Genomic DNA, 71,013 nt, shown 5'->3' with positions numbered 1-71,013 from the left:
TTAAAAGCAACGTTTTCCTATAAGTAGTGTCAGTCCGTTTGTCACGCGCGCACAGTTAGCTCTTTTCGTCGATAAAAACAGGTTAGCATTGTACAATTAATTTCAAACTTTGCATGCTGATTCCTATAACAATTATGTACCATTTAGGAAGCGCAGCAACTCTTGGTCACTTTTATTGAAAAAAGGAGTTACAAAGGAGATAAAGAAATAAAGTCTACCCCTCCACCAAACAAATAAGGATTTCACGATCCATAAGTAGCGCAGCATAAAAATAATCATGGATAGGAATACAGATAAGGAGATTTAAAGAGCATTTTTTTAAAACAAGAATATATATATAATGGGGGATAATAATTATTAGCTTCGCTGATGGACTGGCGGACAGACAGACAGAGTGATGTATGTACTAGGTTGCTTCACTACTAAAAGAAGCCAATATACAAGTATCAGCGAGATTATTTTTTTTTTACTTAAAAAGGAATAAATTTGAAATTCACATATAAGCTGTTAAACAATGAAATGATATTTCATTTTTAAAAAACAGCTTCGCCCCTAGAGGCAGTATAGATAATGGGGTTGTCGATCCTGTAATTTTAATATTTACCTTTAGCAAAAGTTTTGATTTGGGAGGGGGGGAGGGGGCTATATTTTGTTGGGGCCGTTTCTCTTGGAAGGGTTGTGTTAAAACCTGCTAATAGATATAATATTTTTCTTCTTCTTAGCTATTAAATAAAACAAGAATGACAACATCCATAAAAGCGAAGCTCTGAAATGGTAGGACAAACGAACATTAACTCATGTAGAGAGCTTAATAATCAGAATATAAAGTATAGAAAAGTTGAAACAAAATTGTAAGTAAATTTGTTTAAAAATTGCCTAAATACATGATAATATTTAAGGACATACATACAATTTTAGGATGCTTTGTTTATATTGTTGAACTTTGTTAACCTATGAATCAGAATCTTAAAAATAAGATCAATCAGATAAATAAATCACATAAAAATTTGTTGTTAAAAAAATTTGAAAATCAACATGTTTAAAATTGACGTACGGACATTCTTGTAACGATTATAGAGATGCTACGCTTTCTAAATTGTACCTAACTGCTACAGGAATCCCAATGCAAAGGGATATATATGAAATCGATAGGACAATTCTAACATGCCTAAATTAACAAAAGAAAAGATATCCGTTCTGGGCGGACGGACCGACCCTAATTATAGAAAAGCTTTGCCTATAAAACTATAAATGGCAAATATGGAATTGACAAATCTTCTTTGTAACTCACTCAGTTTGTAGGTTTGTGTGTGTGTGTGTGTGTGTGTGAGTGTCTGTCTGAGTGTGTGTATGTGTGTGTAGGTTTGACTGTATAATGCTGTAAAGCTTGTCAAATTCGGTTTACATGATGATTATATTTTTTAATTTAGTGCTTTTTGCTTGAAAATAAAACAAGGATGACAACATCCAAAAAACAATCTTTTTAAATTCTAAATATTCAAAATGGTTAATGGACATTTGGACTTTTGCGTGAAGATTATAAAATTGGAAAAAATTGTCATCATTTTACTATTTTAATTGCTAATATGGATTTAATTTATTGGTCCCTTCGTTCATCCAGTAGCAGGAAAACTGATGGGTTTAAGGGGGTTGATTGGGGTTATCATTGTGTTAGCCAACTGCGAGTATAACTTTATTAGAGTACATGAAAATCTAGTCTAACATACAAGTAATAGGTAATTGTAATATTGTTATTTTTATTAGTGAAGCTGCTCTAATTATTTAACCAGCTGCTAATAAAAGATAGACAGCTAGATTATTGAAATATAAATCATCTTCTTTAGAAATTCAACATAACTTGGTACGTCGGTCTGTCTATTAAACATAGAATATCCATACAGTGAAGAATTTTCTCAGCATTTATTACTGATAGACTTTCCAATATGGCTTCAAAACCAATTCATATCCGCAGAAATAGAACAGGTAATCTGTAATGAACAATCATATTAAATTATATACAATTTTCAACTAATATTAAAATAAAAGTCATAATATTGATGCTGGTCTTATTAGGCCATGCCTTCGACCTCACGGGGTCTAACAAAACTGTTTTTTATTTTAAAATTTTACTTTTAATATCTGTGGAAAGCTGTCTATAATACGTTGCGAATATAACTATTTCAGTATGGCTTCAAAACCGATTTAAATGATTATGTATTGCAGGTATATATTATACAAAATTTTAAATGCCAGTTTTGTTGACCACAAATGGCCCATATAATATATAGTCTTTTATTTATATGTTTCGCAACTTAAATTAATATATGATGTCATCCTTGCTATAATATAATCTCACCCGGAGTTATTTAAGTTAAGTTATTATTTCTTCATACTACAACATTTAAAACAGTTACCCTTATGTAAAAGTATCAGGATGTCTCTTGTGTGTGTGTTTGTGTTTGTGTGTATGTATGTGAGAGTGTATGTGTGTATATGAGAGTGTATGTGTGTGTCAGTTTGACTGAAGAAACAAACTTAAAAAGAAATATAATAAGGGGTGAGGGCAACTTTTTCCTCCCCACTATAGAGGCCTCCAGAGGGCGTAGGCGCTAGTCCTTATATAAAGTGAAATTTTAGGGGTTTCATTCTTTTTTAGTGTTTATTTTTTCTTAGAAGGGTAAATCTACCCTCCACCAAAATAGTTATCACTCTTTACAGGATCTACATTTGTAAATGAGAACCATATCAGTCCAGTGGTTAGTGAGATCCATTAGTATACAAGACTGTTGCTTTTATTTAAGGATTATCCTGTTCTAAAGACTCACTACATAAACTATTCAGGGATCATAAGGAATAAGACAATGGCCGAAGATATGATCTATATCCCCATTGATGATACATTAAATTACCCCTTCTATATATAATATATAATTGTTGAAACTTAATGAACCAACCAATCAAAAAACCAATAAAACAACAAATATGAAAGCATAATTATAGATCTTTGGGGACTAGTGTAAGAATTATCCCGATGTCCCCTCCCTCCCTGCTATACACTGTTCAGGGATTAAGAAATGGCCAATGAAAGATACTTTTATCTCCATTCCAATAATTTCAAAGGTATAATTATAACATTTTTATTAATAGTGGCTTGGCACCTAGAGGCCTCTAGGGGCACTTAAGTAAGTAGGAAGGGGTGATCATTTCTACATTTTTAATGTAGTTTTAAGAGAAACATAAAATTGGGGGTGTCATTTTCTATGGGCGACTTCTCCTGGGAGGATGTAGATATAAACCTTCCCTGGACCTATGAAAAGCTTCGCTGAAAAAGAAAATAATTTCTGTACAGCGGTTAGCGAGATCCTTTGTAACACACACACACAGATAAACATTGTATTATTTTTTTATGAGGATGTATTTTGAATGAAGCAGCTTATCATGCCTAATAAAAAATGCCGTCATACAATACAATCGACCAATATTAGGCCAGTATAACAATTAACTATACTTTATACCATTGGCCAAGTATAATGTATAATGGCCTATCATTGGTCATTTGTATTGTTTGAAAACTTTTTTTATTAGGCACAATAGGCTGATTCTTTTTAAAATAATTAATATCCCTAAATCTATATCCATGGAATTATTATGTTTACTTTTAGAGATAAGCAGAAATATTTAACACCAAAAACTTGAAAAAACTCCCTCTATAAGTTTACCCCTCCATAATAAGCAGGATTAGTAATTTGTTTAAAATAATATATAGAAAACTAATCCTAATATATAAAGAAATAAGTTTTTTTGTCAGTAGCAAAGGATCTCACAAAACCGCTCAACAGATAAGGATCTCCTTTACAGTGAAGCTAAAGAAAGGACTAGAGAAGGTTTCTAACTATTTTTGGATACACCCTTCATTCTATAGGCCTCTAGGAGTGTAGCCTCTATTACAGAATATAGGAGAGAAGAGATTTTAAGATAAAATAAAGGATATACTGGAAAAATTGAAGCTGTATGGCTGAATGTGGCTTAAGCTACGGTAATCGATATATTATTAAGTGGATGTTGCATCCCATTTTCATGTACTCTGATAAAGAAATAATCGCAGCTGGCAAAAATAACAATACTTCTCATTCCCTCCCCTCCTAGTGGTTGATCGGACTGACCAATAAATGAGTTTCATATTAGCAAGGAAAATACTAAATTAACGAAAAAATTTTCCCTGTGAATATATTAATTTATATCTTATATCCATTGCTACAGCTTCTATAAAACTCCTTAGGTAGGTTGCGGCTGTGGCTTAAAGCTATTGAAAAAGCGCCACTGATTTTTTAGGATTTTGTAAGCTGTGGGTGGCTTCCAAGTACCCAAAGTTTTTGAGCCAACGAGTAGGATAACATAATTATATAGAATCATTGTAATTTAGAGTCTAATGTCCCTTCTTCCCTGTTTATAAAAAATTGTAAAAAAGGTAGTTTTATTTTCCCTATCATTCACAAATATTCAATGATATTAGCTACATAGTAGCTCCATAGGTAGTCCCTGCAGGGTTAGGGCTCTGCTATACTATAATAGGCACATCATATTCAGTGATATTAGGTTGTTGTTGTAGCTATGATTCTCTGAAGTTAGGACTCAGATGCACATGGAGATTGGAAGTGAGAATCCTTTTGCAAATCTTAGATTGGTAAGCTTCACACACAGCTGATTGTATTCTTTGTTACATTACAAGCTGACCCGCAATTCATGTGGAAGCTACTCAATTATTACATCACCCTGGCCTAGAGTTTTGGCAGGTGTTCCATATTAAGCCACCCAATTTAATGGCACTCTCATACGAGGAGCATGTATAAGGGAAAGCATGGTTAGAGCTGCTTGATTTGTAGAATCCTAACTTCCTACAAATCTCCCCCCTTACAACCCTAGGGCATCTTAGGGAAGGTTGCGTGATCATAATCTGACAAATTGCAACAGCATTTGTCAACCAAGTGCAAAGTCTATGTGGGGACTTGAACTCGGTTTCTCCCAACCACAGCGTAGTGCGCTAACCACTACACTATGGTATATTAGGTACATAGTAGCCCCGTAGGTATAGTCCCTGCAGGGTTAGACTCTGCTTTACTATAATAGGCACATCATATTCAATGATATTAGCTACATAGTAGCCCCATAGGTATAGTCCCTGCTGGGTTAGGGCTCTGCTATACTATAATAGGCACATCATATTCAGTGATATTAGCTACATAGTAGCCCCATAGGTATAGTCCCTGCAGGGTTAGGGCTCTGCTATACTATAATAGGCACATCATATTCAGTGATATTAGCTACATAGTAGCCCCATAGGTATAGTCCCTGCAGGGTTAGGGCGCTCCTATACTATAATAGGCACATTATATTTAATGATATTAGCTACATAGTAGCCTTGTAGGCATAGTCCCTGCAGGGTTAGGGCTCTGCTATATTATAATAGGCACATCATATTCAATGATATTAGGTACATAGTAGCCCTGTAGGTATAGTCCCTGCAGGGTTAGGGCGCTCCTATACTATAATAGGCACATTATATTTAATGATATTAGCTACATAGTAGCCCTTTAGGTATAGTCCCTGCAGGGTTAGGTCTCTGCTATACTCTAATAGGCAGATTATATTTAATGATATTAACCACAAATAGGCAAAGCTTAAGATTTTGTTTAATTCAGGGAGGGAGGAAACATTAGGCTGTTTATTACACTAATCCCCAAAGTTTTAAAAAAACATGTTTTTATTTTTTGCTTTACAACTTTGGGGACTTTTAATTAGTTGGTTAATTTAGTTGAGTGTCCAAACATCTTTAAATGTTATTATTATTTGATTCTTTATTTGTCTTAATTATTGTCATAAAAAGTTTACATATGAATTATAAGAGTTATTATAACAATATTAAAATAAACTAATCCAAGATATTCTCTTATAGAAAAAAATGTTTTAGTTGATTATATAGCAGAAGTATAAAAAAAAGAGAGAGAAAATTGCTGTCTAACATAAAAAGTGTACATTTAAATTATAAATTTCAAGACTAATTCAACATAATATAATATTTTATACAAAAAAAATAGAAATTTAGAATGTCCCTAACAATAAGCGTCATTGAGAAGAAAAAAAAATTATTTATGATACAAATATTAGGTCAATACTAATGCTAAATATACTCTTATCAAAATGTGTCTAATGGATACAGGGCTGAACTTAAAATTGTCAAAGAGGGATAAATAAATGTAGCCTGTTAAATAATAACTGCAGAATGTTTTAATGAGCAGATCACCAAAAGCTCCACCTCAGGAATATTGTGTAAGATGTATAGTTATATAGACCCTCTATTGCATGAGGTAACTTTTCTTGTGGGTCTAATGTCACCATGTGATTAACAGGCTAATATTCACATGATTAAAATTAAGAATCACAATGAAATAATTATCCTCGGGATCATTCTTTAATTTTACTACACTTTTTTAACAATACCCACATGCAAATCTTACAGGTGAGTTGTAGTTGAGGTGAAACACTTAAGTGTGTCTAAAGATTTAGTGTGTTTGTTGTAAGTGTAAAATATAGGAAATATATATTACATACAAATTAAAATAAACAAACACTTTATTGAAATTTGCAGATGGTGGAAAACCGGTTATATGTACAAATTTTTTTACTTCACATGAAATTTGGCCAATGCAATTGCCTATAAAAAAAGTATTTCAGAGTTGTCTTGATTGGACACCTCCTAACCCCCCTAATTGTCCAATTAAACCTCAGGAACGGCAAAAATCAGACTTGAAAGGTCATTTTAAAGGTCTTTGACTAATGAGGTCATATATTTTTTTTCTCATAAATGGACTCCCTGGCCCCTAAAACCCCCAATTTGCCATATTGGGCATCAAAATCGGCCAAAAGACGGCTGAAAACGAATTGTTGACCCAAAATTGTGTTTTCAGACCAGTGTGCAATGGTGGGCACTATAATAAGCTTCGCAGCTTAACAAATAAGCGTGAAAATAAAATTAATAGTAAAAATGTATTGCTCAAAGCTCTTAATAGTGCCTAAACGAAATTGGGACAAAAGTGTAAACCCTTACCCAAAATATACTAAATGGCAAATAATCTATTTATCTAATATGACATCATTTGGGATACTTTGGCCAAAAGTTTTTAAATTTATCCCCTTTTTATTGCCACTATATTGAGCTTGAAAGTGCTCCAAATGTTTAGGAAACAAACTAATGATTTTGACCTAAAAGTAGGTTTTTTGTCAGGGACAGAGAAGACATTGGACAGTTTTTTCCACTTAATAATCTCAAAAATTTTTAATAACGTTTTCTTATTCATTGGCACAGCAACTTAGGGTTTTTTTTAATTATGATTAGTTCATTCCAGGGTAAGGCCATGGTTAATAAATTAACTTGACCAATGATGATATACAAATTTACCCCTTCTGAAGATATAAATTAGTGGTTGAAACGTTTGGACTCTCAGATTAATCAACATAATCATTAAAATTTAATAAAAGTCCCCAAAGTTGATAAGCCAACAAATCAGAAAACTTTGGGGACCCAATGTCCCCTCCCTCCATGGGATTCGCTCATTAAGTTGAGTGTTCAAATGTTTTAACCCTGTGAATCATCAATTTATAGTCCATTCTCTTATCCCTTTAGAGTTTTTTTTTGCTATGCTTAAACCTAAACTTTTTTTTCAATCCTTATAATAAATTTAAATGATGTCTGTTTGTCTGTGTGTATGTTAGTACCCAAGGATCTCGGGTTCTCTTTAACAGGTTGGCTTTACATAGGTCCCATGAAGGATAATAACTATTTTGGGGGAGGGTAACACCACCCTCACTAGAGAAATCGACAAAAATATAAAATGACGCCGTGCGAAAATTTTTGGCAATTAGCTAAAAACATAACTAACACCATCTATCGGTGAAAAAATATTTTTGGTAATTAACTGATTTTAAAATAGATTGCAAAAAAACAATTTTTCGTGTAATAGAGGCCTCTAGGGGCATAGCCGCTAGTATAAAATAATCTAATAATGTTTAAGGACATACTTACATATTTAGGACTTGATTATAGAGATACTTTGCATGCTAATTATATTGTACCCTGTTGTGATAGAATTCAGTATTCCAAAAATCAAATGAATTGGATAATTTTAATATACAAAAATTAGATGTAAAAATCAGCATGTTCTAAATGGACTTACGGTCTTTCTGGTAACAATTATAGAATTGCTGCGCTTTCTAAGTTGTACCTAACTGTTATAGGAATCATCATGAAAAGTTTGAAGTCAATAGTGCAATTCTAACCTGTTTAAATTAACAAAAAGTGCTGGTATTGACAGATGTACAGACGGACCGACCCTAATTATAGGAAAGCTTAGGGGCATCGTAGCTCAGTGGTAATGCACTGAGTTACGGCGATGAGAGTTTGAGTTCTATTCCCCATGTGGCAACTCGAATTTTTCAGTTGAATACATTCACGCAACTTCCCCTGGTTGTGTAAGAAGGGGATTATTGAGTAAGTTTGGATACTTAATAGTCACGTGCATAATATCAGTACTACCCTTATCCCAAGCACCTCTGCAGTGAGCGTCATTCATTACGGTGTCTTAATTTGGGACCCCTGCCATACTTGGCGAGGGTGAGGTAATAATGAGTAGCTCTCAAGAGATAGCGGGTCAAGTCATAATGTGCTTGAACGTGGAGCTTGATAGTGCTAGTGGCTGTACAAAAGTGTCTCAGCCTACTCCATGACTATTTAGGTCCAAAACCTAAGAGACTATGGCTAATCAATCAATCAATAGAAAAGCTTCACTTTTAAAAATAAACACGCACAAAAATACCTTTTTTCCAATATAAGAGGGAGGGGGTTCTGTACTCTTTCAAACACTTTGAAGTAAACTGCCTTAAGATTCTTTTTTACCATTGTAGATGGACATACTTCCTTCAAAATTATAGATAATCTACAAGTAAAACATTATGTACAATATTTTTGTTTTATAATTTAAAAAAATCAAGTTTATAAAATCTCCTAGTCCTAAAAATTTGATGGATGCTCTGACTCTACAGTAGTTATTATAGAGTTGCTACACTGTTAAGATAACACAGTATTGCTACAGTATTCTTTATGCAAGGTTTAAAATATGTAGGACGATTATAACATTAATTGCAAAGTAAAGCATCTACTTAGTAATAATTAAGTTAAGGTTGTAGTTTCATCCTCATAAATTCCGATAAGTCTACACATGCAAAAGCTTCAAAAAACTCTTTAAAAATATATAAATTAAAGATACATCTTTATGTTTTAATTCTTATTCTTATTAACAAAAAAGAAAATATCCATAAAGTCAAGCTATGAAGCAGTAAGACAAACAAACATTAAAACTTGTAGAGTGTCAGAACTGAATAATCAGATTATACATGTATAAAAGTCTAAACAAAATTGTTAGTAAATTTGTTATAAAACTGCTTAAATGCAGGATAATGTTTAACAATAGGACAATTCTAACATGCCTAAGCAAAAAGAGCTGACCGTTACAGACTGATGGACGGGCAGACGGACCAAACTTAATTATAGAAAAGCTTGGCTTTGAAAATGAGAATATGGAAAAAAAAACAATTTTTTAATGCAAAAAACTGTATTCAAAAAAATATAAAAAATACATAGAACAATTAATAATTCCTAAATTACTAATTGTGGCCAAACCAAAATTCTTTAATTCATTATATCAATCAATTCCTGGTCGGTAAAGCATGCCTGAGGTAATATCCAGGTTTTTTTTCTATTCGAAATTTAGTTAAATTCATTAATTTAATTATTAAAATATTATGAAACACCCCTTAGGAGGTGATGTCACAAAACCAACAATACCTGTTTTTTTTTAATGAGTAAAAAACTTTATAAAAGATTTAAAGGAAAAATTATTTTATGATTGAAATATCAGAATGTCCTACAGGCTTGCTTTGTACAAAAAATCAAATTATATGTTGGTAATAATATTCAAATCTATCTTTTAATCTACAGGGTCATTCAAGAAAAATGATTTAAAAAAAAACTTAATTATGCATAGAAAATAAAACAATTATGTAAAATCCTTTATATATTTGGAAAACCTATTTATGATTAAAATATTTAAAAATGATTATTTCAACAAATTATGCCCTAAAAACCGGTTTTTGCAAAAGCCATTTGTCCATTATTTATGTTTCAAATATTTAAAAATGATTATTTCAACAAATTATGCCCTAAAAACCGTTTTTTGCAAAGGACATTTTTTCAAAGTTTTATAGACCTAAAGGGTGTGCAAAAATACACATATTTTTAAAATTCAAATTGTGTGGCTTGTGTTTATAGTAGAAAAATGTTGCGCATACCATTAGAATTGTCATAAGCTCTAGTTCTTGAAAATATAAGTACCGTTTTTGTGCTATCTATAGTTAAGGAGCTACGTTAAGAAAAGGTTTAAAAGTTTTAAGTAATTGGAACAATTTACCATGTAGCTCCAATACTATACGTAGCACAGGAATGGTTTTTATATATTTAAAAACTATAGTTTAAAACGATTCTAACAATATGCACAATATTTCTCTACTATTAACACAAGTTGCACAATTTGAATGTGCAAATTTTTTTACAACCTTTAAATTAATAAATCTTTAAAAAAAAGGCTTTTGGAAAAACCTGTTTTAGGGCATAATTTGTTGAAATAATCATTTTTAAATATTTGAAACATAAATGTCTCATAATAGGTTTTCCAAAAATATAAAGGATTATACATAGTTTTATTATTAATGCATAATTAAGTTTTTTTTTTAATCATTTCTCTTGAATGACCCTGTATGATTATCATGAAATTAAAAAAAATGTTTCATCAATTTATTAGAAATAAAAGTTGATTTTACTTCTTAGACATTTGAATATCAAATCCAATCAAATGTATATTCCTTAGGCATTCTTTCTTCTGAAGTTCTTCTTCAGATTTCCAAAGATGTCTACCTGAAAATAAAATAAATGCTATTTATATGATAGAACAGAAGATGTGTTTTGACTTTTTGTTATTTCAAAGTTTCTCACATTAGCAAAAAGACATGAAAACTATGTGCAGTAGTGATTTTATGGATTTAATGGCCTTTGTTATTGCAAATGTGAATTCACTATAGAACAGTTTTGTATAAATTAACAATTTGTATTATCCTATATTCTTTTTAAAAACCTAAATTTAAATACCTTTCCCTTTTTATTAAGCAAAATAAATTCCCTACTACTTTTTTACCTCCACTGCAGAAACAATTCATCTTTTGATTTAATAAACAGTAGTATATAATTTCTACTCATGAAAGCATCATGTCTTTTTATTTATAAACAAACTAAAGATTTGTTTTTAACAATGAAACACTGTGTATTGGGCTTATCAAATAAAAATAACATGTTTAATTGAACTGTGTTGATCACTCTATTTTATAATATAAAGTAGTAAACTTTTTTTGGCTATAGTGAAGATCTCACCATTCAACCGATATGGTTCATTTTTACAGTGAAGCATCTTATAGGTCCAGATATGGTTTTAGGCTATTTAATTTTTATGAGCAAGTCTTGGTATGGTTTTATGCTATTTTTCTGACCCTCAATATCCATTTGAATATAGAGTCCCTAAAGTCACTATCTTAACAATATACAACAAAAGCATCACTAGATTTTAAATATAACCATGTGTTACCTCAGAGTTGTAAACAGTACTGTTCAACAAGATGAAGAATCCAGGGAAAACATTGAGAAGAACAATTATGTAGCCATAGATTTGGGAGTCAGCAAAAAAGGCTAAAAAAATATATCTATGTACATATATCACATTAGAGTAGTTTTGTATCACTCCAAAAACCTTTTAACCAAACATGATCTGAAAGTGACTAAATTTAGGTCACATCCATCTTTAAACTTTTTTGAGGTGGAGTATCAATTACATATTTCCTTTTATCTTTTCTTGTATAAAGTCAGTTAATTATGACGTGAATAAGATAAACCTTTAATATTAAAATTTCTTATTTTCAAATTCAAGTTAAGAAAAATATTTAGTTTATAAAGTGTATAAAATTACCAAAGACAATGTTGAGAGTCATCACAAAGGTTAGGACCAGTGTACTTCTGAAGGATACCAGAAGATCCAAGATTATTTCACATGTTGTCTCACTAAATAAGTTAAATTATTATCCAATTAAAATATTTTAGCATTAGCAATCTAAATTTTCAAGTGAAAGAAAAACATTTACCTTTTGTTTTTCTTTACCCAAACATATGTCAAGACCATTCTTACTAAGCAAAGAAGCACAGCAACTCCTTAAAATTTACATTAAATCTTTTAAGGGGATAGGGAATTCAGGAGGAGGGGGTGTTGGAAGAATATTTTGCCCCATATTGACTATTTGAAACAATGAAAACAATAACAGTTAAGATTTTCAAAGCTTTCAAAATGAATGTAATATTAAAATGATTTTCTAGATAATTTAAAAATGTGTTTTAAATACAAGATTTACAACATTGCCAAAAGTAGAGAACTTAAAAAGCAATATATCAATTAATTGGTCTCAACAAAATTATTAATACATTTGTTACAACTTACATATTTACACTTTTAGGACTTAATTTAGAGATAATTTGCTTGAAATATTGTACCTTGCTTTTGTTAAATTATTACAAGTTTAAAATATCTAGGAGAATTCTAACATGTTTTATTAAATGACAATATATCCATTCAAACAGATTTACTGGAAAGATTGGCTTTTAAATAATTAAAAGAAATAAACCTATGGGAATGATGATTGCATATTCAGCCCAGTCATTCAACCAGCAACTGTCCACATGGCCTCCCACACTTCTGAAAATACATATTAAACTTACATTCTTTAAAATTAAATTATATCTATTCAAAACTCAAAAATTTGTGTCCCTTGAAGAAAAATTATTTTGCTGCGTGATATCAAAATATTGTCCAGAGAAACATAAATATAATAGTTTTTTTGCTATATGTATGTAGTATAATGTAAATGTATGTACATTCATATTTCATAACAAATAATGTGTTTATTTAATTTTTGAAATGCATGAATAAGTCAATTTAGCATTTTGTCAGATATACAAAGAAACATGATTGTTTTTTTTTTGTAATTGTATGTATTTATTGTTTACCTCCTCAGATAGAGATGGTGATCATTTTGTAGGCTAGTGATGAGCACTCCTCCAGCTAATAAAAAATATTAATAATAAATCATTTTTGATCAAATAATACTAAAATTTCATTGAAATTGAAGGCTAAAATAAATTCTAAAATATAAGAAAAGATTCTAATGAATATGCTTCACCTATGGCAAATGCTACACCATATGCAGCTATGGAGAGAAACTTCATGTTTGTCTGTGGGGCATCCGAATTGTAGCGGTAGTACACTTGTGAAGAATCTATCACTAAAAATATAACAAGATTGTTAAGAATCAGTCTCATAGCATAGGGATTTCAACATGATAGGGCTACCCTGTACTCAATATAACTCTGCCTAACCTAATTTCTATCAAGCATAAAATTGTATGCTTGGAATTTGGAAGGAAACTCCTGTTTCTCAAAAAAGTAACTAACAGAAACAATCTTAATTCATCAGTACATTCAGATATATCTTATTTTGAATTTTATAATATTATTGTCATTTTATACATTTAAAATCTTACATAAGGATTCCTGGAGCATTAAGAAATAATTCAAAAAAAATGTTTCCTCTTTACTTAAGTTAAATAATTCAGGACAATTATGACACAAAAATGTATATTTATTGGCAGTTTTCCAACAGATTATATAACATTCATTTTTTTTATTTGTAAATTATGAAACTTGTTGTTGATGAATATTTTGATTCTGTTATTAAAATCAACAACTACATTGGGTTAGAAATATAAAAAAAATGAAATTATTACCTATCCATGCATAGCAGGCCACAAACCCAAAATGGGTTGCAGCTCCAAAACTCTCACAAACAGCACAGGGTAAAATATCAGTTCTACCTAGGAATTAATGAATATTCATGACACACAGCAAAACAGTATCTGTTCATTCATATTACAGAATAATTTCAAACCATATATGGTTTTTATCAGTAAAAATATTTATGTTAATTAATTTTTAAAAAGATGGAGATTAGGCTGTGTGTTAAATGATTACATATTATTGAAGTATAGCAGTTCAATTTTATTATACATTTACTTTAAGAGATGGAGAGGAGTTGAGATATATAGAGATCAAGCATTATAGAAAAGAATTTAAAAAATAGCTTATAAAGTTGATGGATATGACACTAGCTTATTGTAAAACAAAAAAAGGAATGGAATGACTAATTTTTGTTTTATATTTTGATATAAAATAGTATTTTTATCTTGCCATTAAAATACTATTGAATATCTGCATAGTGTCCAATTACTACAAAATTGTTTGACTTATTTGAGAATATATGATTTATAAAAAAATGATTATTGGGCGTTATCCTCTTAGGAATTTTTTTCTTAATTTTTTTTCAATTTTATACCCCCTCCCCCCCCTCAACTAAAAGACTGGGTTAGGTAAGGTTAGGTTAGGTTATATGGCTAGGGGGCCGAGCGCCCACGGCTAGGTAGGCTAAGAGGATAATACCAATTATTGTCTCTCCCTTATTTACAGCTTCTATTATTATTAATTATTTACCTACAAAGATTAGAAACCCAAGTTGTGCAAATGACATGCACAAGTTGAGATTTCTCTCGGCAGACCTCTTCATGTTCACTTCATCATCATCTTTGTCCCTAACAAAAAAAAACATTCTATATTGAAAAATTCAGATTCAATTTAATGAAAAAAAAATTGAAGAAATATTGAGAGAAATATCTATTTCATATTATTAACCCTTAACAGTCAGGCCCCTTGCCACACCTTAATTGGTCAGGGGGGGGGGGGGCGTGGAACCCTCCCTCCCACCCTATTATCTCAGTTCCTATTAGAGCTAGAGCTTTTAGTCCCTGATTAATAATGAATTTCCAACTTTAATTAAGACAAGGTCAATTTTCGCTTCCTTCACCCTTTTATTTAACAACCTTTGTTTTTAGATCCTTTTTTACTTAAATATTTCAAACGGCTGTAATTTTCTTATTTTTGAAGCTAGAAGAACAAATTTTTGCAAAAAATGTTATATTTATGTAAATTTTATATTAAATATATTGTAATATAAATTTCAGCGGCCACAGCTGTACTTGGCAGCTGCCAGCTGCCACAGTCACAGTCGCCGGGAAAACGGCAGCGGATCTTTATGAAATTTAAATACTTTATTTAGAAAGGCTTAAGTTTAAAATTTGAGTCAAAAATTGCGGCCACAGGAGCCTTTTAAAGATTTCTGGAGACCTGGAGGATCAGGACCTGCAGGATCATACCTGGAACCTGAAATCGACTTGAACACCTGTATTTCATATGAGAATGTACTACTAGAGGATATTTTAGTATTTTAGTAAGACAAAATGCTTTGTTTAAGTCAAAAAAACATTTTTTCTCTTTACCTGGATGACCCTGCCAGTTTTGCTGGAATCCTGTGCCCGCCAGGATGAAGATATTCAAAAAATTCCAACACTCAGTTATGTGTCATACCCATACTTAAAAAGTCACGCAGTTTGGGCTCTTTATCTTTTACACACATAAAATGAGAAAGAAAAAACCGAAGGGGGGGGGGAGGGCATTAAGGGTTAAAGATAAGTTTCAAACAGTTTTTAAAATTACCTTCCAAAATAAAGTAACATTTCAGTTACAAGAATAGCCAAGATGGAGGAGCCACCACATATATAGGAGAGAAGCTTCAGTACTGAAAAAAATACTGTTCATAATGTTTTTAGTAGAGCTTTTTAGAAGTTGGTTAAAGATAGCCATACAAACTAATTAATCTTTGATGGCTGCAGAAGTCATTGTCATCATTATGTAGAAAGTTGTAATTTTTATGAAAGCTTTGTTTTGCAATGAAGCATTTAAAAATAGCTCTAAATAAAAAATTGTCTAGGACTGAATGTTAAATAAATAATCTGTATAGTAGAGCAAGTCTGGGTTTTTTTGTTTACTATTGAAAAATAAACTTACCAGGATCATCAGCTTTAACTTCATTGTTAAAATCCATCATGATTCCAAAACTAGTGAGATGATCACACACACATTTCACAACTGTCTTGTCATTTTCTCCATATACCGCTTCTCTCTGAATTATATATAAGCTTGAGTAACCATCATTTAGAATTTAAGAAATTTTGTTGCATGTAATTCTAATAATGCATGTATAACGTATTTCTGAAAAAACAATTTTGCCTGATAAGTAAGTTTTTCTTCTGAATCACCATGTATGTGTGTCTGTCTGTCTCTATTTTCAAAATTTCAGCATTCAAACATGTGCCTTTAATCTGTAATTGCATTGACTAGCAGTGCAGGAATACATGCTCTACAATTAGTGTCTGTCTGTATGTCCATCCGTCTGTATATCAATAATTACATTCAAACAAGGATGACAACATCATACAAAGCAAAGCACTGAAACAGTATAGTGTCAGAACTGAATAATCAGAATATAAATGTATAAGATACGAAGCAAAATAGTAAGTCATTTTTTGGTAAAACTGCTTGATGTAGGATAATTTTTATGGACATACTTACATTTTTAGGACTTGATAATAGAGTTGCTTTGCTTATAACATTATACTAGGTTGTCCCAGGAATCAATTTAGCAAAAATCAGATCAATCGGATGATTAGATCACATAAAAATTTGTTGTTAAAAAAGTAAAAAAATCAGCATGTTTAAAATGGACGTACGGAATTCTGATAGTAATTATAGAGTTTCTACGCTTTCCAAATCGTACCTAACTACTCAAAGAATCACCATGCAAAGTTTGAAATCAATAGGACAATTCTAACATGCCTAAATTAACCAAAAAAAGCTATCCAACTGTGATGGATGTATGGTCAGACGCGTGAAACAACCCTAATTCTAAAAAAGCTTCGCTTTTAGAAATTAAAAGTTACTGTAAAACTAAAGAATTTAGGTACACAGGGATCTAAATGGATAAAACAATGGCTTACAAATTAACGTTTATCACCAAGGTTATTACACCAAATTACACTTCTGTAGATTACAATTAGCGGTTGAAACATTTGGACAAATAACTTAATAAATTAAAATATCAAAATACATTAGATTTGTGAGCCAACAAATAAGAAAACATTATCATAAAACTTTTGGGACTAGTGTAATAAAGAGCCTAATGTTACCTTCTTCACTGGTATGTATTCCTGTCTATATAATACAATATATCCAAAATTTAAACAAATTATACAAGTAGCGCAACTTCTTTACAATTGGTGTACGTCTATATGTCTATCATTGTAGCCTAGGTGTCATGGTACCATGAATAGTAGCACATAGACTCTACAAATAGGCTATGTCTGTATGTCCGTGTATCTGTTATTGCGGCCTATCTGTTCAGTATTAGCAGCGTCTTGAATGTCTTTCTATATCGTTGCTCTTTATGGGCATTTTGTCTTGTTTTATTTTTAGGGGGATGAAGGGGGATGGAATTATAACAAATAGTTCAATATAATTGTTGACAAAAATTTTTTTTTGCTAAGAATAATAAAAAGTAAAGGGATCTCTATCTGTGTACCAAAGAATTGCGCTAACCAATGAACTAATATGGTTATCCTTTACAATATAGTTTTTATATGTCCTGGGAGGGTTTATAATTATGTTGGGGGGAAGGTACCACCACCTTCCCAAGAGAAAACAACCCTAGAAAAAAAGACAATTTTAAAACTTTTTCGTCTTAAAACAACAATTAGGATTGATCCCCCCCCCAACTCTATGGGCTCTTAGTGGCCTCTAGGGGCACAGCCGCTAGAAAAGTATAATCTATTTTTTTTGTTGAAGATTTCCTTGGTCCTTTTTTTTTTGCTGAATATTTCCTTGGTCCTTATACGAATATTGCCTTAATTTTTCTTTTGATCACCTCTTTGGGCAAAGCCCCTAGAGGCTAGGGGTTAAGCTGCTAATTTAATATGAATAAGTAAGGTTTTTTTGACTAAAGTTAAAGATTAAGGAAATTGATGGTCTAAATTGGTTTTACTTATCAGGTAAGCTTCATAAATATCTTTGTATGGTTTTAAGCTATTTTTCTGACTTCCTTCACCACTTTCTAATGTTTAGGGGCGAAGCAACTAGAAGAGTATACAGGGGGAGTCGTCATTATTAAGGGTTTAAAGCAACTCTGATGCAAAATTTCATTTTTATATTGTACTACATTTTTGAGCAAAGTTTCTTTGTATTTTAGGTTTCAGAGTAACTCAAGAATGTGTCTTATTTAAAGTAAAAACCTGGCAGAGTTTATGGACAGAATGTACAGATACATTTGGAGCAACAAAACCAAACCTTCACTAATCCAGATGCAAATGGAGAGGATGGGAAAATATGCAAAATATAAGGACGAATCTGGAGATTAAATCCATCAGATGATAGATTGAAAAGAGATGTTTAGAGAGGATGGGACATATCATGAGGATGGAGGACAATAGAATTGTGAAAGTAGGTACATTGAATGGATGGAGAGTCTTGAGTCAGCTAAGAAAGTTCTAGGAAAGAAACGAAAGACAATATTATACTACAAAAAATTAGTAAAGGAGGCTGGTATGGACTACACCAGGGTTGGACAAATGACCAGACAGAGGAAGGAGTGGAAAAAGGGAGTCAACATTAGAATGAAACACTTAGATTTAGGAAAAGCAAAGAGGAAAACTGAACAGAGAAGAGAAAATACATGCAATGTGGTGTTTTTATTGTAAAAATGTAATCAGTTACCGGCAATCTAAGTTTCTGACAAAGATAAAGTCATAATTTTGTGTCTAGGCGACGTAATTTAATATTTTTTTTTCTTTTATAAGCATTGTAAATCTTTCAAAATTTCCATTATACATAAAATACTATTTTGAAATGCCTAGAACTTTTTTGTTATTGAAGCTGAAGGCTTTAAATTTGGGAATTGGGTCTACTTGTGGCAGTCTTTTAGCAGTTAAAGTGTGGTATTTCTTGCAGGCGTCTTTAAGGAAAAATATGAGTGATGTTATTGCCAACAAGAACTAACAATAGTCTAAGATTTTTACAGATAGCTGTAACCAAAAACTTTGTAGCCATGTCAGGTGAAAATAATTCTAAATTTAATTGTGTACTGTGGTGTGTTGGTAAGTTATAAAAAAAATTAAGATTCTCTGGCTACCTCTCCAGAAGAAAAAAATTGATACCATATGATTCTTTTAAGCATTTTCAGTACAGTTTTACCAGCTACAATTTATTCCAATTTTGTCATTATCATGTGACATAGTTTGGTGTACAAACAATGCTAAAGGTTCTGTTACAAAATAGCAGGAAAAAAACCTTTGTCAAACCATATATTCATCTGTTGTGATTAATATTTCTAAGAATGCTATAAGAATTATTATAACTGAACATGTATAATTTTCTAATATATGCCATATTTTGTGGTGTGATGAAAATAGTCATTTAGGCTTGTAATGCTGCAATGCAACCAATCAGGACCCACAGTTATTGCAGAGGAAATAAATTTTAAAAGTACATATATCAATAAATGTTTAGAAAGATATATCCGGTTAGTTGAAATGAGCATATGCACACAAACTATCCTTAATTATTTAGAGACATCCATGTTTAATAAAATAATTTCAGATTAATTGTATTATAGAATTTCATTTATTCATAGTATTCAAGAAAATTTAGATTTAGAAAAATCTACTTTAAAAACAGTTTAGGAACAAAAACTGAATAAAATCTAAAAAACCTAACCTGACCAAATGCCTTACACATAGAAACTATTCCTCTTTTTTTTATTGATTTCAAAATAGTATATTAAAACTATACAAAAAATTCATAAATTATATTTCTATGAAGTTGGTTTCAAATCTCCAAACTCAACAATACATAATTCCTACCTTACATCCTTTGGTAGACCACTTTTTTTCTTCTGTATCCAAGTAGATACATTCTGGATGTTCAGGGATAAATTGGCATCCAGGAATATTCTACAAGAAATGTGGTAAACAAATTGAAATATTGACATATTTTTTTTATATATCTTCAAACTTACCTTATATAAGTCTTCCCATATAAAAGTTATAGTTGAGATCAGGTTGTCCTTGCTGTAACTTCCATTGTTAATGGTCATTCCTATTAAATTTTAATTTTTTTTCTATTTACTAATAAAGACTTAATAATATGAATGTGCAATTCATGTTTATTTATAAAAAAAATATGGATATCGAATAAATACTTTGGTGGTTTGTGAGGGGGAGGGTCTGGGAGGGAGGATCTTTGTAATTGCTATAGATATTAAAAGTCAGAAGTTTGAAATCTTGAGTCTGAACTTAGCTACAAAAGATATTCTGATTCAAAATTTCCTTTCCCACCTAATCCTATTTCTGCTGAAATTACAAAAGTATACATCCCTTTTAATATTATCTTAGATTACCTAGGAGACTATCACCAAGCATACCTCCATTGTTCAGTGAATCCATTGGCAAACTTATAAAAAAACAATGTTTGAAATATTTTAAAATGGACTGATAAAAAACTGCCTAATTGTTAAAACTAGAAAAGTTAAAAAGCTAACTGACTCCTAATTTTGAATTGCTTCATTTTGGATGTCTAATTTTTCAGGATAGTTAGAGTCAAAAACGTTTATACAAATTAAGTAACATTAATCATTTTTTTCATCGGTGAAAAGAAAAAGTATTTTTTATATTTAATATAAAAAAAAGTATTTGAGCCATTCAAACTTTCGAATAATAATAACAAACTCAAAATTTAGGGAAATAGTAAAACTGTTTTCATATCAACTTTATTCTGGTTGTTAATTATAACTTAATAATACTTACTCTGCAAATATAGGAGAGTTCTTGTCATTGATATCATTTTTTGACTTGATTGATGTCAGGACAAAAATATTATCATCTTTATTATACAATTCCAACTCAACACATATTGTTCCCTGAATATCAAGCTACAAATCTACTTAAAGTTCTTTGATTATCTCTTTAAGTTTTGAAAATTTGAGTTTTATTTATTTAAAATATCTTGATATATAATTACCTGGTTAAGTTGAAAACAGTATTCATTTGAATCTTGATTTTGGACCAAATTTTTTACTTGAAGCTCTATTGCTGCAAATTGTTCAGTAACTGAGACTTCTCTTCTGAAAAACAGTTTCAAAACTTAGGTTTACTTTAACAAAATTTAGGTATAAAAACTTCATTTTCATTTTGTGTTTTCTTTTATTTCTTTCTCTGCCAAGATTTCCCTTATTTTCAAAAATAATATTGAAACAATTTTAACCCAACAGGAAATGTGATGCTTTACACATTCTTAATGAAAATATAAGTTAAATCTTTTTGTAATTATAGTTTTATATAATCTGCTTTCAATTATCTCTAATACTATGAGAGAATTTTCTCAAAGTTTAGATTGGATTAATAGAATTAAATGAGATTACCTAGATTTAGTATTAGCTAATGCTTTTCCCAGCTTGTATCCCACTTGATCAATTGTTTCTTAAATACAATGTAAAGATAATGAAAACGATTTGAATTACATGCAAGTGGATAATAATTACTTTTACATATTCATACCTAGATTTTTAATTACAGTGTTCATTTTAGTTTCCATATCAGTAATTTCCTCCCAGCCAAGATAAGACCTAGATATGTTATTAATTAGATTTTCCATGGTGCATTACAATTTGTAAATTTTTGATTGATTTTGGACATAAAAAAAAATTGGTTTGGCATAATCATAATACCATATCCTTTGGTGATCAATTCAATTTCAATGTTCTAATATATTTTGCATTTTCAGAAATTTATGTAAATAAATGAGGTTACATTCACTTTACAAAACATCAAAAATCATATTAAAAAATTTTAAATAGATACCAATGTAAAATTTTCCTTTATTTAGAGATTATAAACCCTACCCCTACCAAAATATAAAAAGCTTTGATATCTTTCAATATAAAATAAATGATTTATAGAATACATTTTTTATACCTAAAAATCTGATCTGTCACATTCAGGTATGTGTTGACAAAATTTGTATCATAGCCATCTTCACTATAGTACATAAAAAATATTATACTTATATGCCCTCATTATTTTCAATTCGTTTTAAAATGGGGAGCTTGGCAGACACTTTAACAGCATCTAAGCTTTATATAAATATTCTGCAGAGGCTGCATGAAATGAAATATCAGTCTTATTTTTTACCCAAACTATAAATAAAGGGGGAGGTAGGTTGTGCTAAAATTCTGTAAAAGTGTGAGTTTTAAGAATTTAAAATAGAAGTAGAACTTTAAATTTTGTATGGCATTTGCTCTAATATAGTACAATATACAGTTTGGCCCACAAAAAAGTATCTTTTATGGTTTACAGCTCTTATTTCTCAATGTATCATCAAAAATAGCATATATCCGTATTATCTGTACATTTCCACACTAGCATATATAAAAATTTTAATTTTACCTCCATTAACACCGGAGATTTTTAGAGTTGAAGTTTTGAAAAAGTGACTGAGAAAAAGAATTTTTTTTGTTTCTCATCATTTTTGGATGGTTATATTATGTCTTTCTGGTAACTGAAGAATGATATACAAAGAAAAACAAGTTAACTAATTATTTCTTTTTTATTCCACCAAAAAATATAAATTTTTAATGGCTAAAATACTACTGAATGAATTTTTATGAAAAGGATTTTATGACAATCTAAAAATCTCCGGTGTTAAAGGAAATAAAATTAAATTTTTTATATATGCTAGTGTGAAAATGTATAGAGAAAAAGGATATATGCTATTTTTGATGATACATTAAGAAATAAGGGCTGCATACCCTAAAAGACACTTTTTCGTGGGTAGTATATATCTATGTTATACCCCATTAAAGCAACTGCAATAGTAAATTTTAGAATTCTAATTATATCTTAAATTTTTAAAACTCACACCTTTATGGAATTTTACCACAACCTACCTCCCCCTTTTTTTAAAAATACATATTTTTAGTCATTATTTGGCCTACTACATGTTACAGCACCTGAAATATGTTCTTGCAACTAATGTTGTCAATAGCCAAAAACAAAAAAAATTAAATTATATATTCCATAAAAAAAAGACTCAAAATCAGAAGATAATATATAATAACATATAATAATTATGAATCTCTGTAAATAAAGAAAAGGTTTCTGCAATTTATAAATTTTACTAATCTGAACAGGAATCAACAAGTCAAGTTTTAGGACTAATTTAATAAACATTTAGTGCTATCATGTTTCAGAATTACCTACTGTCTGAAGCTAAATGTAGAAAAGCAGTATTTCAAACAAGAACATTAAGAAAGAATGAAAGAAACAAGGCTTCCTGAAAAACCCATTATTTGGCATAACAAATTAATGTAAACTTTACCTGGACTCATTTTGTCCATCAAACACAAGTTTATCTAATGCCTCTGTTAATCTGATTATAGTTCCTCCAAATTGCTCCTAATCAATACAAGAAAATAATAACTTAAAATGATATTTTTTTAGATTTTTTAGGTTAAAGAAGAGAAAAAAGTCAATACCTTGTTAGCCAGGCTCAATTCTTCATTGATGTAATCAATAATTTCTTTATCTTCATTGGAACCTTTAAAAACATGATTTGAAGGTATTGTGTTAGATTATTTAAATGTAAAGTAAAGTTTTAAATCACAGATTTTATCGTTTCTATTCAGATTCTATGTCAGTAAATTATAAAAATAATTTGTCCACAGAAATTCAGAAAATCCCATAATTTGTAAAATGTAGCCTTGGAAAATAACAGTTAAAAATATTTTACCTTCATTTATCATATTCTCTATGTCTTCTACCCAGGATTCAAAACATTGGCTCCTAAAGATAATGGTTGTTTACAATCTATCCCACAATTGTTAAGGCCATTTGTTTAAAGGACTACTAGGAACATTTCACTTCTTTTATATTAGGATGGTAATCTTTTTTGTTGGTTTTAAATAATAACTTACCTATCAGGCTCTGAACTGTTAAAGTCTCCTATTATTCCTTCACAAAACCAATAAGCATATCCTTCTGAAATATTTTATAAAATAAAATACCTTAATTGTTATATCTCAATTTACATTTAAGGTTTAGTTACATGAAAAACATTTCTTTGCTTTCTTAAAATACTTTTCAGCGACCTGTATAAACTCAGTAGCACAAATATACTAAATTCCTTATTTTGAATAACCTAAATATTTTTTTGATGACTAAATTTTATATATTTATATAAAACTATATTAAACTACGTGGCCTAGAAACAAAATTATAAGCTTATTTTTGCCATAAATTTCGGTTGCCAGTAACTAATTATATTTTTACAATAAAAATACCCATTTTTATAGTCAAAATCGTTAAAAAAAATTAAGTTTAACTTGTGTTGTACTGAGTGTACTGTAGCCAATTAGAAGGCTGAATCAGCTAAGCAACCAATCACAGCTGAGCTTGTTTTAGTTTTCCCCTTTGTTTCCGCTATGATTTTTGTTCACAAATGCAATTTAAATCGAATTTTTTTCATAGATTTTGATTATGAAATGTGGTGTTTTTATTGTAATATTGTAATCAGTTACCAGCAATCTAAATTTCTGACAAAAATAAGGTTATATTTTTATGTCTAGGCAACGTAATTTAATATTGTTTTTTCTTTTATGAGCATTGTAAATCTTTCAAAATTTTCATTGTACATGAAATGCTATTTTGAAATGCCTAGAACTTTTTTGTTATTGAAGCTGAAGGCTTTAAATTTGGGGTATTGGGTCTACTTGTGGCAGTCTTTCAGTAGTTAAAGCGTGGTATTTCTTGCAAGCGTCCTTTAATTATAAAATAAACCATTTCTTTTTCTAATATTATAGTTTGGTAATCTAAGCCCTAAACATTTAAATTGACAGTATACTGCACCTGTGGAGTTAGAAGTTTCAGAACAGTTTTTTATTGCTAGTTCATTAAATAATGCCACCCATTCCAGACCACGCTTATCTGTAAATTATATATTCTCATAATATTACAAATGCAATAAGTAATGATTAAATGCAACTTTGAAACTCTATGTAATGCTGACTGGGCCTTTTGTTTACTTTCTTTCTATAGAATTTCAAAACTTAAATTTTGTTTTAATCTCAAAACATCATTTTATATGATTCAGAATAGTAATAACCTATTCTATTTTAAAAGAATTTGATAGAATAATTCAATGCCAGCTCTGTCTATTGATGTATTTTATTACCTATTTTTGTACATTCTCTAACTGTCATTGTTGTTGTAGTAGTTATTGCTGATAGAGTTGTAGTAGTTGTTGTTGTAGTAGTGGTAGTTGTTGTTGTTGTAGTAGTGGTAGTAGTTATTGTTGATAGAGTTGTAGTAGTTGTTGTAGTAGTAGTAGTAGTTGTTGTTGATGGATTTGTTGTTGTTGTAGTAGTGGTGGTAGTTGTTGTTATAGTAGTGGTGGTAGTTGTTGTTGATAGAGTTGTAGTAGTTGTTGTAGTAGTAGTGGTAGTTGTTGTTGATAGAGTTGTTGTTGTTGTAGTAGTCAAGGTAGTTGATAGAGTTGTAGTAGTTGTTGTAGTAGAAGTGGTAGTTTCTAATTGTTTCTGAATAATAGAAAGATATCATTAAGAAACAATCAATTTTTTATTACCTTGTGTCCCAGGGATAGGCTTAGTTACATCATGATATCAAGTTATTAAAACTACAGTGTGTTTTTTTTATGAGAACTTTTTGAAAGCAATTTTAACCAGATACATAGTCACCAGAAGTTAATGATTAATGGCTTATTTTCTTTATTTTTTAAGTGCAGTAGTGCAGTGCCTCAAAGAATAGGGAATGTCTCAACACCCCTGCAATAGGGAGAGACAGTGTTTTTTTTTATATAAACTTTTTTGAAAGCAATTTTACTCCTTTCATAGTTATCAGAATGTAATAATTAATGGCTTATTTTCTTCGTTTTTTAAGACCACTAATAGAAAAAAAAAAATATTTCAGTCTTTATTTAAAAAGTACGGTAAAATAAAAATTCAAAACTTAGGTGTCAACATCTAAAAATGTTTTTAGCAAATTTTCCTTTTATCCTTTGCTAGAATGGGTGCAAAACCCTTTAAAATTGAGACAAAGAGCTAAAAATTGATGCAGATACTATTGGGAACATGTATGTCTCGGTAGTACATGGGCCAACGTGACCGTATACAAGATCTTAATGTGCATGAGCACAAACAACCTCACTACTTCCCGCATGAACAAAAACTAGTGCAGTTACAAATGGTGTATTTATTGACAATACCACCATGAAACGGTGGGCACTGAAACAAAAATAACAAAATTAATACAGATATACCAAAATGTTATCAAAACTTTAAAAAAATCTTATTGTCTAAAAACGAACGAGGTTTCGTGATTTGCAATAAATTTTTAAATAGCGAATAAAGAATTAAACTTAAATCTTCAAAAATCAAATCAAAAACATAATGCGAATTGATAATTTTTAGATAGAATCATTTTAAATAACTATAAAAATGTTCTGTTGCAAAAATAAATCAATTACTTGGTCTATTTTAATGAAAATAAGAAAATTAATTTGCTTCCTTTGAAAATATCATTCCCTTCTTAATTTTAAGGCTTAAAGAAGAATTAAATATTTACCAAATCGTTGAACATGACAAGCAGGGAAGCATTTGAGGTATATCAGCACGGATAACAACACATTTTCTTTCAAAACATGAGTTTTCATACACACAAGCTCCGCGCTTCTTAGGGGTAACAAAGCAAAAGTAAGTTTTGTTTTGATTATGCGCGCATCTTTTGTTTTGGATGCCGCGCGCTCTTATGACATGAGCGTCACCTTCTATGGGATAAGGAAAAGAAAGGATATGGGTTCAAATCCACACTGAGAAACATACTATTTAAATACCAATACAATGTACAAGAGCATATTAAAGTTTGAAGGCCATATCTCTACCAGGGCAGGAGAAGTGCCCCCCCCCCCAAAGAAGAGAACCAAAAAATTTCAAAATTGAGTTCTTAATATATTTTTTTGGCACAGGAGAAGTGCAACCCCCCCCCCCCCCCACCCAAAGAAGAGAACCAAAAAATTTCAAAATTGAGTTCTTGATATATTTTTTTGGCACAATAATGCCCATAGAATCGTCCAAACAAGTAAATGGGGAGGTATAATTCATAATCTTATTAGATATTTAGCTTTTTGGTGGGCCCAGGTAAAAACATTATTGGTGGTTGGGTTAACTCAGCCCAACCTCCCCCACTAAGTGCAGTCAATATTCTCTAAAATGGCTATAACATTTGGAATGATAGTGCAGCTATTACCTTTTATGATACAAATAAGGATTTTAATTGCCAATTATCTGAAAAGTTTATATCCTTGAGCTAAATTTTTTTTTTAATTTTATAACTCTGCCAACCCTAAATCTTCATGCGGTTTTTAATATCTTTGTTATGATTCAATCCACGCATATAACGATTGCTTTAATCGTTTTCCAGGTCCCATAACTGTGCTGCTAGACCTTTATTTTTTTAAAAATCGGTTCAGAAATAAGGATTTTATAAGCTATAATATTAGAATATTACTTGTTTGATCCTTATCCTATTGGGGAGTCTGATGGAGGTCAGGAACAAAGCCTAAAACCAACCCTAAGACATTTATAAACCTTCCCTTAAAAGTGTAACCAAATTGGAACAGTATTAGCAAGCTGTTTTCGTTATCGGCCGGCCGGAAATCGGCCGACTTCAGCCGGATTCGGCCGATTAACATAATCGGCCCAAATTTTCTTCATGTTAAGTTTAAAAATATCGTATTCGGCTATTCCTCAGCTGATTTAGTCGTCTAAGGTGGCAAAAAAATAGTCCTGGTCGTAATAAATTCAAATCCGTTGACCAATCTAAAATCCGTTCACTGGTTGTCGCGTAACGATGTTTTTAAAGTTGTAGACATGATAATAATTGCATAAAATAGAAGTAAAATTTAAAAATACCGTAGCCGGTTATTCCTTGGCCGATTTAGTCGGCCAAGGTGGCAAAAAAATAGTCCTGGTCGTAATAAATTCAAATCCGTTGACCAATCTAAAATCCGTCCACTGGTTGTGGCGTAACGGTGATTTTAAAGTTGTAGACATGATAATAATTGCATAAAATAGAAGTAAAGTTTAAAAATACCGTAGCCGGTTATTCCTTGGCCGATTTAGTCGGCCAAGGTGGCAAAAAAATAGTCCTGGTCGTAATAAATTCAAATCCGTTGACCAATCTAAAATCCGTCCACTGGTTGTCGCGTAACGATGTTTTTAAAGTTGTAGACATGATAATAATTGCATAAAATAGAAGTAAAATTTAAAAATACCGTAGCCGGTTATTCCTTGGCCGATTTAGTCGGCCAAGGTGGCAAAAAAATAGTCCTGGTCGTAATAAATTCAAATCCGTTGACTAATCTAAAATCCGTCCACTGGTTGTCATGTAACGATGATTTTAAAGTTGTTATAAATGCTGCGTATATTATAAATATAATAATGTCGTCTTCGAAATGAAAATTTTACTCTAAGAAAATTTTTGAACTACAAATGTGATTTAGATGGACCTTTTACCATAAAATTACTTTTTCATAAACTAATTATTATTTAACTACCTTTTTTAAAGTAGCTGCAACCATTTTCCACACAAAAAAAATTATTGACTGCACTTATCCCCCACCCCTAAATGGGATGGAAAACAGGATAGCTATCTAAATAAATCTCTTGAACATCAAATCATATACTTAAATAATAAATTTATATAGACAAACATAAATATGTAAAACTCAAAATGAACAAACGGAAACATATTACACCAACATAAATTTTGATATTTGTGACTTTTTAAAATTGACAACCCACTTGGCTATTTTAGAATGGTATATCATGGGTTTTAGAACTCTGTCAAGAGGGGTTTGATCCCTATACCCCATTTCAGCAAGTTTTTTTCTGGATGCCAAATTAACATAATACCCTTATAATTTTCAACTTATCAAATAAAAGGGTATTTAAAAAAAACATTGCTTCACTTTTTTCAATATAAAATATAATTGCTATGACCATAAATTTATGAATTGTGATTAATTTAGATAAATACATAGCAAGTTAGACTCTATACAGAGCTGAATTGTTTATTTTTAAAAATTAAAAGGAAGAAAAATATCCATAATTTTCAAACTTTGAAAAAGTGTTAATTTTAAAATATTTATTGAGCTAGGGATGGAGGAATGAACTTGTAATCATTACTAAGAAAATTTTGTAAGGGAGATGGATAAACCTCTCCTTGGACATGGTCCTTCTTAGTTGTTTACATCTTATAAAATGTATGTATTCTTAATTGTTTGTGTATATATGCATAAGATTTTTGTATGTTTGTGTATATGTTTATTATGCATGTGTTACTAGGAGCTTTCCCTCAAAATGCTTAGCAAGCACAATAAATCCCTACTAACTTTTTTTAACCCATTAGTGCTGAACCGGGCATTAAAACCCGGTTCCAAAAAATGGAAAAAAAAACGGTTTCCGGCTTCATAATTGCATCATTCTCAGTAGGAATCCCCCCTCTACTACCCTGGCTTTCATTTCCCCCTGGAGCAGGCAGTTTAGCTTACTTCCGTTTTCCGGTATAGCTCAACAAAATTTGAAAATCATGGAAATTCAAAATACCCCTTCTAACTTTTTTGTTTTTATAGTAAAGTCGCTGATTTTTTTCGTGAAATCTAATGTTTATTGACAAGTACATCTGTTTGTGAATTCGATTTATTCAAATTATTATTTTTTATATGATTTTTTTATCGTTTTTTTTACGCCCTATTATGACCCTAATAACCCTAGTAATCTCTATAGGTGTAACCCAATAGTTTTATTCTCGTTTTCTGATATGTAACACCCAAATTTTATATGTTCTTTTTTTTGTAGTGTGTGTCTATTAAAACTTCGAGCAACGGGTTTTTTTACTCGAAAACGGCGGCACCTATAGCCGAAACACTAAATTTGAAATAAATCGCTTCGTATTATACTTGTAGCTCTATAGATTACATGAGGTTGTGTAGTTTTCAATTTCGGATCGTATCAAAGTTCTAAAAAGTGTTCATCTCACTTTTGGCATTCAAAAATTACATTTTTCGATTTTTGGTCGAAATAACCGGGTTTTTACAGCAAAACCGGGTTTTAACGCCAGCGGAAACCACCCAAAACGGGTAATAATGCCTGGTTGGTATTTATGGCTGAGCCGAACCGTTTTTTTTTGCAACTTTCCTGTGCACGCCACTAGAGCAAAACAAAAAAATACGAATTCTGTTTTGACCATTATAAAGCTTCCCTGAAACTTTCAGCTCGATCGGCCCATAAAAGTGGCGCTCGGCACTAATGGGTTAAACAAGGATTTTTTTGTAGTGTCTCTAGGTGCAGTACCCTTCCCCTGATAGTCTACCCTTTATTCAATATAATCTGACTAAAAATGAAAAACACATTTGAATTACAATTTTATTTAATAAAAGGGTGGTTGGTGGTTTCTGTGCAATCCAGGAACTTTAACCCTTACAGATGGGGGGGGGGGGCCTCTAGTTTTTTCAATCTCATTATTTTTGTAGGTAAGATGGAGAAATAATTTGTCTATTTTAGGATCAGCTGTTTTTTATTCATTATTCTATGACACTGCAGAACTATTTCAAAAAGATACAGAAAAACATCCTGTTAATTTATTATAAGGAATATCTGCCTCTCTATAAATTGTTCAGCCAAGATTTACAACAAATGGGTTTTCTGTTTTTGGCCTTTTCTTGTTAATTTTCATCCTTTTACTAATGGAAATTGTCCATTCTTTTTGGAGATTTATTTTTATTTCTATTATTTTTTACCTTGCAATAAGAAGAATCCATTTCATTATTACACACCCTTGAAGAGTTTGGTACATATGCTAAACAAAAATAACTAATAGTGCAAATTTCAACACAAGTTGAAAGAATTCATGAACACATTAAAAGTTTTGTTCATGACAGCTATGACAGTTAGGTAGCTGAAATTATTCCAGTTCACTCTATTGAACATACAGGGGATTACAAAAATCGGCCAAAAAGATATCTTTATATATAAAGATGAAATGTTAAAGGTCAAATCATTAGTTACAGTTTTGCATTTATGAAAACTGTTTCAACCTCCTAACTGTCTGAATCTGATTTATGTGTGCTGTATACAATCTTATCTATAAAAATCTAACTGTATACACATATCATCATAATAATCATAATAAGCCTCAGGCTTGTGCCAACAAATTACAAATTAGACCGGCAGTGTTTTACAGTAACCCCCCTCCCTTCTTGTTTTAGAATAGATTGAAAAAAGTACTCATTTTTAATTAAGTGTAAGGATTAAAACACCTGCCTTTTTTAAAATTAATCTTCATAATACTTCAGGGGAGGGGGTTGTGATTAAATGTTTCAATTTTATTAACCCATAACGGTCATGGGGGGGGGGGAAGAACGCCCCCTCTCTCCAGTTTTTTCTATCTCATTTTAAGTGTGTGAAAGATAAAGAGCCCAAACAGCATTTGGGTATGACACTTAACCGAGAGTTGGAATTTTTTAATATCTCCATCCTGGCGGGCACAAGTAGCCAGGTAAAAAGCAAAAATATTTTTTGACTTAAACAAGGCATTTTATCTAACAAAAATACTAAAATATCCTCTAGTAGTACATTCTCATAGGAAATACAGGTGTTCAAATCAATTTCACGTTCCAGGTATGATCCTGCAGGTCCTCATCCTGCAGGTCTCCAGAAATCTTTAAAAGGCTCGAAATTTTTGACTTAGAGACTTCAAATTTTAAACTTAAACTTATTAACTTATTAAAATTTCATAAAAATCTGCCGCCGTTTTCCCGCCGACCGCCGACTGCTGCGGCTGCTAAAATTTATGTTTTGATATTTCTATTGTAAAATTTACATAAAGATAAACAATTTCTGTAGATAAATTGTTCTTCTACCTTCAAAAATAAGAAAATTATAGCTGTTTGAAATTTTTAAGTAAAAAACCTAAAAACAAAGGTTGTTAAATAAAAGGGTGAAGGAAGCGAAAATTGACTCTGACTTACTTAAGTTCGTAAATTTATTATCAAACAGGGGACTTGTACAAAAAATTAGCCCTCTAGCTCTAATAGGAACTGAGATAATAGGGAAGGGCGTTGAACACCCTCCCCCCCCCCCCCCAACCGATTAAGGTGTGGCAAGGGACCTGACTGTTAAGGGTTAATGTATCAATGATAATAGGCAAGCACATGAAGATATTTTGCAGTTATTTGCAAGAACATTTTTATAATACCTCATTTTGTATCACCTGTCTTTATCTATAATACAAAGTAGCTTGATGTCTGTCCGTCCGTCCGTCTGTCCGTCCGTCTGAAGCTTAAGATCTCGGTAACCACTCAACCGATTGGATTCTACTCTTTAGGGTATATACCTATCGGTCCTGTGGTGGTTTTAAGCTATTTTCTTGGGGGGTGGGACACCCCAAACCCCCCAAAAATGAAAATTTACCCCCCCCCCCCCCCCCATAAAAAAATAATTTTCTTGAGAACACCTTAGACTATGAGCAGCACCAGTAGTAATTTTCTTGAGAACACATTTTTTTTATGAATTTTGCGAATTTGTTATTTAAACGATAAAATGTTTTCCTGCTGGGTAGGTGCGAAAATTTGCGATCCGTTCTGCTGGGTAAGTAATAGAAGATTGATTATACCTCTTGGGGCAAAGCCCCTAGAGGCTAGGGGCGAATTCGCTAGCTTACTTATAATTTAACTACTTTACCCCTATTAATTTGAATGGATAAATATTTGAAAACCATACCCCGGCTTAAAAAAAGAAAATAGCCTAAAACCATCCCCGAACCTATAAGAAGCTTTACTGTAAAGGAGGACCATATTGGTTAAACGGTTAGCAAGATCTGTGGCTACAGACAAAAAAAGTTTACTATTTCTCTAATAAGATAGTGAAATATGCTTGGTATTGATAATTGTGTAGATTATTCTTAGACTACTTTGTCTGTCCGACTACATGCTAATAGAAATTGGATATGATGTATAGATAAGGTTTTTTAATAAAAGATTATAAAAATATATGCCATAATTAATTTCAATTAATTTGGTGAGCTTCGCTTTTATGATTGTTTACATTCACTATTCATTTTTAGTTATTATGTATATAATGTAACTAGAATATAAATTGTTACCTCTTCCTTCAGAACAATAATTCATCTCTAATAATATTTTATAATTAGGTATGCAATGTTAAAATTTATTCTTTTAAAGCATTTAATATAAATTATTTTGTTATCTCTTATAAGTTAAAATACTGAAGCTACTCCAAAACGTCTAAATAGAATAGTAGAATAACTTGACTAAAACTAAGAATTACTATTCCATACATATATAAAATTTCAGATCAGATAACATTCTTTGGTCAAGCATTACCAAAAATAATTTAGATACATTATTTAATACTAGCGGCTACGCCCCTAGAGGCCTCTAGTGGCACTTTAAATGTTTTTTTTATATTTAAAATATGGCTATTTTGCGTTTGACGTTTATTTGTCGTTGAACTCTCTTTCTAAAATTGAGAAATTAAAAAAAAAATTAATTTCTCTAGGAAGGGTGGTGGTACCTTCCCCCAAAATAGTTATAAACCTTCCCAGGACAAATGAGAATCTACCCTGTAAAGGAGAACCCGATCGGTTCAGCAGTTAGCGAGATACTTCGGTACAAACATTCAAACACACAGACAAATACACAAACATCCTGTTACTTGTGAGGATTTATGTAACGTGTATGTTACTGGAAATTGTGAGAAATATATTATAATGTTTGATACTATTTTAACATTTACTTTACTTCTATTATAGACAGAATGAAAAATTGCAAGCACCACATACACGCATAACCATTCACAAATGCACTACCACACAAACACACTACAACAAACACACACACACACACGCACTACAACACACACACACACATGCACTTCCACACACACACACTCTTTGACATTATAATTTGTTGAATGCATAAATTCACACACAGATACATACACTTAAGAAGGGGGCTTATAGTTCTTCTCTATTTTTTACATAAACTTATATCATTTAATATTCTTTATCAAACTTTTGTTCTTTGTGTTTTTCTTTCTAGTAGGGAAGTGATGTAATAAGAATTGTACAAAGTGGAAATGATTAGATTTAAAAACAATAACTTACGTATTGTGACTTCACCAGCATTACAATACCACCAACCACGACAATTACCTAAATATAAATAGAAGGTTCTTAGCATTTTATTTACATGAAAAAAACTATGGCTAGCCTTGTATTATATACAATTTTCTACAAATATAATAATGTACAATCATAAAATTAAAACCAGTTTTTTAGCCTGTGCCTTTAGCTATCGGTCTAATAATCAGCCATTTATAACACATTTTTAATCATATATTATTTTACTTTATGATATACTAGTAAATTTGCCTTAGACACTGCATCTATGGGAGAAGGTGTTGGATAGGATTGTATTTAACCATTACAGATCGGGGGGGGGGGGGGGTCATATTGATCCCCCCCCTCTAGTTTCTTCAATGTAATTTTTTTGTAGGTAAGATAGAGAATTGTGACTTCATGACTTTTTAAGTTTAGTAATTATACGTCGGCAAGAGTTGATCTTTTAAGGATATCTGGTCTGTGTCGGTCGTGGCGTCAGGTCAAAGTCGGTTAGGTGGCACCAAATTTAGAAAAAATTCTAAATAAATCTTAATTTCTACATTATGACTTTTGTGCATAAGGTAGAAACCTAAAATTTTTTTGGTGAATACTTAGATATCAATGACCTTCTGAGAAAAGTGTTGTTATGACCGTTTGACAGCTCCTTGACCGACTTTATGACCGATTTTTGTCCGGCTATTACTACAGACATATATCATGAATATCGTGGCTTCTATTACAGCTAGAGACCTATAAATTTTTTTGGTACATCATTGAGCAACAATAAACAGATAAAAATATTAATGAACATGTTAGGGAGATCTTTGGCTTTAAACAAAAATAATATAGTAGCTTATCATCTAAAAAAGACAAATAATATTTCCTTTGTTTTTATAAAAGTTGCTTCGCCCCTAGCCACTATAAAAATGTGTTGGAGGGAAAAACTGTAACTTATAACTATACCAAGACATTTATAAAGCTTTCCTTTAGAGCAATTCCAGAGATCTTTAGCTCTATACAAACTGTATACTACTACTTTATATTATAAGATGCTGCCTAACAACAAGGAAAAAAAAACAGAAAGTTAAAGTTTAAACTAATGAAACTAAATAAACTCACATGGAAGGGGAAACCAATCAGAATATTCATCTTGAAATGTTGTGCAGTTTCCATTGGTGGGTAATTCACAATTTTCATCTAAACACATGAATATATAATTTGACTGTATCTACTTCCTGAATCAAGAATAATACAAAACATAGAATATATAATGATATCGTAATTCACTTTATAAATAAACAATGATGATAACATCTCTAAAAGCTAAGTACAAAAATCTAAAAATCTAACAATTTTGTATCCAATTTGTACCTAGCTGTCATTGGAATCATCATGCAAAATTAGAAATTAATAGGTTAATTCTAAAAAATCTATTTTAATAATTATATCAAACAAAACATGTTGTTAAAAGGTTAAAAATCAGTATGTTTTAAATGGAATTACAGACTTTCTGGTAGCAATTATAGTGTTGCTATGCTTTCTAATTCGTAACTAACTGTTATAGGAATCATTATCAAGTTTGAAATTGATAGGAAAGTTCTAACATGCCTGAAAAGTGCTAAAAGTTATAGATGGACCAACCCTATTTATAGAAAAGCTTTAAAGTTAATATTAATTTCATGATTAAATATTGAACTCTCATTTGATATGAAGCTGATTGGATTCAGAATTAATGCTAGTTATAAAATACTAAAAATTCTAAAATTGGTGATTTATGCCTATTTAAGAAAATTTTAAAACTTTAAGTTCATAAAACAAGTATCTCAAGGATGAAAACACGCTATAAAATCATTCATAATTTTAAACTAAACTGCCTATGAATTTATAATATAGCTTTATGTTTTGATTTTAGAAATGCCTCACATATTTAAATTATACTTCAGATCAGATGAATAGGATAATTAAAGCAATGAAAAAAGTTAAAATATTATGTTTTAATTGGAGATACAGACTTTCTGGTAACAATTATAGAGTTACTTCGCTTTCTTTATCGTAATCTTTAAAAGGAATCCTCATGAAATGTATAGCACAATTCTAAAATGCCAAAATCAACAATAAGAGCTGCCCAATATAAACAGACAAATGGCCGGACAGACCCTAATAATAGAAAGGCTTTGTTTTAAAAAATGGTATATCACAAGATCAAACATCATTATCTTTAGATATATGTTTGGTTAAGATGGTATTGTGATAAATATGTGCAGTATTGAAATACTTTATTTCTAAAAAATAGTTTTGAAAACAAGGATGAAAACATTCATAAATGCAAAGCTCTGAAAAGCAAACAAACAAAAACTAACACTTGTAGAGTGTAAGAATTAAAAAAGTAGAAAATGTATAAATCTAAACAATATATCAAATGAATTAGTTGCAAAACTGTGTAAATGTGGGATATTGTTTAAGGACATACTTACATTTTTAGGACTAGATTAAAGAGATGTTTCACTTATAATATTGTAATCATATGAATAGGATAATATATACCTTAAACAAAATTTCTAAATCTGTTAAAATGCATAATATTTTAAATGGACTTTTTCGTAGTGATTATGGAGTAGCTAAGATTCCATACTTGTATGTAACTTTTATATCATGCAAAGTTTAAAATTGATAAGTCAATTCTAATATGGGAAAATCAACAAAAAGAGCTGGACAGACGGATGTAGAGACCAACTGTCTCTAATTATAGAAAAACTTTCCTTGAAAAACATTTTAACAAAGGTTAACATAACATAACAAACTTTTAGGAAGGAGGTAAAAATTTAGCATTTTAAACAAGAAAAACAGAATATAAGTAAAATTATGCATTAAGAGATATAAGTTTTCCGGAATTTTAATGTAGGGAGTAGATTTGAAATCTGCATCAAATTTTAAGGATTTTTTATAAAATTCATTTTTTGTATAATTCTTTATCTAAAAGCGGAAATACAAATTAAGTTAATTAATTTTGGCATCCGTGATTGGTGGATTTAAAAAATCTGTGCTCTGATTGGATGTCGTACATTATTCAACCAATTAGAGCGCGGGTAGTTTAAAATCCAACTATCCTATTGGTCAAAATTAATTAACTTAAAATGTATTTCCGCTTTTAGATAAAGAATTATACAAAAAAACGAATTTTATAAAAAATCCTTAAAATTTTATGCAGATTTCAAATCTACTCCCTACATTAAAATTCCGGAAAACTTATTCTTCTCTCTCTTATTATGCATGTCAAAATAAAACAATTATATTGTTTCAAATTTATAAGCCTTATTTACTTATTCACCGAATAATTATATTATTATTTAGCTCATGCTGTGTCATATATATACCCAATGCAGGGTAACAATTCCATGTAGATTTATTATAATACTTTTCAAAAAATAAGTACAAAGTACAAACTAACGTTTATACACTACCCACTTATAATTGTATCGTACTTGATGCAAATTTATGCCAAATTATTAATTAGAAGATTAATTTTCATGGATATTAAGGGATAAGACAGTGAATAATAAATATATGTAAACCCCTAATGATAATCAAGTAAAGTACCCCTTTTAAAGATTAAAAGGAGTAGTAGAAAAGTTTTAAAAATGGTATATGGTACTAACCAATCAAGATTTATTAAGGCTACAAAAGTTCTAATAAGAAAATACGTTTATTTAACTTTAGAGCCTAATGTCTCATCCTTCCCTGGTGAAAGTAAATATTTTACCTGTTTTACAGATATCCCAGGGAATGTAAGCTACATTCACACAAGTTCCCTTTAGCCCCACATCTAATTAACAAAAATAACATATTTAATACTTCACATGTAAACTACATGTAAATACATGTCACTAGGACATATTAAGCATTAAAAATTTATATTTATTTTTGTCTTATGTTTGTATTTTTCAATGAAGATTTGGCTTAAATGTACTGAAATATACATAAACTTGAGAATTAATTCAGACAAAAAAGAACAGAATTTATCACTACTAAAATTCTTTCAAAATACAAATGAACGGACATGCCCTAATTTTATAGTGACTTGTATTACTAACAAATGTGTAGGGAGAGTTTGATATTTGTGTTAGGGAAAGATAATGGTTACATTTGAATAAAATACTTATTCTTTTAAAGCAAAGCTTTCCTTTAAAATTTTATTAATGTATGTCTGTACTCTGGTCTATAACGCTTATTCTTTGATTATCAATAATTAAAATTCAAGCTAATAGGATAAATATATAATGTATATATTTTGTCAGAACAGTAAAAATTCATTGTATTTAAATTATGTACATATGTTTTAGGTATTCTTTCAGAGAATCTCAATTTTAAGAGTGCTGGTTATTCATACAGAACTTATTATGCAATGTTTGAAATCAATAGGACTATACAAACAGGCTTAGGGTTACAGCTGTTTTACCCTCAGTAAATGCTCAATAATAGGTTAATAAGTTGTAGATAAAGTATATAAAAATAATGAAAAATAGGATTTAATGATGATAATAAAAGTCCAGCAACAACATTGAGCCTTTATGTTGAAAGATTCTAATAATAAATGATAATATTTTATATGAAACAAATCTAGAAAAATTTCATGTAATTAAGAGTTTAAATATAATTATGTAAAAATTATATTATTAGGAAACATTCAACTAATTATCTACACATAATCATTGCCACCCTCCAATGCATACTCTCTAACTCTACTAAATGCAAAATTGAGACAGGGTACATGTCCTGTGGGGAGAGTTATATATAGCTTATGCCCCCTCTATTCTTTTACTTTAATGCTTAATTTATTACTCATTAATAAACTTTTTAAAAAATATAAAAAAATATTATCAAAAAAATCTCTAATTAGAGTTATCTCCAAAGAAAATATTTTAAAACCACCACAGGACCAGTAGTTATAATTCCAGAAGAGTAGAACTCAATCAGTTGAGGAGTTACCAAGATCCTAAGCTTAAGACAGATGAAAAGATGGTCAAACAGACATCATTCTACTTTGTAGTATAGATAAATATTTTAACAACATAGTTCTACTTAAAACTTTAAAGAAAGTATTGTTACATGTTTCTTTTCCATCTTCGTTTAGTCTGCAGATGTCAGTCTGAAGATTTCCATCCTCACACCACCAAACTTTCTGACAATCACCTTTTAAATACAAATTATAAATTATTTGAATGTTAAAATATTAGATCTTGAATGATTAAGCAACTGTCAATATTTGCCAATTTTGAGTAATTATTCAAGGATCTTGAGGGATAGGACAACAAATGTAAATTGATCCCCCTTAATTATAAATAAACCAACCAATCAAATTTGAATCAAAAGTACCCAAAATCTTTGAGCCAATGAATAAGATAGCGTTTTTACAAAACTTTGTGGAACTGTTTTATTTATAATCCAATGTCTCCTCCCTGGAAGATATTATAGTAAAATATTGTTAGATAGATAAAATGTCAGTCATGGCCACTATTTTAAATTTCATAATTTTCTAAGTTTGACATGGCACAAAAATACACCCTATTTGTAATGTGTGAGCTCTTTCCTACCCCTGGACCAATATGGTTCTCCTTTACAATAAAGCTTTGCATAGGTCATTAAAAGTTTTAAAACCATTTTGGAGGAAAGTCCTCCTTATTATTTTTTTCTTTTTAAAACTAAAGTGAAAAGTGGATGCTCAAAAAACACTCCTCCCCTCCTAAACAATTTTCCCTTAAGTGCTCCTAGAAGCGTCTAGTGGCGTGCCTTGATTAATGCATAGAATAATGTGTTATATACTGGGTGTACAACACATAGACACTGCATTTTTCAGTTTATGAGACAACCAGAAGGAAGACTAAGAATGAACTTATTAAGCTTTATATTTTCATGAATATAAACAATGTTTATAAAAGTAATGTTTCATAATCAAAAGTGTTTCATTGATCCAAAGAAGCTTTACTGTAAGTCATATTAGTCTGTAGTTTAAAAACTATTTTTACACACAAAGGCATACAGTCGCACAGACAAACTAATATCAAGCCATCCTTTCTCCTTTATATTATAATATTTAGAGGGTGTTTCAAATAAAACTGCGTTTTCTGGTTTTGGGAAACAACCAGTAGGAGTATGAAAAAAATAATCATATATTCTTATTCTCTATAGAAATATGGATTAATTTTATTAAAGGTGTTTTTTAATATCTCTTAAAACAATAGCGCTTTTTAGAGCTAAAAGAATTCAAAAAATATGTGTGTTGCTTTATTCTTGTAGAATTTAGGGCTATAACATTCAACTAAATTCTTTTTTTTTACTTGAAAACCACAATATAGCATGCTTAACGAAATATTCTAATAATTACATTTAAAATTTAATTTAAAATGCTTATTCTTGCTTTAATTATGATTCAATTTGCTAGTATTATAAAACCCATGTTTGTTCCTCCCTCTTCCCCCTTTAATCTCCTAATCCCCTTTGATTGATGTATGACATATTAACTCACATAACAAGTAATTAAAGAAAAAGCCTTTTTAGCGAAATTTTGAATCAAGATAACTTGCTTATTTTTAAAGATATTAAAATGAAATAAAAAGTTACTTGTAAAAAATCTAAAAGGGGGACATTGATTTAACCTTTTATTTCTTTAATATTGTACTTTACAACCTATATGTTGCTAAATAAATGAGTTATTTGATTATAATTGTTATCACAGTTTTAGCATCAGGCATTTTTACCCTACATGTACCTATCCGTACAGCCGCATTTTTAGAGATATCAAAAAACACCTTAAGTAAATGTTATATACATTTTTACAGAGAATATGGCCCTATAATTATTTTTTTCATTCTCCTTCTGGTTGATTCCCAAAACTGGAAAACGCAGTTTATTTTGAAACACATTGAATATTTGAATTTATCTTAGCAATTTAGTTTACAACTTTTATAATTAATTCATAACTCTTACATGGCCATCTGTTATAGATATGATGCCCTCCAATGTCCACAACATCTTGACAATCAGCATCCGTAGGAGCTTGGCAATACTCTGAACCTGAATTGTAAAAATTATAATCATATCTAAAGATTCAAAGATTTTATATTCTAAAGAACATAATTGTATCTGTGCTTTATTTTAATATCTTTCTGCAAGGACTTCCAATTAAGTAATGAGGATTGCTACTCTTGCCCCTCTAAAAAACAACTTAGTTTTAACAAGTCAGATATTTTTTTTACATTAATCTGAGGGGTTTAACCTCCACCCCCAATATTGTTTTACAAAACCCCTTGTTTATGTAAATTTTTCTTCTCATATGCAATTGAAAAAAATAAAAAAGCTGGTAAATTGATTTAAGAAATGCTTAAATTATAAGTAGATACTAATTTCCTTATTCATTAATGAAATTATTCATTTAAAATTCAGCATATTATGAAATCTTGCTGAATGAAAATTATTATTCTGCAACACAAACACTAGACCTAAATTATCTTATTTGCTATTCTGATCTTTTTTTACAAATATAAAATAGTTTCCAATTATGACAATGGAATAAACACTAATTGAAAATAAAATTTTAGAAAATATACTCTGAAAAAATCTTTAAAAATTAGAGAAAGAAACATTTCATAAAACATGAAAAATATTTTCTGATTTTTTTCATAACTAAAAATATTTAGAAGTTGGTAGTAGAGGTGTTGCCATCCCCCCCCCCCCCCCTAGTCAAACCAAAGCCCTTAGGCTAATAAAGGTTAAGACTTTTACCTGTTACAAAACTAATTAACAGGAATAGTAGGAAAACCATCTTGAATGGCTTAATAACTACTAATTAGAATTTTCTAAAATATTTTCTTTATCTCTTGTGCATGCTGTTTGTTATAATAATTTTATAACTTATCAAGGACGATAAATTATGTTAAAGCACTTATGTAAACACTAATAATCTTAAAAGTAAAGTTTAACAGTTATGAATCTATCTCAACCATAATATTTAAAATTAGTAACTACTGTTGCTTCATAATAAAATATATTCCAAAGAAAAATCTTCATTATCAATGGCCTGCCTTAGTCAAGCAAATGTAACTTAGTCATTTTAAATATAAACATAAAGATGAACCATTTAGTATTTTAACGAAATAGGACAATAATAGATTATTAATATTAAAAATTACTAACAAAAAAAATAAAATAAACTTTATCAAAGGGAAAAGGAACAGACATACATCTAAAACATAAAAATGATGCTGGAGAAGTTGGGACAGATCTTAAGTGTAAAAAAACCTTTGCCTTTCAAAATAATCATTGTTTAAACAAATTGTATGGAAATTTCTGAAGAATTTAACAAGAACGATATCTTTCCATAAGTTTAATTACAAAAATTGCAGACAAAGGGACAAAATAAAAAGAAACTTTTAGTCAGGGGATATAAGTTAAAAAAGAAATCTTCTAAAGCAGCCGAGTAAATTACAATAACTCCATAAAAATTAAATTCTCTAAAACAACAAGTATATCACAAGCAACATATATATAAATCTATTTTGATGGTTAATTTTGTATGGTAGGGCCCTGTAATCTGAAAGCCTATAAATATGTTTTTGAATAACTTAATAAAAACTGGTTATTTTGTAAAACAGATTATTATCATTAATAATAATTCTAGCCAACTATCATAAATAGCAGCCAAGAAAATCTTTTTTTTATTTTTAAGTCACTTAGACATACAGATATTTAAGTAATAGAGTAGCTTCATAGCCAGGTAGAATAGGTTAAATTAACGTAAGCATAAGATAAGAAAATTCTTGGAAACTAGAGTTATAAATTATCTTCATAAAATTTATCAGAGTATTTTTCATATTTTCATGTATATTGTAGCGCAGCTACTTCATAAATAGGGATTTACACACTTCTGGATATTTTGAATCAACCAATTAAAATTTAATAAAAACTCCCTAAACTTTCAAACAAATAATTGTGAGACCGAGTTCATAAAACCATTGCAATTTAGAGTTAATTGGCTTTTTTTATATCTACAAGTATTTTATCAATAAATTAGAGAATGTATTCAAATGGGTTAAATTTCAGAACAGCTGAAAAGATGTTTGTGTCTTGTTAACTGTAGGACCCATATGGCTCTCCTTTGCAATGAAGCTTCTTTAAACTTTTCACCATTTTACTTTTATCTTTCTTCTACTCAAGTGTTTACACACCTTCTCTACCAGTTCTACAGTTTGGCGCCACCCAACAATTTTGAAAAACTTTTTAAACTAAAGTCTAGGGAGGGGGGAGAGGGGGAAACATGTAATAGGGAGATAATATTAACAGGTCATGGGGGTTGATACATCCCCCTAGGTGACACGACACTCTCCTTCATTGGAGGGGTGGGGGTGGGAATTTGTATCAGGAGCGTTTAGACCCTTGTCAAGGAGTGTATAGAGGGGTGAACATAGAGGTTATATCCACCCCCCTTCTACACTTATCTGTTTTTACTTATATGTAAGGATGAGCTATGATTGGTTTGTATGTTGTCATTATTATTTAGATAATTCCTTTTTAAAAGCGAAGCTTTTCTATAATCAGGGTCGGTCCGTCCGTACGTCCGTCCGAGATAGATAGCTTTTATTAGTTAATTTAGGCATGTTAGAATTGTCCTATCGATTTCAAACTTTGCATGGTGATTCCTGTAGTTGTTAGGTACGATTTTAAAAGCGTAGCAACTCTATAATCATTACCAGAATGTCCGTACGTCCATTTTAAACATGTTGATTTTTCTACTTTTTTAACAACAAATTTTTATGTGATCTAATTATCCGTTTGATCTGATTTTTGGTATATTGATTCCTGGGACAACAAAGAACAATTTTATAAGCAAAGCAACTCTATGATCAAGTCCTAAAAATGTAAGTATGTCCATAAACATTATCCTGTATCAAGCAGTTTAGCAAAAAATTTACTTACACTTTTGCTTCGACTCTTATACTTTTATATTCTAATTATTCAGTTCAGACACTATACAAGTGTTAATGTCCGTTTGTCCTACCGTTTCAGTGCTTCGCTTTTATGGATGTTGTCATCCTTGTTTTCATATATATATACATACACAGTGATTATAATGTTTTTTCCTCCACGCTAAATATGAAAGATAACAAGGACAATGACATACAATAGTAATCAATAAATTAAATATAAAATAGCCTGCAGGGATACCTAGAAACTAATATAACCTAACCAAACCTTAAATAATAAACAAACAAACGAAAAACTACCCCACCCCCTTATTTTCAATTTTTTAAATTTAGATTGATGGGTTTACTGTTTAACAAGATACTTTGTGGGAAAGTGCTGAAACGGAAAACTGAAAGTTAAATGAAGAAACAAAACAAATTCCCAAAACTTGTAGAGTAGCTCAGCTGCTAAATATTTTCCTTTTTATCATATAAAATGAATGTACACTTTCAGTTTTATAATTTTTAATAAGTAAACAATTACATATTTCTTATCATTACATTCTAGAATTTTCCAGTGACGTCATCATGTCAAGCTAATTCCTTTTTATTCTTACTTGCGGCAGCGCCCCTAGAGGCTTATAATGTAACTTGAGGGGGGGGGGGGGATTGAAATGACCTATCCAATTTTTTATTTCAATTTTAAAAAGTAAAAGTAAAATTACAATATTTTTAAGGGGAATAATTCTTTTCTAGGGGTGTAACCCTCTCCAAAAATAGTCATAAATCTTCCCAGGACCAATGTGAAGCTAGATTTGAAGAAGAACATTACGGTTTAGCGGTTTTTAAGATACTTTTGTACACACACACAGATCCTTTTACGATCAGGATATAAAAATAAAAGGATCTGTGTCTTTCTGTATGTTTTTGTGTCTGTCTGTACAAAAGGATCTCTAAACAGATATGATTCTCCTTTACAGTGTAGCTTTTCATAAGTCTTGGTAAGGTTTAAAACTAATTTGGGGAGAGGGCCCCACAAACCCTCCAAAAGTTTCTTTTTAATACAATTGGAAATGTGGGTCGACTTATATCTATATCTCTTAATTTAGCCATTGATATCTCAAAACAGCTGACACAATTATTTTAACAATTTGTAGGGTAGTTTTTCTTTGTTCCAGTAAAGATTTAAAGGTTAGGAAATCTGTCTATATTAAAATTTCATACAAATGAATTACACACAGTGTAGTTTCAATACTTAAAAATCCTACAGAGGTAGTAAGATAAAGCAAAATAAGGCAAACAAAGTAAAAGAGCAAATTGTTCGATAATTAATATTAATAATATTTTTAAAAATGCAATAATATATTTATCTGTTTCATGGTTTCATAGACAGTTGGCCGTGGATAAGAAAATAATTAAAAAGAGATTAATTTTATGATTTTAATTACAACTAGGGGCCTGAAAGAGATTTTTTAAAAATTGATGTAATCCCTTTTTTTATTAGTCAAAATTTGTGCCTATTAAAATAATAAAAGAAGATTATTGTTAGGAGGAAAATACATTTTTTTTGGCATCCATTGATATATTCACAAGCTGTAATTGTCATGGACAATGTTATTACTGTTCTTTACTATTCAGTAAGTCAGAATATAATAAATGCAAAATAGTTTTTATTCAGGTGTTGTATCTCTATCTTTCAACTTTAGGATTAGTTTTTGGTAGATGAATATGCAGCTGCCAATATTACAGCCGTTTATAGTTAGTAAGAGAAAGCTATAGCAAAGTCTTCCTAAAAAGAAGAATTTAATAATTACTGAATTATAAATAATAGAATAAAGAGAAAAAGAGAGAAGGAGAGCTAAAAAGTGCCAGAGAGAGAGAGAGAGAGAGAGAGTGAGTGATAGAGATACAGAAAGTGACAGGGAGAGAGAGCACGATAGAAGAAAGAGAGAGAGAGAGAGAGTGAGTGAGAGAATGATAGAGATTAAGAAAGCGACAGGGAGAGAGAGCGCGATAGGGAGAGAGAGCACGATAGAAGAAAGAGAGAGAGAGAGAGAGTGAGTGAGAGAATGATAGAGATTAAGAAAGCGACAGGGAGAGAGAGTGCGATAGAGAGAGAGAGAGAGAAAGAAAGAGAGAGAGATAGAGAGAGAGAGAGAGAGAGAGAGAGAGTGAGATACAGAAAATGACAGGGAGAGAGAGCGCCATAAAGAAGGAGAGAGATAGAGATAACAGAAAAAAGAGACTTTAGGCCTCACGTTTTTCTATCTTTTGTATATGTACATACATTTAGTAAAATTAAGAATAAAAGCAACCACAGAAGCGAAGCTAAATATATTAAAAAACAATTCAATGGGATAAACAATCATTAACATTTAGTAGAAACTATATAAAACTCATGTTAAAAAAAAAAATTGTACCAAATTCTGACTGAAAAAAAACCCAATTATTTATACAATAACTATTTTGGCATTCTAATAAGGATTTTTGTGTAGTTGCCACGGTTTTTTCAGATTGTAAGTAAGTGGTAATTTTACCAATATGTTTTACCAATAGGTTTAAATAGGGCTATTATAGTGAGCCTCGATGTGACATGTCGAGCTTCTAACAAATCTAAATAAACAATCAATTACAGAATTAATGACGAGAAGCTTTATTTTTAAACAAGGATGATAACATCCCCCATAAAGAGGGCGGCGTGCCTATTGACAGAGAGAGAGAGAGAGAGAGGGAACAATGGACTGTTTTATACACTAGTCCCTAAAGTTTTTAAAAAGGTTTTTTTTTATTCGCTGGCTTTACAACTATTCGACTTTTACAATTTTTAATGAATTTTTATTGGTTGAGTATCCAAACGTTTCAACCACAAATATTTTTCTACAGAAAGGGTAAATTTGTGTATTAACCCTTACAGATCGAGGGGGGGGGGGCTCAAAGAGCCCCCCCCCCCCTAGTTTTTTCAATCTCATTTTTTTTGTAGGTAAGATGGAGAGCTGTAACTTCATGACTTTTTAAGTTTAGTAATTATACGTCGGCAAGAGTTGATTTTATTAGGATATCTGGTCTGTGTCGGTCGTGGTGTCCGGTCAAAGTCGGTTGGGTAGCAAAAAAAATTAGAAAAAATTCTAAATAAATCTTAATTTCTGCATTATGACTTTTGTGTATAAGGTAGAAACCTAAAACTTTTTTGGTGAATACTAAGATATCATTGATCTTCTGAGAAAAGTGGTGTTATGACCGTTTGAACGCTCCCTGACCAACTTTATGACCGATTTTTGTCCGGCTTTTACTACAGACATATATCATGAATATCGTGGCTTCTATTACAGCTAGAGACCTATAATTTTTTTTGGTAAATCTTTGAGCAATAATAAACAGATAAAAATATTAATTTGCGCCGCCAACCGCCGTTTTACCGCCGTAACTGCCAAAAATGGCGGTTTCCGTTATTTGCCGTTTTTCGGCGATGATCAGAAAAAGTAATTTTTTTTGTTATGAAAAATAAAAGTTCGTCCTAAAATTTGGTCATCCTAGCTGCAAAATTGGCCGCTCTACAGCTGTTTTAAAATTTAGCGGCTGGCCGCTAAAAAGCGGCTAAGGAGTGGTCTGACTGCTATGACTAGAAAAAGTAATTTTCTCTAAAAATACACATGAACCACCAGAAAAAAATTTTACGTCTTTAACTGTACCAGGAGCCGAGATAGAGGGGGGGGGGCTCTTTGAGCCCCCTCCCCCCCCCCCGATCTATTAAGGTGGGAATTGGGGCCCGATCTGTAAGGGTTAACATTTGTGATGTACATCAATTTATCGGCCATTTACTTATCTCTTTAGATCCCTGGTCTATTAAGCATTCAAATTCCCACCTCCATATTTTGTTTTAAAATAAATTAGCCGGGGTTATTTGTTTATTTATTTGGGTACTGGGTAGCCCCGCAGGGTAAAGGTACTGCAGGATTAGGCCTCATATGGTTAAAGTCCCCTGCATGGGTAAGGCTAAGGAAAAACTTTTACTTTCTATATCCAATTTATTTAAAGGATAAAGCTACAGCAATACCAACTCATCTATGCCCTTTCCTGATAACATTTGTCTGTAAGTTCTGAAAGCCAAACACATAAACAGATTTTTTATGTCAAATTTAAGTAGTATTTAACCCCGACTGTGCGGTTTAATATAATGTTTTACTATGCTTCTATGGAATAAATTCAAACTGTCCCAATTAAAAGTGAAGTTTTTCTATAATTAGGCTCAGTCTGTCTTTTTGTTAATCAAGACATGTTATAATTAGGGTTGGGCCGGATATCCGGTGTGGCCGGATATCCGGCCATTTTCAATATCCGGCTGGATACCGGATATTGAAACTATCTGGCCGGATATCCGGCAATATAATCTTTTATTTTTTACAACAAAAATCTTTTTTTTAAAATCTTAAATGGCATTAATTTTCTTATTATTAAAGAACAATTTTTTCTGAATATGTTTATCTTTATGTAAATTTTATATTAGAAATCTCAAAACATAAATTTTGGCGGTGGCAGCAGTACTCGGCAGCTGCCAGCCGCAAACCGACGGTTGGCAGGTAAACGGCAACGGATTTTATGAAATTGTAATATGTCATAAAGATATAAAAAAGCCTAAGTTTAAAATTTGAAATCTTCAAGTAAAAATTTGCGGTCACAGGAACCGTTTAAAGATTTCTGGAGACCTGGAGGTTAAGGACTTGCAGGATTATACCTGGAACCTGAAATCGACTTGAACACCTATATTACATATGAGGATGTACGACTATAGGATATTTTGATATTAGATAACATAAAATGCTTTGTTTAAGTAAAAAAATATTTTTACATTTTACCTGAATGACCTTACCAGATTTGCTGGCATCCTGTGCCCGCCAGGATGGAGGTATTAAAAAAATTTCAAATCTCAGTTATGTGTCATACCCATATTTCGAAAGTCACTCAGTTATAGCCATCTACTTTTTATACACAGAAAATGGGATAGAAAAAAAACAGAGGAGGGGGTGGGGGGGGGGGCAGGCATTCAACGCCACCTCCCCGCCCATCCTCCAACCGTTAGGGGTTGATATTACAGATTGAGGTTAGTAATAGTTAATTAGATTTATTTGCTAAGAAAAAAGATCATTTAATAGTTACTTAATTTTTAAGTTTTAACCTTAATTTTATCCTATTATATAAAGTAGTAGGCTTTTTTTGTCTGTAGCGAAGGATCTCGCTAACCTCTGAACCGATATGGTTCTCCTTTAGGCTGTTTAATTTTTATAAAAAAAAGTCGTTGTAAGGTTTTAAATTATTTTGCACTTTCATGTCCCTTCAAATATCCCTAGATACTGGGACGCAGCCGCAGTATAATATAAAACACCAGTTTATAAAGAAATTTTTTTTTCTGGTATAGTCCCTTTCGTGGCAACGCCCCTTAAGGAGCGATTATTCGTATTTTCACAGTAGCTTTCCTCCTATTTCTAGCCCCTCATGGGGAACTCTAACCTTGCGGGGCCAATTGCCTAACCCTGCAGGGCAACCACCTAACCAAATATAACCTAACCTAACCTAAAATAACCTATTAAAAGCAATTTTAAAAATACAACGAATCGCCCCTTAAGGTACATTGCCACGAAAGGGACTATATCCTTTTTTGATACTTTAATATTTAGTATTTTCGCCGGTTATCCGGCCGGATATCCGGTAATTTGGCCGGATAACCGGATATTTGCCGGATATCCGGCGTTGTCCGGATATCCGGCGTTGGCCGGATATCCGGCCGGATACCAGATATCCGGCATTTGAAATCAGCCGGATATCCGGTATCCGGTATCCGGCCAAAAAAATATCCGGCCCAACCCTAGTTATAATTGTTTTATCAAATTCAAACTTTACATTATGATTCCTAAACCAATCAGCTACAAATTAGCAACTCTATAACCGTTACTAGAAACTCAATTTAAATGTGCTGATTTTTAACTTTTTTTTACAACAATTCTATATATGACATGATTATCCTATTCATCTGACTTTGTGTAATAATGATTTCTATGACTGTGAGGTACAATATGCTAAGCGCGTCATCTCTATAATCAAATCCTTAAAAATGTAATTATTTTCTTTTGCTATATTCTGTATTTACGCACCTTTGCAACAAACTTCATATAGACCTACAAATTAATGTTTTGCTTGTTAAGTTTAAACATTCTACAAGAGTTAATATTTGTTTGACCTTCAGATTTTAAGGCTTTTCTTTCATGGCAATTATCATCCTTGTTTTAAAATTAAATGTCCTTCCCTGCCTGTTTTAATGTTCAATTTTTCCTTTCTTATCTTTTTGTTTTGTAACTAAGCATTTTAAACAATTTTACTCTCAAAATTTCAATTGAATATATGATAAAGTTCACGTTTTTTTGACGGATGCATAATTTTTATCAATGTTTTGTTTTTCTCCTCAACACTAGAGGCTTCACATGCATAGGCCTCTAGGAACACTTTCAAGAAAGGTATGGGGAGGGGGATGGGGGGGGATGGGTAGGTTGAGATGAAAGATCTATAGCATAGATGTATTGTATATTCTACCTCCCCCCTTTCAATGACCTTTTTCGTCTGCTAGCAAATTGTTTTCTGCTTCTTGGCTGTGTTGGTATTCCCATTACCATTGGTTCATTTTCAAAGACCCCATTGTTAGACTGCACAAGGCCATTGTGATAGGGAAATACAGTTATTTAATCCTTTCTTTCTCTAGTGTTTTACTCTAATGTCAATATTGATTCCCTTGCTTTCAAGTAGATATTTTTTTTTCAGGACGGTGGTATTTATATTAATCATCCTAATACTTTTATAAAGATATCAACGTAACCCCGATCCCTCAGTAACACACCAAACAGCCTAAAACCTGCTAATGACAATACCCACAATTCCCTAAACAGCATGGAGTCATTGATCCAGCAGTTTACAAGACTTTACTGGACAAACACTCTAAAAGTTCAATTAATATTTTAATGTCAAAATCTCAGTGTTTTGTATATTTTAATGAAACTGTACAAAAACGGACTCTGAATTTACCTATCATCAATAAATTATTTGTGTAAAAAAGTCCAATATGCTGCATGCATAAAACTTGAACTTTAACGTGACCAGTTATTTGTAATAAATAATATTAATTAATTATAAAACGTAATTAAAAATGAATAAGCCAGGTTATGTAAAGATAACAAGAAATGTTTTAAATATTATTATTATTTATTATATGGATGTCGCACCAGATTTTCATATACTCTGATAAAGAAATGCTTGCAGCTGGCTAAAATAATATTACCCACCATCAACCCCTTTACCCCATACCCTCTCCTCCTACTAGAAAAAACGAACTGACCAATAAATGAGGTCCATATTAGCAAGCTAAATTGACGACAAATTTACCTAGTGGCTTCGCTCATATAGGCCTCTAGGAACACTTTAAAGAGGGTATGAGGAGGGGGGGTGGATAAGTTGAGATAACAAATCTATAGTATAGGTGTATGTACAGATAACTACTTCCCTCCCTTTTTTCAATGACCTTTTTTGTCTGCTAGCATATTCTGCTTCTTGACTGTGTTGATATTCTCGTTACCATTGCATTGGTTGATTTTAAGAAACATTTGAGATCAACCAATGCAAGTCGGCACAAGGTCATTGCAATAGGGAAATACAGTTATTTAACCCTTTCTCTCTCTACAAGTGTTTTATTCTAATGTTAATATTGATTCCCTTGCTTTCAAGTATATGATTTTTTTAGGGGGGGAGGGGGGTTATTTTCTCATATCACTCTCATGAAATCGATGGTATCCTCCCTAAACATAGTTAAAAACCATCCTGGGATCTATAAGAAGCTTCACTGTAAAACAGAGCAATATCAGAATAGAAGTTTTTAATGCAGACAAACAAATAGTCACCCTAATACTTTTATAAAGATATCAACATAAACCCCATCCCTCAGTCACACACGAAAAGCCTAAAACCTACTTATGACATACACTCTAAGAGTTAAATCTGTGTTTTGTACATTTTACTGAAACTGTACAAAAGTGGACTCTGAATTTACCCGTCTCCAACAAATTATTAGTGTGAAAAAGGCCACATTATTACAATAAATATCTATAATACAAAGCAGAACAATGTCTGTCTGTCTGTCTGAAGCTTAAGATCTTTTATAATCGCTGAACCAATCAGGTTCTACTCTTTAGAAATTTTGTATTTAGAAAACAAATTAGAGGCTTGGGGGGGGGGGGGGCTAAAAGCAACTAGTCCTGTTATATAAAATAGTAAACTTTTTTTGTCTAAAGCAAAGGATCTCCCTAACCGCTGAACCTATACGTATTCACAGTGTAGCTTGTCTAAGGTCATTGGAAGGTTTATAACTACTTTGGGGGAGGAGAGTACCAACCCCCTCCAAAGAAAAAAATGACCTACTATATTTTTTTTGCTTAAATTTAATTGAAAATTAGTGAATGTCAACCCCCACTCCCCATTCAAGTGCCCCTAGAGTCCTCAAGGGGCCTAGCAACTAATCTATAATACAAAGTAGTACGATGTCTGTCTGTCTGTCTGAAGCTTAAGATCTAAGTAACCACTAAACTGATTGGGCTCTACTCTTCAGGGAATATACCTACTGGTCCTGGGATGGTTTTAAGCTATTTTATTGGGGGGTGGGACACCCCAAACCCTCCCAAAAAAATGAAAAATACCCCCCCCCAATTTTTTTATTTACTTTAAAAAAAATCTAAATAACACAAAAATAGGTTGATTAAACCTCTTGGGGCAAAGCCCCTAGAGGCTAGGGGCGAAGCCGGCTAGTTTAGTTATAAAACGTAATTAGAAATTTTGATGAATAAGCAAGGTTATGCAAAGATAACAAAAAAATGCTACGTGTCTAAAACTTGAACTTTAATGTGTCCAAGTTTATCTAAAATACAAAGTAGAACGATGTCTGTCTGTCTGTCCGTCTGTCTATCTGTCTGTCTGTCCGTTTGTCCATCTGTCTGTGTGTCTGATTCTTAAGATCTCAGTAACCACTAAAACGATTGGGCTCTACTCTTCAGGGCATAAACCTACTGGTCCTGTGAAGGTTTTTAGCTATTTTATTGGGGGGTGGGACACCCCAAACCCTCCCAAAGAAATGAAAAATACCCCCTTTTTTTACATTTAAAAAAAAATCTAAAAAACACAAAAATAGGTTGATTAAACCTCTTGGGGCAAAGCCCCTAGAGGCTAGGGGCAAAGCCGCTAGTTTAGTTATAAAACGTAATTAGAAATTCTAAGCAAGGTTATGCAAAGATAACATCAAATAAATGCTTGAACTTTAATGTGACCACGTGTATCTATAATACAAAGTAGAATGATGTCTTTCTGTCCATCTGTCTGTCTGTCTGTCCTTCTGTCTGTTTGTCCATCGGTCTGTCCGTCTGTCTGTCTGTCTGAATCTTAAGATCTCAGTAACCACTAAAACGATTGGGCTCTACTCTTCAGGGAATATACCTACTGGGCCTGTGATGGTTTTAAGCTATTTTCTTTTTTCCCCTCTCACCTTAATTTTCTCTAGGGGCGTAGCCGCTAGTTTGTAATAAATAATATTTATAAGTTATAAAACGTAGTTAGAAATCCAAAAATGAATAATCCAGCGTATATAAAGATAACAAGAAAATATAGCTACGTGTCTAAAACATAAATTAATATATTATTATATGGATATTGCACCATATTTTTCATGTACTCTGATAAAACAATGCTCTCAAAAATAATAATACAATACCCCCCATCGACCCTCCTTTACCACATCCCAACCCCCTACTGGATGAACGAACTGACTAATGAATGAAATCCATACCAGCAAGCTAAATTGACGAAAAATTTACCCCTGTCAATATATCCATGTATATTATATATCCATTTAAACATGAATTGAAAATGGAATGGAAATTTCCTAAGAAAAAGTATTCTGTTAAAATGTTTACTTATAATAAAAAGATAACAGAACTAAAAGTGTATATTTTAAGGTCATTTTAATTCTCAAACAAACATCGTATTAAAAAACGTATTCTTATTTTATTACTGCAGCTTAAAATTTTAAAGGATTTTGAACTGATTGAGTTCTTAATTTTAAGGAAACTTTAAATAGGTCAAATAATTCAATCTAATCCCTACAATAAATTAGCAGGATGTTTGTCTGTCTCTTTGTTTGTTTATGTTTGTACTGAAGGATCTCGCTAACCGCTGAAACAATATGGTTCATCTTTACAGGGTAGCTTCCCATAGGTCCTGGAAGCTTTTGGGGGAGGGTACCACCAACCTCCCTAGAGAAATCGCCCCTAGAAAAAAATAACCCCTCCCAAAATGTATTATTTATTTTTCTTTTCAAATCTAATAAACAATTGAGATATCGTATTCACCCCTTCCCCCTTTTCTCAATTGCCCCATAAGGCCCCTAGTGGCGTAGCTGCTGGTATAAGCCTAAATAATATTAAAGCCTTTTTCCAGTGGCTTCCAAACCGATTAATATCTGCTGGATTAGAACCACTTCTAGGCCATACTAAAAAATCTTTTCTACGAATATTAGAATTAAAAATTGCAATAACCACCAGTTTTGTTAGCTTGGGCCTTCGTCCCCTCAGGTTTAAAAATGCTAGTTTTAATCTAATAACTTAATATCCGTGGACATCTGTCTATAATACGATACTATAAATACCTAAAAATTCCATTTTTAGCTTTTGGAAGGCTTAAATAACATTTTCATATTCGTAGGCTTAACAACCTTGGGGACTTTTATGACTTTTGATTTTTTTATTCATTTAGTTGAGTGTCCAAACGTTTCCACCAATAAGTGTAATCTACAATAGGGGAAATTTTGTGTATCATTATTGGGGATATACATAAAATTATCGGCCATTGTCTTATCCCTTTAGATCCCTGCTTAAAATGTCACAAACCTTAATATCTATTTATTGACTAAAATGAATTTAAATGGGACTTTTAGATTTAAAAGAAATTATTAAAAAAAACAAAGTAATATTATAAAATGAAAAAACCGTCCAATTTTCTTCATGACAAGACTAAAAAAGATCATATATGCGTAGATTGATTCAAATTATCAGAATAAAACTAGGAGAAAGAGAAAGATCAAGGCAAAAAAGAGAGACAATGGGCTGTTTATTACATTAGTCCGAAAAGTTTTATATTATTCTTATTTGTGGACTTAACAACTATGGGGATTTTTATTGGAAATTGATTTGAGTGTCCAAACAATTCAATTACAAATTCTACAGAAGGGGAAATTTTGTGTATCATCATTGGGGATGTTCATCAATCTATCCGCCATTGCATTGTTTAATCCCTTTAGGTCCCTGTTTAAAATGTCACAAATTTTAACATTTATTGATTGACTAAAATAAATCTAAATGGGTATTTTAGATTTAAAGAAAATTAAAACAAATAAATAAAGTAATAAAAGAAAACGAAAAAAACGTCCAATTTTCTTTATAACAAGACTAAAAAAGATCATAGATGCATAGATTAATACAAATTATCAGAATAAAACTATGAGAAAGAGAAAGATCATAGTAAAACTATTTTCAAAAACTTAGTTTATTACATTAGTCCCCAAAGTTTTATATTAACATTTTCTTATTCGTCCACTTAACTACTTTTGAAACTTTTATAGGATTTTGATTTGAGTGTCTTCAACTACAAATTGTAATCTACAGAAGGGATAATTTTGTGTATTATAATTGGTGATAATAATCAATTTATCGGCCATTGTCTTATCCCTTTATCATTGGGTATTATGTCAGCCGCTGTTTAATAATGTCATATAATAGACATAAACTTTTGAAATAATTGTATATCAATAAAATGCTGATACAGTTTTGACAGAGGGGAGAGAGAATTAAATATAAAGAAGAAGAATGGCAATAACACAGAAAGAGAGATAAAATAACAGGAATAAGGTATAGCCAACACCCGAATTAAATCTAAAATAATATTGGGGCAGATAAAAAGGTCTACTACAAAGCGATGCCTCCCAAAATCACGAATTATTACAGATACTGGTTACAGTTGAAGAAAAAATGAGAGAATAGAAAAAATATACAATAACGTAAAATTTTGATAGGAAAATGGATAATAAATAAAATTTATGAATAGAAAGAGAGCTAGAGAAATTGAACAAAAGAGAGAGATAGACAGAAATGCTTTTATTTGCCACGACCGACGCAAATCCTTATAATAAAGTAACAGGATGTGTGTTTGTTTGTCTGTCTGTGTGTCTGTCTTTTTGTCTGTCTGTTTGTATTGAATGGATTCGCTAAATACTGAACCGATCGGGTTCTCATTAACAGGGTAGCTTCTCATAGGTTCCGGAAAGGTTTAGAACTATTTTTAGGGAGGGTACCACCACCTTCCCAAGAGAAATCGCCCGAGAAAAAAATTACCCCCCTCCCAAAAGAAACTTTAATTTTTTTAAAAATCTAAAATAATAAATTGGGTTATCAAATTCGACTCTCTCCTCCTCAAGTGCTCCTAGAAGCCTCTAGGGGCGTATCCGCTAGTTAGTTATATTGTAGCTAAGGAATAACTACACAATGGACGTTAAATTTTGAACCAATCAATGGTGAATAAAGTATCCAAAGTGTTTGAGCAAACAAATGGGAGAGCATGTGAAATTGTTATTTACAGTCCATTATCCTCTCCCTCCCTGCTAATATAATATACTCTTATAGCACCCAAATGTAGGGATCTAAAGGGTAATGGCTGATAAATTGATGTACATCCCCAATGATGATACACAAAATTACCCCTTTAACAGATTAAAATTAGTGGTTGAAACTTTTGAACATTGAACTCAATGAATCAAACAATCAAAATTGACTAAATTCCCCAAAGTTGTTAAGCCTACGAGTAAGAATTTATTATAAAACTTTGGGTACTAGTATAACAGACAACCAATTGTCCCCTTTCTCTCTCTGACCCTAAGGGCAAATATAATTAAGTGAGGGACAGGGATACTTATATAGATATACTGCCAGGGATCTAAAGGGACAAGACAATGGCCGATAAATTGATGTACATCCCTAATGATAATACAAAAATTATGCCCTCTGTAGATTAAAATTAGTGGTTGAAACGTTTGAACACTTAACTAATGAATCAACCGATCAAAATTCACTAAAGCTCCCAAAGTTGTTAAGCCAATGAATAATGTCAATATAAAACTAGTGTAATAAACAACCAATTGTCACCTCTCTCTCTCTGACCCTAAGGGCAAATATAAGAGTCAGTGAGGGACATGGACACTTATATAGATATACTACCAGGGATCTAAAGGGTTAAGACAATAGCTGATAAATTGATGTACATCCTTAATAATGATACATAAAATTACCCCCTCTGTTGATTAATATAAGTGGTTGAAACGTTTGAACATTCAACTTAATGACTCAACTAATAAAAATTAAATAAGTCCCTAAAGTTGGTCAGCCAACGAATTATAAAACTTTGGAGACTAGTGTAATAAACAACCCATTGTCCCCTCTCTTTCTGTATGCTACGCATTTAAAAATGCAAGAATATAATAAATTATGAGATTTTGTGACCTTAAAGTTTATAATTGAACAAAATATGCTTTAGTTAGTGCCAGGAGAGCGGGGTTGGGGCAATACCACCCCAAAACGTATCAACATTACAAATATAATGAAACCAACTTCTCATACCAACAATATTATCCCTAGAAATTAGAGAAGTTTATTAACTCCCATCCTAAAATAATTTCTTACAAGAACATTGTCTATAGCCATTAGTTAGCTTTAACAAATAATTTAAAAATTTACCCCTACCCAAATAAAAAAGCTTGGGCGCCCCTGTTAACCCCCTCTTTACCTTTCTCCCATTAATCTCTACCTAAGGAAAATTTTTTTTGCGATATTTGCAACCTTCCACCCCACCCCCCCAAAAAAATCTATATAATGAAAATTGCCTTGGACGTCCTTTTCTTGTGCTACATTTCTGAGCTATTATGAGGCTATTAAGTATCCAAACCACACAATATTCCCCCAACCAGGGGTAGTTACTTTGTGCATTTAGGACTTCTGAAAACTGAACTTCGAGGGGCGAGTTATAGCGGTGAGAGTTTGAGTAGTAAGTCCCCTGTGGCAACTACAATTTCTCAATTCATGTAACTACCCTTGGTTGTGCAAGAAGAGAGATTATGAGTAGTTTGGATACTTTTATTTAATTTAAGTATAAACAAACGATTTTTCTTCATAAGGTAGCTGTAACCTCCCACAAAATAGTCATAAACCTTTATAGGACCTATATGCAGTAAGTGCAGTCAATATTCTCTAAAATGGCTATAACATTTGGAATGATAGTGCAGCTATTACCTTTTATGATACAAATAAGGATTTTAATTGCCAATTATCTGAAAAGTTTATATCCTTGAGCTAAATTTTTTTTTTAATTTTATGACTCTGCCAACCCTAAATCTTCATGCGGTTTTTAATATCTTTGTTATGATTCAATCCACGCATATAACGATTGCTTTAATCGTTTTCCAGGTCCCATAACTGTGCTGCTAGACCTTTATTTTTTAAAAATCGGTTCAGAAATAAGGATTTTAGAAGCTATAATATTAGAATTTTAGTTGTTTGATCCTTATCCTATTGGGGAGTCTGATGGAGGTCAGGAACAAAGCCTAAAACCAACCCTAAGACATTTATAAACCTTCCCTTAAAAGTGTAACCAAATTGGAACAGTATTAGCAAGCTGTTTTCGTTATCGGCCGGCCGGAAATCGGCCGACTTCGGCCGGATTCGGCCGATTAACATAATCGGCCCAAATTTTCTTCATGTTAAGTTTAAAAATATTGTATTCGGCTATTCCTCAGCCAATTTAGTCGTCTAAGGTGGCAAAAAAATAGTCCTGGTCGTAATAAATTCAAATCCGTTGACCAATCTAAAATCCGTCCACTGGTTGTCGCGTAACGATGTTTTTAAAGTTGTAGACATGATAATAATTGCATAAAATAGAAGTAAAATTTAAAAATACCGTAGCCGGTTATTCCTTGGCCGATTTAGTCGGCCAAGGTGGCAAAAAAATAGTCCTGGTCGTAATAAATTCAAATCCGTTGACCAATCTAAAATCCGTCCACTGGTTGTCGCGTAACGGTGATTTTAAAGTTGTAGACATGATAATAATTGCATAAAATAGAAGTAAAGTTTAAAAATACCGTAGCCGGTTATTCCTTGGCCGATTTAGTCGGCCAAGGTGGCAAAAAAATGGTCCTGGTCGTAATAAATTCAAATCCGTTGACCAATCTAAAATCCGTCCACTGGTTGTCGCGTAACGATATTTTTAAAGTTGTAGACATGATAATAATTGCATAAAATAGAAGTAAAATTTAAAAATACCGTAGCCGGTTATTCCTTGGCCGATTTAGTCGGCCAAGGTGGCAAAAAAATAGTCCTGGTCGTAATAAATTCAAATCCGTTGACCAATCTAAAATCCGTCCACTGGTTGTCACGTAACGATGATTTTAAAGTTGTTATAAATGCTGCGTATATTATAAATATAATAATGTCGTCTTCGAAATGAAAATTTTACTCTAAGAAAATTTTTGAACTACAAATGTGATTTAGTAGATGGACTTTTTACCATAAAATTACTTTTTCATAAACTAATTATTATTTAACTACCTTTTTTAAAGTAGCTGCAACCATTTTCCACCCAAAAAAAATTATTGACTGCAATATGCAGCCGTTAGCGATATCTTTCATGACAGACAGATGGACACACACTTGTACAGATCCTGCTACTTCTACATAAGGACACTCAAAGAAGATAAAGTATAGAATAGAATCCAGGTAGAAGATTCTGCCTGGCTAGCCTGAAGTAAAATTGGACCATTTGAAAGACCAAAACGGCTATAAGGCTGTTAGTAAATAACATGATTTCAGTAATTATTCTGAAAAAATATTCAAAATAAATTCCTTTTGCAATAATTTACTAAAAGCCTTGTAGCCAAGCTTCCACCTTTCTCTTCCTTATTCACAATAGATTAAAAATGAATTTGATGTGCATTTTAAGCCTTAAAAAATTTAATCATGTAAGAAAATTTACAAAAATATTGGTCTCGGTATTTATATTATAAAAAACTAGGTTGCGCTCTTATGTATGTTTTTAAACAGCTGATTTATACATGATAGCAACTACATCCATACATACTTGTGGTAGAAGGGGAGGGGGGAGGAAGGGGTTGTACCCAATTAGCTGACCCTTGAAAATTACAAATGTGGTCAATCATACCTACCAAAATTAAAACAACATGATGTTTAGTGATTTTTCATCTTTGTCTAAAACGATCAAGCAATTATTGCTGTCTTCACTTCAATAAGAGGTGTGTATCAGAGGTGTTAGCCTTGGTCAGATACTTATGTTTATGGGTAAAATATTACCCGTTAAATATAAAGATTGTTTCTAAATTGTTCTATAGTCAAACGTGTTACACCACATATAATTTAAATTATGAAGAACAAATAAATTATTAACAATATATATTAGATTTTGATACAAATTGAAGTTTTCTAATTTTGTCCAACTAGTCATTGTGATTTGTACTTTAGCATTATTGTCATTACTGCGCAAGTCAAAGATTTCTTCTAATTTCCCAGAAATTTTTAGGGTTTTCACTTCTATTCCTCCTTATTCTATGAGGACACTTCATGTTAAAATCAGTTTTTTTTAAGTTGGTAATTCAAAACAAACAAAAAATGAAAATATCTGGGCTTTAGTTTACCAGGGATCTTAATTGATTAGACAATGTCCAATAATTTTATGTACACAAAATAACCCCATTTGTCAATTGCAATTAGTGGTTGAAATGGTTGGACACTCAACTTAATTAACCAAAAGTCTCCAAAGAATATAAGCCAATTAAAACAAGAAAACATTGTAAAACTTTGGGGATTAGAGCAATGAACAGTCCCTCTTTCTCTGGAATCATTACAACTATTTAAACAATCCTAAGGACACACACACACCCACCCACAAACGGACCACCCCACATTCTTCAATATAAGTAGGACCAAAAAAATTGGTTGAAATTTCAGTGAATCACATTTTTTGTTGGGGAGATAGAGAAGTTACTAAGATACAATTTATTTATTTATGAAAAATTGCTGCAACAAAATTAAAAATCTATGTTGGGTTGAGCTTGCTACACCATAACTTTATTGTCCACTAGTGGCTATGCCTCTAGTGGTTTTTTAGCAGACAATCTGGAATCTTTCCTACCCCTACCACAATCTCAATTTCAGTTTTAAAGGAAAAAAATTTAAAAAAAAGTTTTAACATTAAGAAGACAACAATAGTAAATTTTGAATTATAGAGTAGTAACACATATACTTGTTTTTTTGTAAATCAATAATCTATTTAATTCTTAGAACTTTGTAAAATCTTTTTCCAATAAAAAACCCAATATATTAATTAAATGTTTTGTTTGCCCACTTCGAACATTTTACTTAATTGGAAGGTTGTTCAAATAAAAAAACCTAAGTTGACAACATTCATAAAAGCAAAGCTCTAACATAAGAACTAATAAACACAAGCACTTGCTACGATTTCTAAAACATATCTAAATGTTTTAGGAATCACCATTTATGCTTCTGTTGTATTTATATAAATACGCATACATACTTTTTCTCAAATAAATTAGATTTACTTAGCTGATATCAATAAACCTCAAGATTAAAACTTATTTTGCCCATTAGTCTTCATTTCAACAGAGAAAAAATATTTAGTTGGTGTTATTTTTAAGGTTGATAGTCAAATTTTTGATCAATATTCCTTTTTATGTAATTTTTTTGACTGTCCATAAATAGCTAAGGCAGGTACATGACTTATATATGTGCTTTACTACTTATGGAATATGACTTTCTTATTTCATTAGTAGAAATAAAGGATATTTATAATGAAAATCCAAACACATATTGTTATTTCATTTCTCTCAGTTTATTAAAAATGTGTTCAATGGGTTGGTAAACTTTTCCTTTTGTTTGTCAAATCGATATTCAATATTTCTAAAGTAAATCCATAGTTGTTTAGTAAACTTTGGACTAGAAGAAAGGTAGGAACTCTGGTGATCAGTTAGAAATGAAACGACTGGAAGTATTAAGAGTAATTGTTCTACTTGGTTTGCTTTGTCTGTTTGTCTTTCAAATGCAAAATTCGCTGAGGAAATACCTGAGCAAGCCAATTGTACAACAAACTTCAAAGACATCTTTGGATAATATTGAGAGACCTATTATATATGCTTGTCAAGAAAACCAGTTTAAATACTCTGAATCTAAAAAACATGGATACCAATACCTGAATGATTTTACTTTAGGGAACATTGGAAATAGTAGAATTTCATGGAAGGGTAAACATGGAAACTTGACATACAGAGCTTTACAGAATCATCTTTACCACTACAACTACAGCAATGCCAATTTAGTTTTCTATGAATATGTGAATAAAACTTGGATGGTAGGCGATAGTGGGCTAGAATTGGTGTTCATTCCTGCCTATGGATTTTGCATGAAAATAAAGCAAAATATTACCTCTTTTATAGCACTTGAAACTAAACAAAATTTGATATTTTTTATTGCAGATCCATCTACAGAGAACACACTAAAAATATCTCATATAGGAAATGGAAGAGTTACCTTGAGAAAAAATCATGATAATACCTTTGAATATAACACTTACCGTATGGCTATCCATTTAAACAATGCTAAAATATTTGAGGGATCAGAATGTCAAGACTACAGAAAGATAGGAAGTAGTTATGGTGAATGCATTGAAAATATTTTGAAAGAAAAGTTGATTGAATGGTATGGCTGTGTTGCACCATGGTTTCCCAAGAACACAAGTCTTGTGTGTGAAATAGATTTAGAAATAAACATGGCTAATGAGATGGCTATGACCAATGCTATAGATCAACTTTACATGTTGGCATCTGGGCAAGAATTGAGTATTTTTTCTACATGTTTGAAACCTTGTGTGACTATGGATCTTAAACTAAGATTAATTCATCAAAAATCATACAGTTCTGATGATGGAGGTGCTGAACTATCTATGAATGATGAAGTTGTTGTTCACACTGATGTCATAGCCTATGATATGTTTAGTCTCATTGTGGATCTTGGTAGTAATCTAGGCTTGTGGTTGGGTTTAAGTGCACTTAGTATTTTTGATACTATCCTTCAAGTTTTTACTTTTAGGTGTGCATAGACAAAAAATATTTCTCTTTCTCTGGAAAGGATTTTACTAATGAACAAATAACTTGTAAAAATTACCATTCTTTTGATTGTGTGATTATAAAGTTTTTTGTTTTTTTAATTCATTTGGCCTCTTTTAAAAATAAATGCTTACTTTTCAAGGTTTTTTTCTTGTGTAAGTATTTGTATCTTCTCTTTTTGTAAAACTGATTGATTGGGCTTGTAAAGGAACCATTTGAGTATCTTTGGTCTAAAAAGGTCTGATTTGTGAGCATTTTTGACCAAGTTGTGAACAAATGATAATAAAACATAAAAAAAGGTAACACAGTTTAGTGTAGTAATAATAATAACTGTAATCTTTACAATCTTATGTGTAAACGTTTGTTTTAATAAGGTGCTGATAATATAAGTTTGTTTAACTAGATATTGGGTTTCTATAGTCAAACATTGCTGTACAAATGGTTTTCAGAAAATTATTTACAGGTACATTAGATGGCACAAATATGCCTCAATCCTGGTGGCCACAGGAGCCATTTAGATTCCAGGTAAACCCAAATAGGTTCGTAAAAATACTAAACAAAGAAAAATCAATCAAGAAAAATTTGATACATTTTTATATAAATCTTTGAATCTTACAATAGTTTTTACTAGCAGCTACGCCCCTAGAGGCCTCTAGGGGCACTTAAGAAGGAGAGAGTCGACTTTAATACCCAATTTCTTATTTTAGATTAAAAAATAAATTTAAAAAAATTTTGGGGGGAGCGAAAAAAAAAAATTTTTTAAGGGGGGGGGTGGGTGCCCCACATTTATTTTTAATTTTAGTTCCAAAAATTTTTTTAAAAAAATTTTTGGGTGGGGGGATTTTTCATTTTTTGGGGGGGGTTTGGGGTGTCCCACCCCCTATGAGAAGCTACCCTGTTAAGGAGAACCTGATCGGTTCAGCGGTTAGCAAGATCCTTCGGTACAGACACACAGACACACAGATACACAGATACACAGATACACAGATACACAGATACACAGACACACAGACATCCTGTTACTTTAGTATAAGGATTGTATTATATTATAAAAAGATGCAAAAAAAAGAAAAACTTATAAGATTAATTGTAAGCTCTGAGGGGCTGAAGGGCCAGGGTTATACAGTTATATTCATATTCTGACTTATTATTGATAGATTTTGTATCAAATACAATTAATAACTGCATAAATTTGTGCAGATAAAAACAATCAGGTGATTAACTAATTTACTAAGTATTAAAAATATTTACTTAAACTTTTAGTAACTACAATATTTATTTTCCTATGTGGATAAAAGTCTAGTTAAGATTAAGTGCTTGTGGATTTTTAGCCATTATTGCAGACCTATCAATTTGAAGAAAAAAAATGTTTAATTTGTGGGAAGGTAAAGTTTACCCTACCATTATTAAGTGTTTAAGGCATTTAAAAAAAATATAATTTTAATTCTTTTATTAAAACTAACTTAAATCATATGTGTATTTCTTTGTTAATAGAAATTAAATGATTGCTTAGATAAGACTGTTTTTAAAATAAGAGATGATTTTCCTATATTTATTATTTAATAGTTTACCAATATGTAATTATACTAATATTATAAACCTAATTTTGTACATCTACAACATTTCACAAGGGTGACAACATACATTAACTCTTTGCTTATAGAGATGCTTTGCTTATAATATTGTATCTAGTTCCTATTAGAATCATTATTCCGAAGAATTCAAAAGATTAATATAATAATTATGTTGTTAAAAACTTCAAAAAATCAGTATGTTTTAAATGAATTTTCAAAAATCTCTTGCAAAGCATTTTGAGAGATCACCTCAGTTTTTGTTATTTTTTTAATAATTCACAATTTAAAAAGTTCATTGTTTCAATAATTACCGGAAAATTACATTTTTCTTATATCATATTCACAGTGTAAAACATAAAATTAAGAAAATAGAATGAACATAACCAAAACTTTTGAAGTCAGAGAACAACTTTTATAGAACATTATTACAAAGATAAGCATCATGATTGTAATATGTATTAACTAAAATATAAAGAAAATATGTAGATTGTAATAATCACTCAAAGCCCTATAAAAGGTTAATGATTTTTGCAGCATTTAAGTTTCATCGCATTATATAGATATTTTTCATTGAAGGGTAATTTTATATCTTTTTTATCTTACAAATTGAAAAAATGAAATAAAAAATTTGAATAGATTTAATCATATATTATTATAATATATAATATGTTGAAGGTCCAAAAGTAAAAATAATTCAAAGTTGATTTGGGTCATTCTTAAAAGGAAATTTCCCATGATAATTTGGCTAAATAAAAATTTTCTAATTATATAAGAATTTTACATACACCTAAATATTGGGGGTAAAAGATACAAAACTATAAAACTAAATTTTCTATGGAATAATACTAAATTTGTCATTATTTTTCAGTATATTCTTAGGAATTTTTTACTTTGCAGAAGTTTTAAGCCAGATTTTGGTTTATGGCAAATATTTCAGATTTGTAAAGTTTAAGGTTAATGCATACTCCTATCATAAAAATTATAAAATTCAGATTAAATCCTGTATGATAAAATTGCTAAACTTGCTCAACAATTCATGTAAAATTCCCCTCATTCAATTCCAATATTTTCAACTACAAAAGTATTATGAATATTTAATGTTGATTTAACAGCTATTGTTCAAAAATCAATATTATGTTACACTAGATTTCTAAATTTCTTATACAAGCAATATTTTTCAACTTAATTTCACATACATTTTTTTCTTACATCTATTTTGTCAACTTCAATTAGTTTTAAAATAGTCCATCAAAAATAATTCAGAAATGAAAAGATTAGATTTTTTCATAAGCTTTAAAATTATAGAACAATTTTATCCTGCACAACAAATATCAAGTTAATCATTAAAAGGGTGTTGGGACAAAAACATAAGACCTAATTGAAAAAAACTTGAAGAATTAAGACCTAATGTTATATTAGAAAATTAAAAGTTTATGCATTTAATGCACATTAATTCTTTTTTTAAAGTGTAAATCTTTTCTGTACTTGATTGTTTATTATTACAGAGACTTTTATTGATCAATTAGGTGTTATCAGCTAAGGGATTTTATTTCCTCATTTAAAAATTTTTATACCAAAGTTTCTGTAAATTTTTTCACAATTTTCAGGTGATGTTATATGGCTGGGGGTCTGTGAGCCTGCAGCTAGGCAGACTAGGGGGCCAAGTCCTGTGGTTAGGCAGGATAGGGGGCTAAGCACTGCTATTAGAGAATTATACCATTATTTTTACTTTTCCTAAAGCATAACAAAAAATTAATAAGACAAAGGTTCAATAGACCTAAATGTAATTTTTTAACATAACCATTAGACGAACAAACTCATCAAAGATATCAATGACTGAGTAGCCAAGAAAGAGTCCAATCCATCCACCAATTTCATAGATATAGTCCCAGGTGTTGTAGAGTAGTTTAGATTCAGTTATTACAGACAAGGGGTTGATGTAGAAGGTAAAGCTTCTAGTTTTTTCTGTCATCTTCTGAGCTGAGTTCAAAGAATATTTAGGTTTTAGGAAGGGAATTATAGTGTACTATGAACTACTGACTCCCCCTCCCCCCCCCCCCCAAAAAAAAACACTTCTTGTTTAAATTGAAAATGAAGGTATCAATAAATAAAGAAACAAAAACTACACCTCCCTTTTTTAAAATCTAATTTGAAATTGCAAATTATTTGAAAATTTGAAATAATCTGAAATCCATCATTCAACCTGCTGCAACATGCAATATGTTGTTTTGAAATTGAATATCCTTTACCTGGTAAATGGTGAACTTTGTAATAGTGTAGACTGCAAGGTAGCTCACATTTATTTCTCTCCAAAACTAATTTTGTGATATTTTTTAGAGTTGCCAGTTCTTTATTTGGACAAATTTTGACACCATATAATTCCCTATATTAAAAATTATTTTTTATTATGAGATAATAAACATACATGTAAAATAAATAGTAATGAACATAAAAAAAACAGCCATACCTTTGTATAGGAAATGTACATCCAAAAGTAGAATTGTATTGCATTATAATTTCTTTGTTTGTGCAATCTTTGTGTGAGATACTTGAACAAGACAAATGAGGATCATTAGAGATATCATAGGATTCAATATCAACTTTAGCATTTTCATTAGTGTCATCATTAACATCTAGTGCAAATTTGTTACTTGGGTATTTTATTCCAAATTCATTCCAAAGGTAAAACATTCCTGGCTGATAAATATACAAGTGTAAGTTTCCATTTGCCTCCGAACTTCTTCTTTGATATTCTCGGACTATTTGGATCCAATTCTTTTCTCTTTGAGAAAAGTCTAAATCTTTGCACATTAATGGCAAATCAATATAAGTAACAAAATCAAATTTCATTCCATTTCCGTCCATAATCTCTGTTTCAGTTTTGTTAAAGAATAATACTATGTTTTTCAAACTTGGATTTGAGTGACTGCTAAAGTTTCCATCAAAGGTTACACTATAAATGGTTTTGCAAAGAGTGAAGACAATAGGTATCTCTTTACTTCCGACTAGATCTAAAGAAGCTGTAGTAGGCATTTTGTTAAAAATTTCTATCTTTTCATACAACTGCAACAGAACAGCACCAAAACATGTAATGTAAAGAATAGTGATGAACTTTTGTTTTTGTTTCAGATGATCAACAAAGTACTTTAAATCCAAAAAGCTAAAAAGGAAAGACAAAAATTTGTATTTAATGATATATCAAATTGAAATAGAAACTTAAAGGGATTGTCCTTAATTTTCTAACCTTAAACCAAGTAAAATTCCAACAAGACCTCCAAATTCTCCAAGGAAGGAACCAATTGGATATGAGTAGTATTCCTAGGATATAAATAGAATAGTTTAGAATAAAGAATAATCTTTAACTTGAAAGGGTTGTGAAAAAATTGAAAGTTTCACATATCAAATACTAGCAAAAAAAATCCCTAATATAAGTTTTATCTTAAATTACCTTGCAATGTAAATAATTCTATAATTAAATAAGGAAACCTGGGATAGTTTGGTGAACGTTGAGAATAGCAATACAATTTTCGGCTTTTCTTCTTGGTTTTCTATTCCAAGATCTCCAGATATATCTGGTTTATAAGTATCATATGCTTCAGCATCAATGTCTACTGAAGAGGGATATAGAGATTTAACTGCAGAAGTAAGAAGAATATTTCCAGGAGATTTGCAGGTATCTTGATTCTTGAGATAATTTTCAATTTGAATTAAAGAGCTTTTAGAAATGTTGTCTACACAATTGGTGTAGTTGTTGCCAAAAAAGCATTTCAATTCAGAATCACTTAGAAGTTTTGATCCGTTGTCAAGAATACAATTATCATAAGAATTTTGTTTTTGTCTCTCAAGATATGAATGTTTATGAAACTTTACTTGAACTGCTGTGTCATAAACTTGTAGATTAGACATTGACTTCATAACATTTTCATTGGTTGCAGGTAATATTTGGTTTTCCTGTTTTGCCCACTCATACAGAAGCTGCCCACTGTTGTGAAACAAAATCTTAATCTCTTTGTTGTAAACTATAGTTATAGAAACTATTTCACCAAAATCAGCCAATTCAAATGTGTTGCAAGGGGCCAGAGTTTGATTGTTTATTGGAAGAAGGTGAAACTTCCTTTCAGTATTTTTAAGCAAATCTATTATATCATTTCCATTGTCTACTTTGATTGTATCCATTATTGTTCTTGGGTTTGACCAAGTTTGCCAAAATGACAAATTCTGCATGAAAAACCTGTCATATGATACAACTGCTGTAGTAGAAGAAATAACATTCAATCCATATACAGGAATAGAACTGCATACTGTAATGCTGAAGTCTGATGTTGTCTTTGCAAAATTTACTGATGTAGCCTTGGGAAATTCAATGTATTTTACTAACAGTATTATGAATACATATATCAAGTACATTGACAATCCTATATGGACTAATCTAATAATCCATTTGTTGAATTCTGATTTAACATTTTTTAAACCAATAAACCATGTGAGTGTTTTTATAACAGATATACCAATAAAAATACCAGCAATAGAACCAAAATATCCTAGAGCAGACTCTAAAGAATATTCATGATTGATGTAGACTTGATTCGCCTGATTTGTAATATGAAAAATATAGCCCAATGTGTCTTCTGGACTTCTAAAGGCAAGCGAATATCTGAATCTGGCCAAAGACATCAAAAAGTTGACTGGTTCTTCATTGTATTCAACTTGAAGTTGAAGACATGGTTCATTGCACTTTTCAAGAAGGGTCAACTTTGTTCTTACTACGCTCAAACCTTCATCAAATGTGGAACAAATTGAATTGTTCCCTCTAACATCAAAAGGTAAAGAACAGTTTGGGTTAAAATTGTTAATTTGTTCATCTAAACATTGATTGTAAGTTTGGATGTTGCATGGCTTATCATCTTGGGGTGATATTTTTACAATATTAAGTTTTACTTTGACATTAGATATATATCTTGCTTTGTATTTCAATTGCATCACATTATTCAAAGCCTTGGTTATTCCTCCAGCAAAGTGGATAACAGCAACAGGTAAGCTATATCTTCCTGAATAAAGATTTTTAAAGAAAGGTTATGACAATTTTGTTTATTTCAGCTATTAACTTTTAAAACTAAATAAAATACCTTTTGGCTCATATCTAATCTTTTCAGAGACATTCATTTGTAGAGTGTGACACCAGAAGCCAGTTTGTTCATCTTTTAAGACCATATGGGTCCTTTAAAAAAAATCAAGATTAATCTTGACTTTTTTTCGAAAGAATTTTTTCAGATAAAACATTTTACTTTATAGATTTCAAAATTGTAAATCTGAAATAACTCACCAAAAATGGGTAGTGTTATCTTCATGAGCATCATACACTTTCTTCCATTTGTTAGAAGTTATATTCCACACTTCAATAATATTTGCCAGATCCTTCAGCTTGTAGTATATATTCCAATCCATGTCAGACCAATATTCTTCTCTTGAGTTAGCATACAATCCAAAGTCATCATCACCATAAATACATCCTAAAATGAAACATGATGTCTATCATAATTTGAATCAAGAAAAAGTTGAGTGAAACAAAACAGTACCAATACTGTATTAAAATGGTCTAATTCTAAAAATCTGAATTTAATCTAAGAAATATTTTTAAAGGTGAATATTGTGATTTTGATTAACCCAACATAAATTTGTAAAAAACATAAAGATTGTTCATTTTATGAACAATTTTTGTAAAACATCA

The 71,013-nt window shown here is 31.1% G+C and overlaps 2 protein-coding genes across 2 annotated transcripts; both read right to left on the bottom strand.

The window, feature by feature from the left end:
- Nucleotides 1-10,822: 10,822 nt before the first annotated feature.
- LOC145322957 (adhesion G protein-coupled receptor L2-like) lies at nucleotides 10,823-31,130 on the bottom strand. Its single transcript, XM_080165349.1, has 26 exons — nucleotides 31,064-31,130; nucleotides 25,421-25,784; nucleotides 25,096-25,173; nucleotides 24,165-24,228; nucleotides 23,981-24,033; nucleotides 23,727-23,788; nucleotides 23,570-23,646; nucleotides 22,168-22,230; nucleotides 21,751-21,818; nucleotides 21,615-21,672; nucleotides 21,215-21,317; nucleotides 21,001-21,113; nucleotides 20,595-20,647; nucleotides 20,214-20,293; nucleotides 20,059-20,148; nucleotides 16,157-16,271; nucleotides 15,806-15,887; nucleotides 14,747-14,844; nucleotides 13,987-14,073; nucleotides 13,384-13,485; nucleotides 13,211-13,265; nucleotides 12,829-12,899; nucleotides 12,295-12,361; nucleotides 12,123-12,214; nucleotides 11,745-11,845; nucleotides 10,823-11,023 (listed from the first exon to the last, which is right to left on the bottom strand). Exons 1-26 carry the CDS (start codon nucleotides 31,082-31,084, stop codon nucleotides 10,973-10,975), a joined length of 2,268 nt encoding a protein of 755 aa, XP_080021475.1. The 5' UTR covers nucleotides 31,085-31,130; the 3' UTR covers nucleotides 10,823-10,972.
- A 2,424-nt stretch (nucleotides 31,131-33,554) lies between these two features.
- LOC145323168 (uncharacterized) lies at nucleotides 33,555-42,275 on the bottom strand. The gene is made up of 7 exons (XM_080165563.1): nucleotides 42,226-42,275; nucleotides 41,431-41,517; nucleotides 39,553-39,636; nucleotides 38,207-38,269; nucleotides 35,566-35,643; nucleotides 34,450-34,497; nucleotides 33,555-33,568 (listed from the first exon to the last, which is right to left on the bottom strand). Exons 1-7 carry the CDS (start codon nucleotides 42,263-42,265, stop codon nucleotides 33,555-33,557), a joined length of 414 nt encoding a protein of 137 aa, XP_080021689.1. The 5' UTR covers nucleotides 42,266-42,275.
- Nucleotides 42,276-71,013: the final 28,738 nt, after the last annotated feature.

Source organism: Acartia tonsa, chromosome 6 (genome assembly GCF_053477335.1).
Source record: "Acartia tonsa isolate MP-2025a chromosome 6, ASM5347733v1, whole genome shotgun sequence".
Taxonomy (NCBI): Eukaryota; Metazoa; Arthropoda; class Copepoda; order Calanoida; family Acartiidae; genus Acartia; species Acartia tonsa.
Note: the sequence above shows the minus strand (reverse complement) of the source record. Positions and strands in the feature narration are given on the sequence as shown.

What these genes read in the sequence shown, in the direction of transcription:
- LOC145322957 (XM_080165349.1), bottom strand. Translation starts at nt 31,084, where the DNA reads ATGGATTCTTCTTATTGCAAG. An exon ending in TAGAGAATGTACAAAAATAG is followed by an intron (nt 25,174 to 25,420) that starts GTAATAAAATAC and finishes TATAATTTACAG; the next exon opens with ATAAGCGTGGTCTGGAATGG. An exon ending in TGCAATCATCATTCCCATAG is followed by an intron (nt 12,362 to 12,828) that starts GTTTATTTCTTT and finishes GTAAATTTTAAG; the next exon opens with GAGTTGCTGTGCTTCTTTGC.
- LOC145323168 (XM_080165563.1), bottom strand. Translation starts at nt 42,265, where the DNA reads ATGGTTTTCCTACTATTCCTGTTAATTAGTTTTGTAACAG. An exon ending in CTGGGATATCTGTAAAACAG is followed by an intron (nt 35,644 to 38,206) that starts GTAAAATATTTA and finishes TCATGTGTTTAG; the next exon opens with ATGAAAATTGTGAATTACCC. An exon ending in TGATTGGTTTCCCCTTCCAT is followed by an intron (nt 34,498 to 35,565) that starts GTGAGTTTATTT and finishes ATTTATATTTAG; the next exon opens with GTAATTGTCGTGGTTGGTGG.